The sequence below is a fragment of the Toxotes jaculatrix genome, chromosome 5, assembly GCF_017976425.1.
Source record: "Toxotes jaculatrix isolate fToxJac2 chromosome 5, fToxJac2.pri, whole genome shotgun sequence".
Lineage (NCBI taxonomy): Eukaryota > Metazoa > Chordata > Actinopteri > Toxotidae > Toxotes > Toxotes jaculatrix.
The window spans coordinates 23416855-23484415 of record NC_054398.1 but is presented as its reverse complement, the minus strand read 5'-3'; the positions used below and the strand labels follow the sequence as shown (position 1 = coordinate 23484415).

The following is a 67561-nucleotide window of genomic DNA, read 5'->3' as shown; positions in this document are numbered from 1 at the left end:
CTCACTAGTCTTTCAGTTCTAGATGTAGACAACTGAAAGTCAGATGCTTCCTATGTGCTCGTAGTTTATGGTGGTGGTGGATGAAGATCATCAGGCCTTCACAAGGTGTAATTTTTTAATAGCCATGTCAGAGGATGGCAGCAGCACATGGTGGAATTAAATGTCTTTATAACTACTGGATGGATTGCCATGATGTGTATAGGGATTCATGTTCGCCACATGATGAACTTTAATAACCTTGGTGAGCCAGACGTTTCATCTTGCACCATCACCAGGTCTAAATTTCAGTTCCCATCAGCCTCGACTGCTCCTTGTGTTTAGAGCTAAGTAGCAAATGTTCTAAAAGTTCATCCTAAACATCAGCATCTTTAACACTGTCATTGTGAGTGTGATTGTAGATGTGCCTGATGTGCCAATGCACAGCCTGACAGAGCAGCAGGTTTGGCTGTAGATAATTAGTCTACAGTCTCCAGTATGTTTTTGATGAAAGAAGTTTATATTTCAGGCCATGCTGCCTGTATGAGCAAACAGTAAATGAATCTGGATCAGTCTGCTGTGTCTCTCCTCAGAGAATGTGAGGTTTTGTAATTCTTGTACTGTGCAGGATAAGAATAAATCCTGATGTACAAAAATAACAGAAAAGACTTCCTCTCTGCCTCCACCTCCTCTGCTATTGTATTATCTGGCTCATACCACATCCAGTTACTACAGACAATCGTTTTTCCGTGGCTGTGGTACAATATGTCCTGGTATTTGCTTGGCTAAGTTGTTTGCAGCAGTGCCACCAAAACAAAGTGTGGTACACTCATTTTGTACTTGGCAAAATAAATTAATTTGATTGATTGACTCTGGGCTGCTTGTGATGTATAAATAATCTTCCATTCTCTGTTGTACTAGATACTGGAGATAAAATTATGGGTGTACAAACGTAGAACCAAGGCAGTTTTCCATCTTTAATGTTCTTCTCCATCATGTTGAAATATTACAGATTTACAGTACTGTGGTAAAGAAATGAGGGGCTATGTATAAAAGCAAATATGAAGTAGGAAAAAACAACAACTGCAAATCTGTCTAATAATATGAGAGACCACTAAATATGTGTTGACCGTTTATATATGTAATTGTGTGAATACAGGTGTGTTTGCAAAGTGGTTGATTAAAAGGCTGAAATCATGAGGTATGTTTGTGTGAATACTTGTGTGAGCACTTGTTTACATGCATGTGTGTTTCAGCATGCATATATACCACCACGTGTGTCTGCTGCTAGTGTCTGTGTGCATTCAGTTTAAAGTTAAACATGCCAATGTTGGCCTGAGGTTGAGGAAAAGGTGTGTCTCCTGTTCGTCTCCCACCAAACTCTATTCAGAGGTGTAAATACCGGCTGTATGCTCCGTGCACTCACTGACGCACACTTACCATCTACGTCTTCAAAGGAAAGTGTATTAACAGCCGATTTACTCTAATTTTATGCTTATTTGCAGACTCAATGTTTATTCAGCAGCTTCACACAGATGAAATAGAAACATCAGGTTTACTCACCATCATTCATGTCAATCAGCTGTTGCTGGGTAACATATCTCAATGGGCAGCACAGAAAGTTAGACACCAGAACATTTTTACCCCACGCCGCCTCCAAATATCTGTTTTATAGGTTTATGTTGTAGCTTTTTTTACACAGGGAAAAGTTTGCTTGGTGACACATTTTTATCAACCTTTTTCTGCACATTCATACTTACGCAGCCTCTACAACCACAGATTTCTAATGTTGGTAGCAGTGCAGCTGCACTGGAAAGCTGTTGAAGAAGAAGTGTTTCCCAGTGTGCAAGGCAGCAGCTTCGGGGATTACATATTGTGCTCCTCAAGTTGTGCATTACATACCTGTAGTTTTTATAAGAGATGGTGAGCACTTTGTGACTTCCTGTGATCTCAGTCAGGATTGTCTTGATATGTGAGTATGCATTTGTCTCACTCAGGGTAAAGACAGCCAAGACTCTTGGTGAGTCAAACCCTACAGCTGCTCTACAACAGAAAGACTGAAAGAATGTCAGACAAAGAAAAAGTATCTAGGCTCCTTCTACAAGACCATAGCCGTTTTTTCCACTTTATGCATTTTGGAAAAACTACTCTCATTTCTCTGAAATGATGAGAGTTATTCATCCCCAAGAAAACTGATTCAGATGTAAAAAAAAAAAAAATAGAAAAATAACATCTATATAAGAACGTCTGACGTCTATATAAGAATTTGATGCTGTCAGTAAACTAAAATGTAAACTATAATACCAATGATGTTTGGTATTGATGAAGACACAGCTGACTACTGCCTCAGTAAATGTGTTTTTTGGTTTGAGAAAGTCATCAAAAATTTAAATCCTCAGCCTGTTGTTTCTCACTGACACTGGGGTCCTCACTGTGCAAACCTGAGAAATACAATTTTATATTTTTTTGACCTGTTAGTGACCTGAGGATGGGGTTTTAAGCATGTATGGACTGCCACTGGTCAGAAAGTTATCAGAATCTGATATAGACGGTCACAGTGAAGCCATGAAATGTACTTTTTCTGTTCCCCAGCAGACAAACCCTTTTGTTTATAAAAAATGTATCAAATTTTGGTTAACAACAAATGTTTATATTTGTATTGTAGGTGTTAACAACATTACAGCCTCCAGGGGTTGCTAGAAGTGCTTGAGATTTTTGGTTTTGTTAATTGAAAAAATAGTTCTCAGCATAGTAATGGCTTTATTCAGCTTTGCCAGTTTATTTTTCACTTTTATTTTTCACTTGTATGGTACAAGATAATGTCAGATTTACAGGTTCTCCTCCAGATTGGTTATTGATAACACTGTCACTCCAGCAACAAAGACAGACCACAGAACCTAAAGAAATTCATCTCTGTCGAGCTTGAAGAACTGAACCACTCTTGTGTTCTGTCTGGTCTCAGCAGGAAAACCCCCTCCGGTGTGTTGTAGTATCATTGGCCTGAAATTGCACTGAGACTGTTAAAAGTGTTGAGTGTATAGGCTTTATGTGTTGGACTAACTATATATTAAGGCACACAAGGAGTCTCTGGAAACAGACAGGCAGTGTGTTTTCACAGTCTGGGTCGTAAAGAGATTGTGTGTATGGATATGGAGTAGAGCTGACTCACAAAATCAATAATATTATATTTTAAATGGCTGTGATATCCTGTTACTCACCAGTTTATATAGTGCAACATGCTGGTTTGACCATGAATAACCTCTTTGTTCCCCCCTAAAAAAAAAAAAAAAAGAAGAATTAGCTTCATTTCTTTTATGAGTTAAGTCATTTTCACCTGAAATAGTTCATTATGTATTTGTGTCTGTGTTTATCTGTCTTTGTCGACACACCCAAACCATTGCTTGTAGCAACTGGTTTCAGCTCATTAACAGTCTCTGTGAGTACAGGCTTGACTTGCAACTAGAAGCATTACACAGCGCAGAGTCTGAGTGAAAGACCTCTCAGAGAGGATGAGGGAGGTCAACACAGAGACACTTGTTTTCTCTCTTCTCCGACTCAAATTATCCAAATATGAGCAGCCACACGCTGGAAACATGCTGGAATATTGCTGACACAGAGTCGGATGGGATCAACTGGAACCAGACTGAGGCTTTTGCCTGAGGGTGACAGAATTCAAGCTTGGGGAGAAGTGCTGAGGCGTCTGTTTCGGTTGATGTCAGTCAGTTTCTGTTCACACAAACACACACACCCATGCATTTACTCATATTTGAAAAATATGTCTTTCTTAAATAATATACCCTCAAACTTTCAAGCTTTCCCTGAGATAACCAAACAGCCCCCATATGTATGGAAGTCAGGAAATTGTAAGACTTAAATAAGCAGATGCAGATTCACATGTACAGATTTAGAAACTACAGGTAGGAAAAAGTATAAATATACCACTGTAATGCATACAGCCAGTACCTGGTTCAGTATAAATGTACATATACAGATATATTGCACACAGCTACCTAATTTGCACTCGCAAATATTCCATATTTGAATATATAACTTTATAAATGTCAGTGGTCTGTACATCAAAGCTGAAACACCTTCACTAGCTTACAGAGTAAACCTGTATTACCTGATTTTGCACATACTGCAGACTGTAAATCAAACACACACACGCACACACACGTACACACACGCACGCGTGCACGTGCACACACACACACACACACACACACACACACACACACACACACACACACACACACACAGATAGATAGACTATCAGACAGATAAATCAAATAGATAACATACTGCTCACTCTAATGGACCAGTATATTGGCCTGTTGATATGCCTTAAGGGACCACTCACACTTAAATTAACCGACATCAGACGGCGTATGTATTTAACTACAGTTTACATCGTTTAACATGTCACGTCTCAGTAATGTCCTGGGGTCCAGCAACAGGTTGGAGAAATGTAAACATACTGCAGATGCCAGAAAATTGTAAGACTTCCCAGAATACCTTCCTGCGTTTAAGATGTGCCTAAAATAGACGTTCTCAGTTTAGCATTTTGTAGCTGCATGTACAAAGTGATGTTTTCTTGCAGCATGTATTGAGTGTGCTGTCTGCTCTCCATACTTTTTAGTACGTATTTAGTCTCTTTCTAAAAATTCATACAACTGTTTCTTTCACAGGATAAGGATGAGAGTTCATCTCTGTGGCTGAACACGGACTTTAAGGCCGAATTTTGCTCGGTTTTCCAACTTACTGTTGCACACAAATCCCCACTGGCCTAGTTTGGCTGAATATTGTTCATACCCAAGTTGATTTTGATTCCCAAAGAACATACCAGACTTTCCAAAGACACTAAACAGTACACTATGCACATTAGGTTTGATGATGGGGTGGAGAGTGCCATCTAACACAAAATCTTCAAAATCTTCCACAGATATTCAGCTGGGTTGAGAGCTGGTGACTGTAAAGGTCATAAAAATATGATTCACTTCTTTTTCATACACACAAAACCATTCACTGACCTCTTGTGATTAGTTTGGAAACGTCTGCATTTGTTCTATTTTCCCACTGACTTATTCAGGTTTTTCCTTCTTCTGTAATGAGTATTGAGTTAAATTGAAATGAGTGTAATATCATGTTGAAACAAGAAAGGTATTTTCAGGTTTAAATACAACTTCACAACCAGATAACTGTTCGGCTGTAACTGTGGATTCTTTAAGAATAAAACAAACATTTTTTGCTGCAAATCCTGCAGCTTCTATCCTTGACCAGAAGATGGCATCAACTCTTTCAAGAGAGGATAGATGCATCAAGCGAGATGATGTAAATTACCACAGGTTGCTGTTGTAATCCTGCAGCCACTAAATGTAAATGTATGTAAAACACATTCTGGTAGAAGATTTTTCTTTTCTTTATACCAAGAATGCTTGTTCCACACGTTGTTAATATGGAAATGAGGCTGTCACGTACCATGCATGCATGTGTGTGTGTGTGTGTGTGTGTGTGGGTTCCCTGTCATAAGGCCTTCTTTCAACCAGTCTTGGCTGGGCATCTCCTCCTTCTATCCGTTAAGGAAAGGAGGTAGAGTGTGTGTGTGTGTGTGTGTGTGTGTGTGTGTGTGTGTGTGTGTGTGTGTGTGTGTGTGTGTGTGTGTGTGTGTGTGTGTGTGTGTGTGTGTGTGTGTGTGTGTTGACACAGTCTCTTGCAGTCTCAATCAAGTGGGAGGGCTGCATTTTTTTTTCTTTACAGCCTCTCCATAGAAGTGAATAGCAGCTTTATGGCTATCAGGGCCCACTCGCTAAATATAAATGTATGTGTGGATGTATGAGCCACTCTCACAGTTCTAGCAAGCGTGTCCGGACGAAATGGAAGAGCAGATGTACAGAAGATCCACTTTTCATCATTCTGTGATGATCTTTAATGGTCAGTTGATATTTAATAGTTGTAGGAGATCATATGTAGGAGAGGACATACATACTGATGACTCACACAGTTGCAGAGAAATTACAGACAAACATGTCAACAAGACTTTATAAACACTATGTTGAGAAAAAAAAATTTACTGTGCGTTTGACAGTTTATTTATTTTTTAAATCAAAGTCTTATACAATCAAAGCTGTCAGTGCTGGATACAATAGGGAATTACTAGTGGACAGGTACTGGTATGGCACTATTGTTCAATTTAAAGAGGAACTGTCTAGAAAATTCAGGTTTCATTCTTGTTTTAGCCAGAAGCCACAAGAAGAATGTGACCCCCATTTATAACCTTGTGACCCAACAGTATGCTTGTATAAACAGTATGAAAAATGGGACAGATGTAGGATAAATACACGACATGGGACTTAAAATGCATATTGATATTTTCATTGCCATGCATTTATAGTTTTCCTGATTGTTGTGGCATTTGCTGGTAGATCTGGAGAATATCATCTACTCCGTGACATTTCAGAATTCTCTACTGTACCTTTTATTCAGCTTACATTTCTATAACAGATGGAGTTACCAGTCACTTTACTGATTGAGTTGTCATTATCTGCCACTCATCTGGGTCCAGGCCCAGGTGAAGGCCCAGTCCACCACGCACCAAAGTCCTACGGCATCTCCCACGGGTTTTTTCCATCTCTGTCATTACTGCAGCTATTTTAATCCTCAAACATTAGTGAAATGTAATCTACAGTCACCATGACCCAAAGTGAGAAATATCAGTGCAGTCTGGTATAAAGATCAGTCTCAGTTTCAGTAAATGTGCAGGACCTTTGCTGAAAAGCTTTGGGAGACTGAAAACTGGGAGACGGTAACACAGAGCGACAATTGCAGAACTCGTTCACCTCATTATCCATCATTAGTGACTGTGCACACTTTTCATCCATGGAAACTGCATGAGGAAAAAGTTTCCTCTTTTTTATTTGGGTTTGCAGCTAAACTGGTCACGGCTGACACTTTTAACTACCTCCTCTTTAGAAGTGTCTACAGTAATTTGAATGTCGTCAGTCTATGTCTAATGTTGAAGTGTTCAACACTTTTAAAAAAACCTAAATGTGACCTAAAGTGGATAGCAGACCTTAGAAATCCAAAAAGGCCATCAGTGATAAAGTGCCCATTGAATCAGTGAAGACAGAGGGCTTCAGAGAGCATTTAGATTTTTTTTAATGCATTACATAATTTAAAGTGTTTAAAAAAGAGATTTTTGGATGCTGAATAGGTGGTGAGAGAGAGAGGGGACGAGGAGAAGGAGGGGAGAGGTGGTCACTGGTTTTTAGTGAACACTACTTTCTTATACTGCAGCACAGACTGGCTTCTCATGTCCTGCTGCATGATGGGACAGAGAGCTGCTCCACATTTTCTTGACAGGTTGCCAGACTCACATCAGCCACACCAGGCTGTCTGGCAGGGGCTAAGGCCAGTCTGATGCTGGGAACGGCTCAGTCAGAAGCAAAAGCAACTGTGGGATTATGGAAATCTATGTAAGGCTTGTTTCATACCTCTGATGACTGTGTGTGGCGTCTGTGTGAGGCTGCATAGCTGATGAATTAATTCAAATAAATAAATCTGATTTACTCTCAACAACATCATTTCCAGCAGCAGCAGGCAGCTGCTTTCAGTAAGAAAAATAAACTCTGATAAACCCTCTAGATGGCAGCAGTCAGTAAACAGCAAAGAGTTAATGTTAGCAGCTAGCTTGTGGAGGCATTTAACTCATGAAGAGCCAGATATTTCCCTCAGGAGTTGGTGGAGACCAAAAGAGAGCTAAAAAAGAGAAACGTGATCAGAAAAACAACTCCAAATGAATGTTAATGTTTGTCCATGTCTGTTGGATGTGTAAATAGGTTAATGTTTACTAGCCATATCAGCCATATCATGATAATATGTCAGTGTTGTCTTTACATCATGTTTCTGCAGCCCACAACAAAAAAAATCAGTTAATGAAGGCTCCAATTTCTAGACCAAGGCTCCAATTTCTAGACATGCAGTATGTGATGGCTGTTTTCCACAAGGAATTAAGTTTTTTTTTTTTTGCCTACAGTACACCACTAGTTTCTGGCCTCTTGAAAGTCTTTTCCTTCACATATCATCTATCAGCCATAGAGATAATTGCTACTATATTGAACTGAGGTATACTGAGTGTGTGTGGGAGGGCTACAGTCTGCAGTCTTCATGTTTCACCCAAGGTAAAAACCACAGTTTTTTTGCAGCAAGGGAAACTTCTTCCCCACTGCTTAGTATGACAAGGAGAAACAACAAAGGAGGCAATTAAACCTCTTTTTAATTTAAACTTACAAAAGCAATGGAGAAATCACTTTCATGTATAAAGAGAGAGTTGTGGTATTGGGATTAATTAATAAACCTAGTTCATTTTCAGGGATAATACAACACCATTTCACTCTAAATACCTGTAACTGTAACAGGAAATGGGAATACTGTAACATTTAATCCAATGCCAAATGGGAAATATTGTACTTTTTCAACACAGCACATTAATGTCAAGTCAATTTAACGGCTTTCTTCGCTGGTAAAATTTTAACAATAGAACAGCAGGAGCTTGTGCAGTGCTGCAATGCACCGCTTTGGTCGCTAGATGGCGGCAACGATGCAGCTTTGAACAAAAAAAAAAAAACCCTTAAACTTTATGTAAAAAAAGAAAAACAACAGCAGCAGAGGTGAAGAAAGAAGAAAAGGAAGGAAGTTAACAACAGCAGCAGCAGCAGTAAGAGCAGTGACCGGGCATGAACTTCAGCGGCTAGTTCACAACTTTGGGCCACGAGAAAAAAAGAAAGAAAGAAACTAAACTCAGACAGCGGCGGCGGCAGCAGCAGCAGCAGCAGTTTCCCCTCAGACCATCAGACCACTTCAGTCAAAGGGAAACAAGGAAGTGAGCAGCTGACTGACTTCCATTCGTTTTCCGCCGGTAAGTCCCGCTGCCCGTAGACCGTGTGTTTTCACCCCCCTCACGCCGTGGCTTTGAGTCCTGCGACAGAGGGAAAGTTGGATTTAGCCGCGTTGTGTCGGTGGAAGTGCACAAAAAGCAGGCGAGCTTTTTTCTTTCTTGTTTTTTTTCTTTTAAACGTTTTCTAACTTACCTGTGTCTGTCAGGAGCGGTGTGCGCTGAGCAGGCCGACGCACTGATTTATTTTATGTGTGTTTTGTGCGGTTTATTTCTCCCACAGCAGCCGTGTTTTACTACCAAACCTCCATCTGACTCATTCATGGTGTTTTGTAGTGATTTGAGACGCAGGTTGTGGCGTAAAATGAAAAACAGGCTGCTGGACACCTGTAGTGTGCGGGGCGGCCACACTTTCTATTAACCACCGAGTTACAGCGGGACTGTTTAAATATAGCGTGTATAGCTTTTGAGGGTGTGAATATGTGTGCCCAGCCCTTCATGAACCGTCATACCCTCTGAATATTAAGCTGAAAGTATTAGTCGATTAATCAACAAAAAAGTAATCGACAACTACTTTGATAATCGGTAAATCTTTTTCAAGCCAAACCAGTGAAACAATGCCACATCATTTCTGATTCCAGCCTCTAAAATGACAGGATTTCCTTCTTTTCTTTGTCATATGTAACTGTATCTGAATGTTTTTGGGTATTTGGGCTTTTGATCAGAGAAAACAAGACATTTGAAGACATCACGTTCAACCCTGCTGAAGTTGTGATTGGTATTTTTGATGTTTCATGCACTAACCAGTTAACTGATAATGATAATGATTGTTAGTTGCTGCCCTGTCATTATGGCCATTTAATCTGCTGAACACATTTCCCTAAATCCCAAAGCAAAGTCTTCAAAGTACTTGTTTTGTCTGATCAAAAGTTGAGAAATCCCCAAAATATTAACTTTTATATAACATAATACAAACAAAAGCAGGAAATCCTGAACAGAGAAACATTTGGCACTTTCACTTGAAATCTGACTTCAACGACTGATTATCAGAATAGTTCATTAAATGTTTGTCGATAAACTAATTGATCCAAGTACTAATTGTTTCCGTTCTAATCATTTTCAACTGTAATGTGTAAATTAAATTCAGCCAGAGATGATCTGGGAGAAGATGCGGTGCCTGCTGATCTGGACAACAAAGAAAGAAAGAGTGTAGTGATTGAAAGTTAGGATAATTATATTTTATAGCCTAAAATAAGACAGGACATTGAAACACTTCACTTCACGCCACATGCTGTGATTTACTTATGTATGATTTCATAAATCCTATTTCTGTAACTGCTCGTATAGTGGAACAACGGCTGCTGTTAATGGTGAATGCACCTATTATAAGTAACTTAACAAACTCATTAGATCCAGCTTTTATTTTGGAAAATATATTTACTGCTACGATCTATTCTTTTCTTCTCTTTCACAAATTGTTGCTTACAACACCCTGAAATTGTTACCTTTGCACTATATTTATATATAAACCCCATCAGCTATATCCTTGTTTATATTCCATTTTATCCTGTTTATCCTCTGTTTTGTTACGGCTGCATTTTTGTATTATCTGCTGCTGCTGCAGCCCAGATTCTCCCAAGGGGCCCATTAAAGTTTCATTTCATTTTATTGTAACCCTGAAAGCTGTGTGGGTGACAGAAGTTACTCCTCGGAAGCTGAGAAGCAGCAGAATAAAGTCACGTCTCTGTCCGTGTCCTGTAAACCTTACAGGGGTCTCGTCTTCTACAGTGAGAAATATTCGCGTTGATGATTGAGCAGTAATGGGCCTGTTTTGTACGGCCTGCGGTACACCAGCAAGCCGATTATGGCCTCTGTTTTCAGTAATGACGGCAATTTGTATTTGCAAACAAAGCTAATTTCTCGGGCGCTCAGTGCATAATGAATTTATAAGCTTGTAGAGGCGGCTGTAAATGTTGTCCTGCTGGTAGTTGAATCCTGATAACATCACCAGCATGTTATCTGACCCTTGGGGGGGTGATAGTGTATTTTCATGGCTGATGTTTGTGTTCCGCCCCGGTAGCTTCATGCACTTCAGAAGTAAGTTTTATTGGATATAATAATTAACTGTTTTGTTAATGATTTAATCTCAGACTCTCTTTAGATAACACGCTGCTCATTTATTCAGCATCATCCTCACTAAAATAGAAAAGTTGTCATACCGGATTTAGACAATAAAGGTAATAGCATTTTGCGGTTAGCTTTCATTCACAATAAAGGCTCCAATCACTGTTGCCATTTGCACAATATGTCATGATTTTTTTCATTTGCCCTTTTATCAGGGTAATGGTGATAGTGAATAGGATCTAATGACCAACTCCTCCCCTTCATAAACACGACGCAGGTTTCCTGTGGCAGACAGTCTCAAAGGTTAAAAGCCTTTTATTGGAGTCTTGTTGTTTGTCTCCGGCCCTGCAGCGATGACGGAGGTGACTCATCCGTGGACGAGGGCCTGCAGGTGACAGCTGGGGAGGTTTTTAATCAGCCTCCTAAATTATTCATAGGGGGATAGAGAGTTTTATTTTTCTCGACAGAACCAATATAGATGGCAAACAGGAGGCTGTCTGACACAATAATTTTTGTCTGGTTCCCTTGTCTGTCTCCTTTATTTTGTCCTCAGTTTAAGGGACAGTAAGTCCTTCGTGACGTTAATCGACCTCTGTTGGTATCTGCTAAATGACAGCACCACCACCGAGCCCTGGGCTCAGCTTATATTGGCCCATAGTGGAAATAAATATGAAACACCAGCTTTCATTGTACAGTCTGTGACTTGAGATAAAACTTTAAAAAAACAATTGTGTTAGGAACAAATGCACCAATATGCATCTGCATCAACGGTTTGCACCAACTTTTAATATGTAACAGTTTGTGATATCTTCATTCAGTCATTTTCACTCACACATAAGCCCTTCACCATCAGCAGACTGTTCAGTCATTAGTAGTTTAACTAATACTGTGCAGACAAACTTTCAGACAAACTTTGATCAAACCCACCTAACTTTATTTTAAAGTCTAGCAAAGATCCCAGAGTTTCCAAAGATATCAGATATGTCAGGACTGAATTCTTGGGCTAATGTCTCTAAAATGAAGACACAAGACATATAGAATATTTCCATTTGACTTAATGGTGTAGCTTTAAAAACATGAAGTTGTGGGTTTTAATGTTGGCTCAGTATAAACGACTTGTAGCTTTAATGAAGAACTGAAACCAGCTCATACAGCACGTATAAGATGTGATAAGACAGAACAGAGTGAGATCATTTTATTTATTTATTTCTGTTTTAACACTGTTGGGTTACAAAGTCTTCACAGGCAGTTTGGTCTGTTCTCATGCTAAAGTCTTGACCTGCTAAAATGTCTGTGAACTAGCCACAGCTGATGTTTGGGAGCTGTGGAATTAGATGATTTAAAGATATGTAAGGCGAAACAAAAGTGGAAAAACTGTGTGTTAAAGGGTCAAAAGGTAGTACGGTCCACCTTACAAAACTACAAGTATAATACTACACATGTTGAAAACATTGTATTTATAGGACATGGCCCAGATCTCAGATATACAACTATTTTTTTCACTCATGTTGTTTAGTTTTGTTTTGTCAGAGATAAAACAAAACGCACATCATGGATTCCTCCAAGATGCAAATCACCTCTTAGAGGAATTTATCTTCTGTGGAAATGTTTTTGTCAGTGCACAGTGTACCTGGAAATGATATTGGCATGCAAAGTAGAACCGTTGGAGCTGTTCAGTTGTACAATTGAACGCTGAGTGTCCTTGGCGTAGCAAAAACTGAATAAAGTCAAGCTCATGGAGGTTATAGGTATTTATTTACGAGTTTATCTCTGTTAGTGCTCTTCGACCCCGGGCCAGCAAGAAGGTCTTCCGCTTAGTTTAGTGCTGCCTGTCATCGCCTCAGAGGTTAGTGATGATGAGTTGTCTTTGGGCAGCGTAGATGGCCCATGGCAGCCCCCACACCCGTGCCTTGGCTCCACCCCTCACTTCCCATTCCCCCACCACCCCCACGCCATGACAGAAGAGGGCACGGTTATTTCTGGGTACCAAGGTTAGGCTGGGCCATGTGTGAGATTCAGTTGACGTATGTTCTGGCAAAAAGTCCAGGACACGGGAAGACTGTGTCGGCTGTGTAGAAGCCAGAGCATTTGATTGTACCAGTGAAGTAATCTGCCCTGAATGGGAGTGAAAGTGAGTTTGAATAAGTTCTTGCTGTCATTCAAAGGTTGTGATAGAGTGCACTGTCAGCTTGTGGGCCGTCACTGAGAGGTGATATGATCTACCCATCTGTTTCTGGAGCCTTTTCCCCTCGAGTCAGCTGTTTGCTGTAGGTGGTGGGGGTCAGGGTGGTGATGTTTGGGGGGTTAGACTATCGTGTTGAGAGACACATGAACTGACTTTGGCCGTGTCTGCTGTTTGTGAACATAGCACTGTACATTAGCAAGTTTCTGCTTCTAGCTTGGCTACATTTCACGGCTCGCTCTCGGGCTTTGGCTCAGTTACGAAGAGAATGACATAACGGCTTTGCCTCTTTATTGTGCGGTATCAGATCAGGTAACGCACGCACGCACGCACGCACGCACGCACGCACGCACACACACACACACACAAACCCATTATTTTAAAGCACTAGGGCTGCAAATTTAACTGCTGTTCACAGTTTAACAAATTATTTCACCTTGGATTTTTGGCAAGACATCCATGATCTCGCGGTTTAGGAACTGCAGCAACACCTGTTTCTATTGTGTGTGTGTGTGTGTGTGTGTGTGTGTGTGTGTGTGTGTGTGTGTGTGTGTGTGTGTGTTGTTTTAGTAGGTGAGCGTTGCATTACCTTTTCTCTATTCTGGAAATTGTTTCAAGGAATAGAGTGCTAGTACAAAGAGGAAAATTTCTAGGGATTAGTTCATTCTTGCATCAGTTTTCTCCTAATTCTTGGGAGATAGTGGAAGTTGAGTTTCCAGGGATTAAAGTAGTATTATGAGCATAGCAGAGAGTCTTGTTCCATAGCATGACATTTCTGATATGTTAATTCCCCAATGAATTTTTTTTTCATTGGATATTGGATTTATTTGTACTTCTAGCTTACTTTTTGTGTGCAATCATTCTTGACTTACAATTTTAGGATTAATGTCTGTATTTTGTGAGGCGTAATATTAGAATACTGCTCACACGGTATTAGAGATGGAGTATCACATAGAACCAAACAAAGTTCTTCTGCTGTGTAATAACAAGGAAACCACATTAAGATGTTAAAGACAGTGACAGCAAACAGCCGCTCTTTGTTCCACTTACCAGAATAACCCGGTGTAAAACATTTTAGGAAGTGGAAATTCAAAAACAACAACAGAATCAACTTTAGTGTTGCTCTAGTCAAGCAGACTCATGAGCAACAGCTTAAATGAGCACTGAAGAACAGAAAACTGACAAAGCACAGTAAATGTTGCTGAAATTATTTGTTAAAGAAAAAAAACAAAAGAACAAGAAGGGATAGGGCAGGAGGCCACAGGGCGGAGTCCTTCTACTAACTCAGCAGGGAGACTGGGTCCATCAAGGATGTTTCATAAGTGGCTCCGTCTGAAAAGAGAAGTGCAAACTGGGGTAATGTGAACCACTTTAATGTACATACAGGACACGCTCCTGTATGTCCTGGCTCCTCTTCGAGGCCCCGTCGCCACGGCAACATCAAACAGCGGCACAGGCTCGTTAGATGATTAAATGTTCTGAGTCAGCAGCAGGTTAATGTGGAGTAGATGTTGTTGTTGTGTATAATAAAACAGTTGGTGGGGGGTATGGGAGTGTACGCCTGTTAATGAGTGTTGATATTCATCTGGAAGAGGAGGGTGGCGCTGTGACCTGGACTAACACAGCCGAATTAAAGCCCCACGTCTGTGTATTTATCAGTGAAATATAAAAGTAAAATCCTTCACTTTTACTCCTTTACTCCTTTTTCCACATTCACAATGAAAAAAAATGTAGAACAAGGGAACGAAGAAATAATTTCCACGTGGCTCTTAAACCCTGCTCTTCCTAATCTTCTACTTCCATTCTTTAAACTTGTGAATATGTCTTTTGCTCCACATACCTTGCATTTTCTATCTCACCGTGGATTAATACATGTGTAAACTGCCATCGTCTGTAAATACTTCAGCAATCAACATGAAGGGAATTCTTTCTAGACAAAGTATTGATTTTAAATCTTCAGTTTTAAATCTAGAAACTCTTCTAAATTGTGTTGCAAAGGCACAGTTTGTGTGGCTGATGTCATAACCAGTTATTTCACAAATGGTGGATGTTTACAGCTGTTAGGGTTAGCTGTAACTGTGAAATGTAAAATGTCTCTACAACTGCCAACTGCTGTTTAACTTGTCGACTCTTATTCCTTCGTGTATCCTAACGGTGTTCATCTAAAAGAATTGTTTTAAATTAATTTATGAACCAGTTTTTCCCATGTTTCTCTACCGTGTCTTCCCCAGGGAAAGGAACAGTGGTGCACTGATGTTGATCGTGGAGTTACCTGTGTGAAGACGTGTCTCTAGACGGGGACATGTTATCTCTCAGAGCCAGACCTCCTCTGTCCTGACACAGGGAGTTTTACAACCAGGACCCTGACTGTCTACCTCAACACACGCAAAGTTCACTCCCTCTTAGGACATCCACTATTCCCCTTTCTACCTCAGCACGTTCTGTACACCCACGTAGCTGTTATCAACCAGCTCAGGAACGTCAACAGACCCTTCACTTTATCACCACGGCTCTCAGGTGTCAGTCATCCAGCGATAGTGTAACAGTTGACTGGGTTTCTTTCTGCTTCGCCGCCATAATCGCTATCTGACCCTGCACTGGGAGGAGCTACCTGAAGCGGCCATGTTACGTGTGGGTTTGTGATGTCCGAGCCCTGCGACGGACCAGGACCAGGAGCAAGGGAGGGACAGGGACGGGGTGACAGACACGTTCCTCTGTTTGTGGTTGGCTGTGACAATGATGAGCAGGACATGGGTCAGATGGAGGCAGGCATGAAGAACGAGATGTTTCGAGAAGAGGAAATGGAGGACGATGAAGATGAGTCGGTAAGTTACAGGTGTTAATTCAGGTGTGCGCACAGTCTGAGTCAGTGTCCTAGTTTACAGGTGTATCATGAGGTTTACCTTGTACCTTGTGTTTTTTCAGGTATTAAAAGATTGTTTTTGGTACAGTTAATAGTTGTTTACCTCAAAGTTAACATGCAACTTTTTTGTTCTTTTGAAGTTTTTTCAGAAGCACTTTAAAAAACATTTTATACTTATAAACTTATTTATCTGTTTTGCACTTAAAAATGAGACATTTTCAACACATACAACAGGCTTTAAAAATATCAATTATACATTTTCCAGTGACTGTAACTTCACCATGGGAAAAAGAGTTAATTTTGGAACAGAACATGGAGCTGCTGCTATTTAGATGGTAGGAAGTGAACTGGCCGGGAAATTTAAAGAGGAAAGTTTTATTTGGAATTGGATAGTGGAAAAAAAAATAGAGACAGAAATATACAAAGATTGGCATGAGAACAATACAGTATATAAACAACTGCAAAGCCTCTGGTCTGTTGTCTACTCCTGTAACTATAAAAGGACTTTATTATACTGCTGTGTTTACTGCTGTGTTTGCTGCTCGCTCACTAGCAATGGTTTCCTCTCTGTCTTTCGTCTCTGTATCTGTCTTTGAACGTTTTTGCCTTTTAGTTGATGGTTTAGTTGCATTGCGTGAACAGGTTGCAGTTCACCTCATGCACTAAAATGTCAGTGCAACCACTGCAGCACAACGGCAAAGAATGGAGGAACCAATGAACACAAAAGCACTGTTTCTGAGATCATTGCTTCTAGTAGGGAAAATGTGTTGTTTGACCTGAGGAAAGGCCATGCTGTCAGCTACAGTGTCCATTTTAGGACATTTCAGACTCGGCCTGTCAGCCTCAGTGCAAACTCTTCGCTTTAGCAGTCTGCTCTGATCGTTAGCAGTCACATTTTGGATTGAATCAAGCTCCTTGTCATGCGCCTGGACTGTGCCACAATTATAGTGTAGTGGCCACAGTTGAAAGTGCAGGTCACATGATGGCAGAGGATCTAGAAAGTATTTTTTTGTCATACATATTAGTTAGAAAAAGTGCTGTAAAACTCAAATTATCACACTAATTAAGAATCCCTCTTTGAAATCTCAGATAGATCCAACACATATTTAAAAAACCTCCAAGGCTCATATTTGGATATCTGTGCTGTCCTGCTGTGTTTACCCTCCCTTGAACATGAGGAATACTGGCTTTTTGTCAGTCGTCAATATGCTCATCTCAGTTACCTTCTCCCCTTTATGTCATGTCATGTCTCCGTCCTGCCTGTCGTCTCCACCAGCCGTCAGAGCGACAGATTGTGGTGGGCATATGTGCCATGATGAAGAAGTCCAAATCCAAGCCCATGACTCAGATCTTGGACCGCCTTTGTAAGTTTGACTACATCGATGTGGTCATCTTTCCCGAGGAGGTGATCCTGGAGGAGCCAGTGGAGAAATGGCCCCTCTGCGACTGCCTCATCTCCTTCCACTCCAAAGGTAAAGCGTACAGTCATGAACAGTCATGAAATGGTCACACCATAGAGGTGTTAGAGGATTTGAATCTTTTCTTGCTGCACCTGTCTGTGAGGAGCAGTTGCTTGTCCTCTAGATGAATTCTTAATTGGTTTAAGCGACTCACTTGTACTCCTGATGCTGTGCAATCACATCTTATTTTGCCTTGAATTAACAAAATACCTGAATGTGATTTAAAATGGTCCACTGGTTTAAAAAAAGCACTAATACTTGTGCTTGCTCAAAAGAAGTAAAATAAAATTAAGACTGAGGTGAAACAAAATAAAAAATAAAGAAAACAGATGAAAATCCACCCATAGTGTAGCGCTAATAAATGCTCTCTTCATTGTTCTTTGACATCAGATTGCTGTTTTGAAAGTGTAACAGAAATGAAATACCTTTTTTCTTTTCCTGCAAAAGCGTATAAATCGTCTGTGTTCTGAGAAATATGTTTCCAAAAAGCCTTACCATATTTTAGATAGTTTGCCAGGTTTGTGTCAGGCTGTCTGACAACAGCCAGTACCAGTTTATGGGAATGTCTCAATGGGAAACTGGAAATATCTATTTAAAGTTCGTTATTAATTGTGCGCCTTAGCTTACCATATGTGGTTTGCAGAGACAGGGCTAGATGAATAAGATCAATACACTTCTCTCTTCTCTCTCTCTCTCTCTCTCTCTCTCTCTCTCTCTCTCTCTCTCTCTCTCTCTCTCTCTCTCTCTCTCTCTCTCTCTCTCTCTCTATCTATCCATCTAGCTAGCTAGCGATATATATATGATGTTGATGTAGGCCTGCTTTTTCCATTTAGTTTTCAAAGTCTTTGTTGAGTGTTACTATGAGCCCTGTGTTGTTGTCATTATTGGGGAAAAAAGGAAATAACATTTCCCTGAAACATATCTGAAACATTCCCACAGACATTTGCCACGCTCATTTGTGGGGGAAGATGGTGAATATTGAGAGAAATAGCCTTGAAAATGTGTGTGTTTTTAGCCACAAAGGCGCTTGTGACATATAATATGTGTCAATACTTCCACCAATAATTGGCTAACTGCGTTTAAGTAACCTCCATGGTGCTGCAAGCTACAAACGTTACCAACAAAATGACATGAGCCTCCACCTGAGAGTGCCCTGCATATTACCAGGCAGAGACTCTGTTAAATTCAATAATATGACACCATGCAAATGAGCACCATGACAAACATACTGTGCTGTTGTAAATTTCCAGTCAAACAAGGAGCAACATTGATCGCTTATCTACTGTAGCTCACACTGAATCCCACTAAAATTCATGGGAACCTGATAAAATGTGGTTAAACCTGTTGAAACTCCATATGACTCTTTAACAGTATTACAGAATGGACAGGTTCTTATCGGAGAATCATAGCATGTATTAGTTATGGAGTCAAAACTCTGGGTACCAGCATATTAAGGGAATATAAGCAGGATTCAGTAAGGGTTATCACCTCTGTGTAGTCAACAAATATCTGCCAGACGTTAGAACCAACCTGTTTAGCTTTTGCAGCAAGTATTTCTGCTTTAGACACATTCCCCACTCAACCCTCAAAGGACACAACCCATCAAGAACAATCAGGCAACAGAGAATATCAGAGCAGAACTTTATCTCCATGAAAATCCTTATTTCCTCAGTTTATTTGCAAATGCTGGTTAAGCTCTGGTTGTTGAACTTGATGTGTGGGCTCATGCAGTTTTTATTCGTGCAACACTTTTTTAGGTTTCCCTTTAGACAAAGCTGTGGAGTACGCCAAGCTGAGGAATCCCCTGCTCATCAATGACCTCAACATGCAGTATTTCATACAGGACAGGTACGTGTTGAGCAGTAGAACACACACAAAGCCGCATTCGCAGTGCTCTTTACTCATGTCTGCCCCAACAAAACCATAATAAACTTCACCTGATTCAAAATGCCACAGGCTCATAACAGGAGGCAACACATTACTCCGGTTTTCAAATCACTTCACTGGCTCCCAGTCTGTTTTTAGAGTGGATTTTAGAATTTGAATAATCACTTTTAAGGCTTGCAGGGTGTTAGCTCTCGAATATGTAGCTGACCGCCTGACCCCATACCACCCTGAATGTAACTTGAGATCCTCTGGTAAGTAATTCCCAGCCATTCCCTGGGATGGATGGGGAATGTGGGCTATATAAATAAATGTATAATAGTAATAATAATAATAATAATAATAATAATAATAATAATAAACTCAAGGATAAGCTCATTCATGCAGTGGTTAGTGGGTGAGATGAAAATCATTTTGAAGTGTCTGTGTCTCTGGTTGTCATGAAATCAAACAGCCTCATGGAGATTTACTGTCTCTTTCTTGCGGCAGCTGCATTTTTTTTATGCGACCAACTTGTTTGCACTTGTAATTCTTTTCCCTTCCTAATGAGAGGACTGGTCATGTGATGGGAATGAAAATGACATAATTGCTATTTTCACATCCATTATACACCTTACTGCTGTTTTACTGCCCAACCCCAGCGACACACACATGCACGCACATAACAGCTGCACATACAGACTCACTGTGGTTTTCCCTTTTGGATGTTATTTGTAAGTTGTTTGATTCCCTGCCAGGCGGGAAGTGTACCGGATCCTACAAGAAGAGGGTATTGACCTACCTCGTTATGCTGTGTTAAACCGAGATCCCGACAATCCTGAAGGTGTGCAAGAGTTCTTATTTTACATAAAATATTTTTTTTATGTGTTATCTATTAATACAAAACTGTGACAGTAAGCTGTGAAAAATAACAATATTTCCAATGTTGTTATTAATTTTTTGCTGCCTGTTTGGCCGGGTGCCTGTTGGAAATTAGATCTGAGCAGATGTCCAGATTAAATAAAGATAAATAAATAGTAAAGTAAATAAATAGTAAAGTAAATGAATGACTTAAAGGCACAGTGGGTGTGCTGCTTGCTGTCATTGCTGCCAACTGGTTTGGCTTATTTCAGTCTATAGCGTGATGGCAACACAAGAATTTAAGACAGCTAGTAACCAAGGTTCAGCAGTTCCAATCCCAGGTCAGAGTTTGATTGGGTTGTACATTCATACAAAATGTAAACTTATTTGTGTGTTCTCCTTGTCTGTACCATCACTGTTGCACATTGCTGAGGCTCATCTTGTAAAATATGTCCATGTGCAGAGTGTAACCTTGTGGAGGGGGAGGATCATGTTGAGGTGAACGGGGAGGTGTTCCCTAAACCCTTCGTGGAGAAACCTGTTTGTGCTGAGGACCACAATGTCTACATCTATTACCCAACATCTGCTGGAGGAGGCAGCCAGAGACTCTTCAGAAAGGTAGCTGTCCCCAAAACAGCTCGGCAGCAAGACGTTCAGTCATTGGCACATACTGACAACAAGAAAGCAGGAGTTCAGGAAGTTGCTTAACATCCCTCTGACTTATAAACTTTGCCTTTCATGGACAATTATAAGCTTAAAATGTTGAGCCACACAAATATCCAGTGTGTGTGTGTGTGTGTTGAATTGATGTTTCTCACAAGCAAGTCTTCCATTTTTCTGTTTGAGACTCAGTGTTATTGCATTATCAGATGAGAAAAAGAAAATGTAATAAAACTTGTGATAATACTTTGACAGACACAGTGTTGAACCTGTTATTGAACAGTTACAGTGGAGCATCAGTGGCACAAAGTACTATTAGAAAATGCATTGATGGAACAGAGGTTGGGTAATGAGGTGAAATACGATCTTTGTTCACGTGTTTGCTTTCAGATGCCTTTGAATTCTCTTTATTTTATTTATCCCTCTTTGCTGTAGATTGGGAGTCGTAGCAGTGTATACTCCCCAGAAAGCAGCGTACGAAAGACTGGATCCTACATCTACGAGGAGTTCATGCCCACAGATGGTACTGATGTGAAGGTATTGTGCAAGTTCACTTGGCTATTAATGGATCTGTTGAATTGCTTGGAATGGTTTATGCACCAGTAACTCATGCTGAATCACACAGTTTAGTCTAGTTACTAAAATATAAAAATCATTATCATCTGCCTTAAGACGTTTTCTGTGTTTGTTCATCTTTTGACTGTGTGTGTGTCTCTGTGTGTTACGTGGTGTCTCTGTCTCTCTCAGGTCTACACAGTGGGCCCAGATTACGCCCATGCTGAGGCCCGAAAGTCTCCAGCTCTGGACGGAAAGGTAGAGAGGGACAGTGAGGGGAAGGAGATCCGCTATCCCGTCATGCTGACTGCCATGGAGAAACTGGTGGCCCGCAAGGTCTGCCTGGCCTTCAAGGTAAAGTTTAGTCATCATACAGCAGACACAGTTCAGCATAGTTTGCAAGAAAACAGAAAAGAACCTGGTTTGAGGTTGTTGAGAAACCTGCATATATTTTTTTGAAAACGGTTTAATTTACAAGCTTGTGGTCCTTCTCTTGTCCTTTTATTACATTTTTTATTAGTTCTCAAGCCATTAGTGGTGGAAAAAACTCCACTGGGTACCTTTTTTATGTGCAGTAATCCATTTGTAGCTAACACAAACATTGCATCAACTTGTGTTTAGCTGCACAACACTATTTAATGAGCTATTAGCTCATTAAAGTCTTTTTAGAGTAGGGTGAAAGTATCTTTAATTCAATTACTGAAACACAATTGTTGAGCCTCCAAGTGTGAAAAACTGTTCTTATTCTTTAACTTGCAAACTAAATACAGTGTTTTATATTAATATACTTGGTGAATGGCAGCATTTTTCCTACCTGATATATATCAACCAGATACCGAGAGAGGCTGGGGACATTGAGTCTGAGTGGACCATGTTCTCTGCATCTATTGTTGATGCGGCCGTCCGGAGCTGTGGTCATAAGGTCTCCGGTGCCTGTCGTGGCGGTAATCCCCGAACCCGGTGGTGGACATCGGAAGTAAGGGATGCTGTCAAGCTGAAGAAGGAGTCCTATCGGGCCTGGTTGGCTCGTGGGGCTCCCGAGGCAGCTGACAGGTACCGACAGGCCAAGAGGGCCGCAGCCCGGGCGGTTGTAGAGGCAAAAACTCGGATCTGGGAGAGGTTCGGTGAGGCCATGGAGGAGGACTATCGGTCGGCCTCAAGGAGATTCTGGCAAACCGTCCGGCGCCTCAGGAGAGGGAAGCAGTACTCTACCAACACTATTTACAGTGGAGGTGGAGAGCTGTTGACCTTGACTGGGGACATAATTGGACGGTGGAAAGAGTACTTTGAGGATCTCCTCAATCCCGCTGTTACGATTTCCGTTGAGGAAACAGGGGATGGGGATTCGGTGGCGGACTCATCCATCACCCAAGCTGAAGTCACGGAGGTGGTCAAAAAGCTCCTTGGTGGCAAGGCACCGGGGGTGGATGAGGTCCGTCCCGAGTACCTCAAGTCTCTGGATGTTGCAGGGCTGTCTTGGCTGACACGCCTCTGCAACATCGCGTGGCGGTCGGGGACAGTACCCCTGGAGTGGCAGACAGGGGTGGTGGTCCCTCTTTTCAAGAAGGGGGACCGGAGAGTGTGTTCCAACTATAGGGGGATCACACTCCTCAGCCTCCCTGGGAAAGTCTATGCCAGGGTGCTGGAGAGGAGGATTCGACCAATAGTCGAACCTCGGATCCAGGAGGAACAATGCGGTTTTCGTCCTGGTCGTGGAACACTGGACCAGCTCTATACTCTCTATAGGGTGCTCGAGGGTTCATGGGAGTTCGCCCAACCAGTCCACATGTGTTTTGTGGATCTGGAGAAAGCATTCGACCGTGTGCCTCGTGGGGTCCTGTGGAGGGTGCTCTGGGAGTATGGAGTCCGGGGCCCTCTGCTAAGGGCTGTCAGGTCTCTGTACGACCGGAGCAGGAGCTTGGTTCGCATTGCCGGCAGTAAGTCAGACCTGTTTCCAGTGCATGTTGGACTCCGGCAGGGCTGCCCTTTATCACCGGTTCTGTTCATAATTTTTATGGACAGGATTTCTAGGTGCAGCCAGGGGCCGGAGGGAGTCCGGTTTGGGGATCACAGGATTTCATCCCTGCTTTTTGCGGATGAAGTTGTCCTGTTGGCTCCGTCAAACCAAGACCTTCAGCACGTACTGGGGCGGTTTGCAGCCGAGTGTGAAGCAGCTGGGATGAGAATCAGCACCTCCAAGTCCGAGGCCATGGTTCTCGACCGGAAAAGGGTGGCTTGCCCTCTCCGGGTTGGGGGAGAGTTCCTTCCTCAAGTGGAGGAGTTTAAGTATCTTGGGGTCTTGTTCACGAGTGGGGGAAGGACGGAGCGTGAGATTGACAGGCGGATCGGTGCAGCTTCCGCAGTAATGCGGTCGATGTACCGGTCCGTCGTGGTGAAGAAGGAGCTGAGCCGAAAGGCAAAGCTCTCGATTTACCGGTCGATCTACGTTCCTACTCTCACCTATGGACATGAGCTTTGGGTCATGACCGAAAGGACAAGATCTCGGATACAAGCGGCCGAGATGAGTTTCCTCCGCAGGGTGGCTGGGCGCTCCCTTAGAGATAGGGTGAGGAGCTCGGTCATCCGGGAGGAGCTTGGAGTGCGGCCGCTGCTCCTCCACATCGAGAGGGGCCAGTTGAGGTGGCTCGGGCATTTATTCAGGATGCCCCCTGGACGCCTCCCTAGGGAGGTGTTCCGGGCATGTCTCGCCGGGAGGAGGCCCCGGGGAAGACCTAGGACACGCTGGAGGGACTATGTCTCTCGGCTGGCCTGGGAACGCCTCGGGGTTCCCCCGGAAGAGCTGGAGGAAGTGGCTAGGGAGAGGGAAGTCTGGGCGTCCCTGCTTAGACTGCTGCCCCCGCGACCCGACCCCGGATAAGCGGCAGATAATGATGATGATGATGATGATGATGATATATATCACACTGCTCTGATCAACATTTATATAATCCCGTAAACAGAAAACATTGAACAAATCTCTGGTGCAGACTCCATGAACAGCTATAGCTCAATATGAATGACTGAGTGAATTCAGAAAACACACTGGATTCCCAACAAACAAATAAACACGAGGCAGAGACAATCAATTATTCATATACTTTGTTTTGTAAGCACAGCTCTCAACATTAAGAGTTTGTGTGTTGCACAATTGATGCAAAGGCAAGTTGTTTGAAAGTTTATGAGCCCAACTGGAAAATGTTCCTTATAAACAAAATATTTCTATTTGATAAAAAGATAAACGTGATAAACATATACATGTTATGATAAACATAAACATGTATAACTGACTGAATAACAGTTATTACAGATATCACTGCTCTGTTGTTTTAGTTAGCTGTTATGAAGACATGCTAAATTACTCGTTGTTATTGCTGATATAAGTTTCTCAATTTAGAGAAGTATGCAAACAAGAAGATGCCTCTACAAACTTGATCCCGTGCTCTTTAGGGAAAAGAGAATCAAATAAACAAACTTGGTTAAAAAAAATCTTCACTGTGAGATTTTCATGGGTTTTATGCAACTTCTGAGTCTTGAAAATCAAGTACAACTGTGTTTTCTACTGATTTATGTCAAAATGTTTTACTCTAACTGTAGCCGTGTGCCCCAGAGCTCATCTCTCTTGATCCTGTGTCTGTGTTTTCTCTGTTCTTTTAATAATAATTCATACCTCTGTCTAATAAAAACTGTCTGTGGCTGTATGTCAAAGTGCTTTCTGCTCCACATTCTGGCTAACAACATACCTCTAGTAGTATCTGATGTGTCTCTAAATTCACTAAAACCCAGTTTGTGTTTGATTTTTAGCAAACGGTGTGTGGGTTTGATCTGCTCAGAGCCAACGGCCACTCCTTCGTCTGTGATGTTAACGGTTTCAGCTTCGTCAAAAACTCCATGAAGTACTACGACGACTGTGCCAAAGTCCTGGGGTAGGTCACATTAGCTCACATGCTGTTAAACGCTGACCTCTAACTTTCCTACTGCATGAAACACATCGCTTTGAGTACAATGTTGAAATATAATTTATTAGAACAGTTTATTGCAAGTATAATAGGAGTTTTGTGTTTAACCACAAGCACACCGTTTGTCAGTAAAGATCATATAACTGTGTAGTTGTAGTAGCAAGAATGAATACCAGAGTGAAGCCAAACCAAAGTCCTCGAGAAACACAAATATACTGAAATGTCAAACTAAAGTTTTTACATGTTTTCCTGTTTGAAAAGTATTTTTCTGCCAATGTGCCTGCAGCAGCCGTGGCCGGAGGCATTATGTTTTCAGTTTGGCTGTACCTCTGTCCGACTCATTCTCGTGAATGCGATATATTAGGAACCCCTGGAGGGAATTTATTTACATCCGGCACAAACATCCACTTGAACTCAAGGATGAACTGATAAAAATTTGGTAGTCAAAGGTCAAAATCAGTGCAACTTTACAGAACATATTTTTGGCTACAACTGAAGAATTAATACGCTAAATATTATAAAATACACTTTATACTTTCTATTAAATTCCTTCATTATATGGGTCTGGACAGAATGGAAATAAACTGCAGCTGTGAGGTGATAATTCTGTTCTGTGTTGTAATGAAGAAGCAGCCACTTGTTTTGTTGATCTGTATTGCCTAACATCTGTGAAACATTTCCATGCTGTAGCTTTAAAGTAAACATTGCCTTGAAGCTGTTATGTTATAAATTATACACAGCTCTGGACAGCTCGGAGGATCTTGTTGTCAGTTTTACGTCATAGTTTGTTTCTGATTTATCACCTCTCCGTCCAGGCAAAGTAACTGAAGCTTTATGACTAAAGACTCATAAATTTTACTAATAGAAAGACAGAGGAAAGCTTCCCTCCACTAATGGACACTAGCATGAACATAATTCCTCAAGGTGTGATGCTCAGGAGGCAAAGACCTTGTAGAAAAGCTTATTATTTATTATTTTATTATTATTATTATTTTATTATCATGTTATAAGGTATAAAACAGAAAGGAACAATGTGCAAAGTCAGAATATTTCAGCAAACCTGACTGGCACAAGGAGGGATTTGCAGATTGAAAGACATATTAACTTTGCTATGTATTTATTTTTCTTTTTACTTCTTATGATTTTTACCTAATAAGCTGATTCCTGAATAATTTTAACTCTGTTATTGCTTTTCTCTGCTTCACCAGGAACATGGTAATGAGAGAGTTAGCCCCCCAGTTCCACATCCCCTGGTCCATCCCCATGGAGGCTGAAGACATCCCCATCGTCCCAACAACCTCAGGAACCATGTACGTACTGGAAAACAAAATTTGGAAAATATGTGGAATGTATTATTTCCCCCTAATTTATTTACTTAACACTGATTTGAATAATCCCGTTCTTTCACATTCTGACAAGTGTCTTGTTTTATCAGTTTCTGCTGGATTTTAATCTTGCTCCTGTGATTTCTTCAGGATGGAGCTGCGCTGTGTTATAGCCATTATCCGCCATGGAGATCGCACACCAAAGCAAAAGATGAAAATGGAGGTCCGGCATCCTCTGTAAGTCTCTTCTATTCAGCATTAAGATGTTTCTCCTTCACACTGTTGATACAACTTTCAGATATTCAGTTTGTGGTCACAACCACAACACTGAAGAACTAAAGGCCCACAACATCCCAACTCATCCTGTTTGCTTTACACAGTTTGCATTTCCTTAGTTTATTCTCAGAAAAGTAAGGTAGTAACTGTATTTTCTCCTTTTGGAGAAATAATTCAACATTTCCCTCATCCAGTGTCCTTTAATCCTGTTATTCATTCCCAGATTCTTCGAGTTGTTTGAGAAGTATGGAGGCTACAAGTCAGGAAAGCTAAAGCTAAAAAAGCCAAAACAGCTACAGGTGAGTGAGATTCACTTTAGTCTTTTGTTCCTTCTTTTTTTCCCACGCTCTCTCCTCTGCCTGTGTATCTCTGTGTTTTTGGTAGATTATGAGCCTTGGAAGGATAATGAAGGGTTTGTAACGTTTACATATACAGCACCGGGCTTCATGATTATTATGGATCACAAACCATCATTGCTTTGTTGTCTAAATATTTACACTTAGCTGTCTACGTCCTGTCATCCTGTCACTGTCACATCTTTTTATAAAACATTTTTGAAGCTGCTGTCTTCACTGTCAGTCCTGTCTTTCACATAATCTTCAGTCAGGACATTTACAGCGGATACAGTGTCTGTTTAGTTTGCATAGTGAAAAGATAAAAGTGAAATTAAGGCCAGCCGCCTCCTTGTCTCCAGGAAGTGCTGGACATCGCCCGCCTGCTGCTGGTTGAACTGGGCCAGCACAACGACTGTGAGATCGAGGAGAAGAAATCCAAACTGGAACAGCTCAAGACCGTCCTGGAGATGTGAGTGACACCTCGCATCAGACACACACACACACACACACACACACACACACACACACACACACACTACCAGTCAGCGTCCTCCTGTTTCCTGTCACCATCATTCATCAGCAGTCATCCACTCTCATCTGTGATTCACGACACAAAACTAGCTTCATCTCTCAACACTCCATCCAGGTTCAGTCATCTTTCCCATACTCCGAGCCAGACACATGTTTACTGTGATTCACTCCCTCCCTCTTGTGTCTCTAACTCTTTGCTTTATCTTCTCTTCCCTCCTCTATTCCTCTTTTTCTCCTGCCCCACATCCCTCCTTCTTTCTCTCCAAAAGGGAATCCAGCTTGAATGACACTCAGTACGCACCCTCTCCCTTCTCATTTTAAAGGATGAGGTTTTACCACCCTCCTTTTCTGTAGTCTTTATGGACCGTATGTACAAAACATTAGGAATGCCTTTTCTCTGTCTGACACAGACCAAGGTGAATCTAGGTCAAAGCAAAATGGGCACAAACTGGACAAAGAGGGGAGTTTAGTATCATAGCTTTTGCCATATTTGAAATTTGAGTTAACTTTTGGAAGGTGTTCCTAATGTTTTGTACGCTGAGTGTATCATTTCCATTAACATCCATTCATTTTTAGCCATTAACACTGGACACATACACAGTCAAATGTCTCTGATGATTTCACTGTGTTTCAGTGTGTGCTGTGCTACTTCGTCTGCATGCCGTCCTCACCACATATCAGCTGGACTGTAGATCTTCTAATGTCTTCCTTCCTCCTGCCTCCCATCAGCATTTATACTAATGTTGGTGATTTGCTGGCACTCTTCTCCATAGAGATAACAAAATAAGCTGGAAGTCCTAGAATTTCTAATTTGCAAAGAACGCGTGGTTCAAAACCACAGTTTAAAAAACAAAAAAAACAAAAAAAAAACACCTATGTCATGAAGTGAATGGGCATAATAGAGAGGTTGGATTTACAAAAGTAAGAGCAAGAAAAACTAAATATAAAAGAAATATAAAGGTTTTAGGTGCTAAAAATAAAGTGAGGGTCCTACACAATGTGTAGTTTATTTATCAGTTCATACATAATGCAGTAAACAGAAAAAAAAAAAAATCGAACAACTTTTGCTGTGACCATCCTTTGCCTTTAAAGCAGCACCAGTTCTCCTCAGTACACTAGCACACAGTGTTTGGCACGTAGGTTGTCCAAAGCATCTTGGAGAACATGCCACAGTTCTTCTGTGGATTTAGGCTGCCTTAGTTGTGTCTGTCTCTTCATGTAATTACTTGAGCCACCTTGCAGCTGCTGTAGTGTGGGCTCGGAGTTATCCCATTAATTGCAGCATCTATCCGCCTTGGGTGGCATTGCCGAGCAGTCCCCCGTAGTTCTGTTTGGGGTAACATTAAACAGCTGTCTCTCCCTCTCAGCATGTCTCTGTTGTATCTGTTATATTTCCTCCTTTAAATATTCCAGCTCATACAAGTACAGTTCTATGAATCTGTTGCACCCCATATTCATATCTATCCCAGATAATATCTTTAAAAAAATCTTTCTTCCAAAGCCAGGAGGTTGCTCAACAAGCTAGCAAAGCAGTGTAAACCGTGTTAATGCACATGTAAATCAGCCTCTGCCATAAAGGAACTCCTTTCCAGAGACTGTGAAAGTGATCGCTGGTATTAGTCTGTGAAGCTGTTTCAAAATAAGCTACAGTGCCTGTATTCTTCTTAATGAAGAAACATGTCACCCTGTGCAAACGTGTGGCTCGCTGTTGCTTTTTTTAGTAGATCTGTTGGTTTTCATAGGATTTGTTGACTGTAATAAAAATATAGAAACTCACCAGCGTTGTCCTTTAAAATGTGGGCTCGCTTCACTGTATGATCTTTGTATAATGTATATTGACAACATTGATTTATGACCTCTATCTTTGACTACTCTCCTTTTGTGTCTGTCCATTCTTTGTAGATCCCATCTTTACATGTAAAGTGGCTGTAACAGGCCATATGTAATTCATGAGCTGCTAGAGACAGAATAAAATTTCATGTATCCCTATTTTAACTTGCATCATTGTAGCCAACAGGTTCTCTAATTTCTGCTACAGCCGAACCAAACCGTCCTAATGCAGTTAGCCCCACCTGTCTGATGTCCCCCAGCAAATACCAAGAATCACTTCACCAAAGTGCTGTGTGATGGTGTTTTTTTTTTTTTATGGTGTGAGTCTTTGACAGCAGCTCCACTTCTCTGGCTCTGTGCCCGAGTTACTTATCCTGGTTCAGGGTCCGTCATCATGTGGCTCTTTGAGGCGTCCGCTCAGCTGCCTGTCCTATTACAGAACACCATGCGGTCATTAGGCTGCAGGATGTGCCAAATTCTTACTACAGCACAACACACTGGGCTATTGGAGGCTCCTGATATGTATTTGCGTTTGTGTGTTACTTTTAATACTTGTAACAGGATTAGTGTTGCCATTGATTTTCACCTTGCACCATTTTAAAAGTCAAATGCACACAGTTACACTTTCTCTTTTGTTCTTGTGCTCACACGTGCACAAACACACACTGAAATCATACTTGGAGGTCCACTGGGGCTACTGGTCTTTAGCCGTTTAGCTCTGTTTAGATCATTAAACTAGCTGCTAATACTGGTACTTTGATGTGTGTATGATGAGTGTGTCACGTTTGAAAAACTTTGTTGCCTTGTTCTGTTCTCCTCTTAAGCTTTTGTTGGAATGGAAGACAGATGTGTATTTGGTATTTAAATGTTTAAACAAAATAGTTGAAGACGGGATAAATTCTTTCTTTGTATCTGCGTGTGCTTAACTGTGTGTTTGTCTGTCTATGTGCACATCAAAATTTGTTGCGTCTGCTTTGTATGTGTGTTCATTTCCACCAGGTACGGTCATTTCTCAGGTATCAACAGGAAAGTCCAGCTGACATACCTGCGTAACGGCCAACCTAAAGCCTCCAGCGAAGAAGAAGGTACAAACAAACACACGCAGAATTAGTGTTTATATCCACTGTGGCTGTTTTGGGTGTGTATATTGTGTCTGTTGTGCAGTGTGTGTAAGGAGTTAGACCAATCGCTTGTAAACAATCTCACAACAGGTGAGATTATAAAATAAAGGATGACTTCAAAGGAATGGTAAAGAAATGGAACATCTATTGCTTCTTTTCAAATTCATGTTTTGGTATAAGTAATTTCTACTGTGAGAAATAATAGGTGCACTAATGATGATAGATAATTACACCTAGCTCATAATTTTCAGATCTTGTAACCTGTAATTGTAACAAGATGAAATAAAAAAATAGAAGAAGTCAAACTACACCTGGGGAAGCTAATCTGTATCAATAGTAAAAAATAGTAAAATGTGGTGTCATTTCTGTTGACTTGAAAAGGTCTCAAACACCGAAGCACACTGATCCAGCCTCTGCTCACCTTCCCCTAAGAAAGATACATGTAGTTTATTGATGTGAAATGTGAAAGAATGTGAAAGAATTTCTGTGATGTGAATTAGATAACATCCATACTTTTGCAGCTTACCAAATGAAAGTTCAGTAATAACATAATTGAGATTTTAAAGTTACTTATTTTTGTGTAGTGATATCTGGTGTGAATAACAAAACCGCTGCTGTTCTTCCAGACTGTAAGAAGGACGGTCCTTCTCTGTTGCTGGTGTTGAAGTGGGGCGGGGAGTTGACGCCTGCAGGCCGGGTTCAGGCTGAGGAGCTGGGCAGGGCTTTTCGCTGCATGTACCCTGGAGGTCAAGGTACCAGACACACACAGTAGATAATAGGATCATTCTACTTTAAAAAAAAAAAAAAAAAAAATCTTTACTATTGTGTTTTGTTTTTTGGTTTTTTGGGGGGGTTTTTTTTTGGTCATGGAAAAAACTTTTCTCGTATGATTGAGCTGCTTGAAACACATTCACATATTTTACTCTGCTGTGAAAATGTCTCCAATTGTAGTATTAAATTCCCTGACTTTTACCGTGTGAAACTCCCTTTTCAAAACTCCGTTAGACAGGGAATGCTTTTGTGTACATATGCTTACATGCCCTCAAGGAAGCATACACACAAACTTAGAAACGCACACACACCTTTAAGCTAAAAGACGGTCAAGCCGGCAAAGGATAATCACACAGCCCAGACCGTCCTCCCACATGCACCTTTCTCTGCTCATAAATGTTTGTTTCCAGCTCTTCTTATCAGCCACTGAAGGTACCACCATACGTAGTGTCAACACTGAACAGCTGATATACAGACAGTCAAGGAAGGTCAAAGGTGGGGTGGGCTAATTTAGTGTCGCCAAGCCATTCAAAATAATGAAATTGACTGATACGTTACAAAATATTTTATGCCTCTGTGATGGGGTTAGTTGGGAATGTACAGAATAAAACAGGCAGAGGCTTCTGTTAGTTTGTCACTTCAACAGATGGTGTAAAACAAGTCAAAACCAGTAAAGACTGTAAACAAACATAGTAAGGTCACATGTAAGGTATAGAGGGGGTGTTTTGAAGCCTTAATTGAATGAGAAGAACTAAGGTGTAGATTTGGATAGAAGTGAGTTTCTTCTAAATGGAACAATCATAGTTAAAATCACTACAAGACCCACATCAGAATTGTTCAGCACTTAAATTATCTTGGAAAAAATGACTTGAAAAAATAAATTGACCATTTTCCAGCTTTATTCATTACAGTCAGTGGTTTAGAGGAACTGCATCCACATTTTACCTTGGCACTTCATTCCTGACCTTGGAAACAACAGTTGGCCAAACAATCTTAACTAAAGGCCCTAAAAGTGCCTTAGAATCAGCCCCATCTTCTGATAGAGACTGTGTGGGATGGTCAGAAGCATCACAACAGGCGAGTAAGTGGACCTTGAGTTAAGATTGTATTGTCAACTGCTTTAACTTTAATTCAGATGAAGAGTTTTCTGCCTTTAATTGTCAAAGTTTAAACAAACACAGAGCGACGATAATAAAGATTAACAGTATCTGTGTATCAGCAGCTGAAGGACATGAACAGGAATTTCTCTCTGTGACGACTTCATTAGATGGGGAAGAATATTAGAAACACATTTTAGTATAATGCAGTCCAGCACAACACCACCATGAACGACAACTTCAGTCTTAAACATTGGTGAATTAACCAAATGTTAACAGAAACTGACTATTATAAGCTTTGTAAAAGAAGATTGGACTGGTTTGTACAGGCAAACCAGTACTTCACAGTGGACAACTGTACAACAGACACTGCATTGCAGTGGGATGTGGACTCGGACACAGCTCAGAACACCTAACCACGCCCTGCTGTGATACTGGGCGTTGTTCGTGTGCACGAGATGGAAATACAGCAATGCTTTTTATCCATTCCAACTTTAGTTGCTTTTTAATTTCTTAAAAGACTGCACGCACACCTTTACCTGACCCCTTTAACCAGAGTGAAATACAGCGAGTAACTGGACAAACTGGACGTTACATAAAGATCTTTCTCCACTCTGTATCCTCTAGAGGTTTTAACTGAGCAGTACCTCGGTGTTGCTCATCGATCACCCTTTCCAAGCTTTCCCTCTTAATGCTTTGTTTTGTAGTGCATGCAAACCAACTCCCAAACGCAGAAAACAACCTGAAGCCGAACTGAAAGTAGATCCAGTGGTTAGACGCAGTCTGTCCCCTTTGCTGCTTCTTTTTTTTTTTTTTAAAGAAAAGAAGGCTATTTTCTCATCCCAGCTACTGTTTTCATTCCTCTTTCTCCACTACAAGTTTTGTCTATTAACTCTGCTCTTCTCTTCTTACCTGTTGTTACGCTGTGTAAACTACTAGCCGGTAACCGCCGGTCCCTTGGCTGTGAGTCCCCTATTGACTTTGGTAAGAGAAGGGTTTCCTGGACATCACCACTCTTCCACTCCTCTGTCTCATTCTGCGCATTTGTCGCTCCGTCCACTAACGTTCTCTGATTTCTCCTCTCATCTCATCATGATTTTGTTTCATTTCACCTGGCGACTAGTCCTGTTTGTCCCACATTGAGATTGCTGTGGACTTGTTTGTGACGTCGTTGATGTGTTCCCGAGTTGATCCTCCGCAGCAAGTGTTGTTCTGGTCACTTGCTCATACATACACCGGCAGCTGAAGTGACAGTTTTGTGTTGTAAGCTAACGTGGATCATCTCACACTAATCCTACTGCATTTTTAAAAAAATGTACATTGCTTCTTGTTGTTTGTTTTTGATGAAAGCCAGTCTGTCTTAGCCTGGATCAGAGCCTAGAACAGGGGCGAGTCCCCCAACATGTGCCAAATCTTTCTTTTTAAAATAGGGCATGATAACCCAAAGTAGTCAGTGGGATAACATCAATTGGCTGTAGACTGAAGAAATGCATGAAGCATCAGTGTGATTTGATCTGTCGCGTTGATATGCATCCATCTCCTACAGCTACGTTAATTTAAGCATATTCAGCATGTTAAAAGACATTTATTGTCTCTATTCAAGTAGCTAATCTAAAGTATTCGATCTCATCTGCAGGGAAGCCGTCAGCTGTCATTTTTGGGGCTTACTCAACATCTATTCACTTCACTTTCACTTCATTTTATTGATAGCTTAATTCACACAATTTCAGTTTGCCTTTAAGTGACATGAGCCATGTAAAAGCTTGCAAAAATATTTTGAGGACAGTGCATTTGAACTGAAAGTGATGTTGCACCTGCACAGGTGCTGTGTTTCCTGTGTGCCTATTATTAATGGAAATCCTTGGTACTTTTGGGTACAATCAACATAATGTAATATTTTTTTCCCTTTTCTTTTCAACTACCTCCCCGACTCAGCCGTTTCTTTCATGTGAAAATTATTATGCATTATCTCAGTGCTGTAACCAGTCGGGTTAACTTTGGTGCTCCACTCTGTTTACAATCTTCCAGGTGACTATGCTGGGTTTCCAGGCTGTGGCCTCCTGCGCCTGCACAGCACTTACCGCCATGACTTGAAGATCTATGCCTCTGACGAAGGCAGAGTGCAGATGACGGCTGCTGCTTTTGCCAAGGTAATCCTCTCTCTGTACCTGAAAGAGTACACCTCATCTATAATAAATGTTACTTAAACACTGGAGTGAGAACATTTGACACATCCCTGTGCACCTTTTGGAAAACTGTCATATCCATAGTCTACAGTATGTTCACATTGGTCAAAAGGTAAAGACTTAAACATCAGACGTGTATATCTTTGGGCATTCTGGTTACACTCACATCTTTTGCATATTGGAATAATGCACACGTGTGTATACTGTATGTGATGTTTTGCTGTGGTTCTGAAGAAGAAGAAGAAGAAGTATTTTCAGCATTTAATGTCTTTAAAACTTGTAATTTGACAAAACGACAGGGTAAACAGGCTTTTCTGAGTAAATAACCCATAAAGTTGTCATTTTAACAGGCTGTAGATCAACACCAAGAAAATTAAAGCGCTTGAAAGGGTAAAGGTCCCATATATTTTCAAAAAGCCTGATTCAGCTTAACTGTAGCTTAAAGAGATCAAGTTTACTCAGCAGGTACTATATCATTTCTCCCACAGGACGCGGATTAAGTAGAAATGCCTCACAATGGCTTCGGTTCAAGTTCTCTGGTTTCTCTGCAGGGTCTGCTGGCTCTAGAAGGAGAGCTGACACCAATCCTGGTCCAGATGGTGAAGAGTGCCAACATGAACGGACTGCTGGACAGCGACAGCGACTCTCTGACTGACTGCCAACAGAAGGTGAAGGCCAGGCTGCATGAAATCATGCAGAAGAATCAGGAGTTTACACCAGAGGACTATGAGAAGGTATGTGGCAAACGTGAGATCCTGAAATGAAACTTCAAAATCTGTTAATTTGATAAAATGTCTTGTGCAATGTCCTGTTTGCAAGTAATTCTTTGTAAGTTAAACATTTGGACGTGCTTCTCAAGTCTTCATTCCTGAAATATTTGAACTTATCCGAAGATAAATATGTTGTTATATAAAAACTGCTCATGCAGGTATTGGTGGAAAGTCAAAGTCCTTCACAATTACATTCTTTGATATTATGGTTTGTAGAACATTTTAACAATTGTGTTCTGTTTCCACTGGGTTCCAGTTGGCCCCAACAGGTAGTCCATCACTGGTGAACTCCATGAACGTCATACAGAACCCAGTTAAGACCTGTGACAAGGTGTACGGCCTCATTCAGAGTCTAACCTCACAGATCCGAAAGAGACTGGAGGACCCCAAGTCTGCAGGTAGCGTGAACCTCTTTCTCTTGCCCCTTTCACACTGAACAAAAATCAGCACCAGGTCCGATTGGCAGCGATAGAAAAATGGCACTCAGGTGAACATGCTCACCTGACGTAATTCTTTCATGTGTGTTGAAGTTCCAAACATTTCTGCATAAATAAGCAGGAATGTGTACAATGACGATGAATCATCCTGTGCTTTGTTCCAGACCTGCAGCTTTACCACAGCGAGACGTTGGAGCTGATGCTGCAGCGTTGGTCCAAACTGGAGAGAGATTTCCGCATGAAGAACGGGCGCTACGACATCAGCAAGATCCCGGACATCTACGACTGTATCAAATACGACACGCAGCACAACGCTTCGCTTGGACTGGAGGACACGCTGGAGCTGTTCAGATTGTCCCGCGCCCTGGCTGACATAGTCATACCACAGGTTAAAGCAGAACAGTGTCATTTCTAATATAGAGTATAATATAAGATGAATGCTTTACCCAGATACAGATCTCCCTGTTCTGAATTGTTTCATAATATCAGCATATATTCCACACAGCCAAAGTTAGGGACTTACATGATGTATTTTAATTATCTGTAGAAGGCAGAGAATGTCAGGGATTTTAACAAATGGGCCAAATTAGAGAGATGTACCAGAGGGCATTTTGTGGTGGTGATGAAACAACTATTTTTTGCTTTTTTCGCACAGAATGGAACTTCAGTGATGCCTTTGGCAAAATTAAAATGTTTCAGAAAAAAAGGTGATATGATCCAGCAGGAAAATAGGGATACTTGTGTGGAAAAACGCTGTGAAGTATATCATAAAAACAGTGTAAAACATACAGTAAACACTCAAGAAACAAAAGCAAGTGACTGAAAAATTACACGGTTGAGTTTTTAGGTCATGGGAGTCCTACAACATAATTTTGGGAAGTCACAGAAAGGCCGTGGAATTTCATATTAAGGCCTCTATGCATGAATGTGTCACTGATAATCTGTATTCTCGCTGTGATGCTGAATAGAGTCCAGCATATTTCCTTGCCTTCTGTCCCTAAATATGCTGAAATGTGGTTCATCTCCTCATTACCGTGGATAAGCATATTAAAAAGATGTGGATGGAAGTGTTCAAATGGCTTTTTGTTCCTCTGTATCATTCGAATCAGGAGTACGGCATCAGCAAAGCTGAGAAACTGGACATAGCTCAGGCCTACTGTGTTCCTCTGATGAAGAAAATCCAGCTGGACCTGCAGAGGACCCATGAGGACGAGGCAGTTAACAAGCTGCACCCCCTGTGAGCAGAAAAACCACAGTAAAACACACACAAGCATGTTGTTAGCATGTATCTGTGTGTGTTTATGTGATTATTTGTGTCCTGCTGACTGATGAACTCTCGTGTCATTTCCTGTCCCCTGGTGTTCAGGTATTCTCGGGGCGTAATGTCTCCTGGTCGTCACGTCCGCACACGTCTCTACTTCACCAGCGAGAGCCACGTTCACTCCCTGCTCAGCATCTTCCGCTACGGAGGCCTGCTGGATGTATGCTCCGGTTTTATTATCTCTGACAGATTTGTTTTTCACAGAGTAATGGTGTCCATTTTTCCTGTGGCTGCTGATGATAATTTGCCAGAATAAGAGTAGAGCTACAAACTGATGTTTATATTAGCGTTGCAATAACTGCATACAGGTAAATATCCACACAGGATGAGACATTGTTTTTGGAGTTTAAGTTAGCTTGGTGGGTAAAATGAGTGTATTAGCAGACGTCTACTGGACGGGCTAAAATGGGCTAATGTCTCCTCACTAATTGTATGTGTTTATCATATGTATGTTTGTATATGTGTTTGTATCCGTGTGTGTGTGTGTGTTATCAGGAGGAGAGGGACCAGCAGTGGAAACAGGCGATGGACTACCTGAGTGCTGTGACTGAACTCAACTACATGACACAAATAGTCATCATGCTGTATGAAGACAACAATAAGGTCAGCCAGGCAGAGAGCTGTGTTACTGTGCACGTGCGTATAGATATGCAGTGTGAGTTTTATCTTTTCTTTCTGTCTTTATATCTGTGTGGTGAGCAGGACCCCTCCTCAGAGGAGCGTTTCCATGTTGAGCTTCACTTCAGTCCAGGAGTCAAAGGATGTGAAGATGAGGAGAACGTACCTCTCGGCTTCGGCTTCCGTCCAGCTTCCTCTGAGGTGTGTGAATGTGTGTGGTTGCCTTGGATATTTCTGTCGTTTACATGCACATACATTTTAATGTTGTTGCATTCAGAGGTTATGTGCCTTGTAGTGGGAAGTTACACCAACTGGCCAGTTATTTTGAAAAGTCAGCGAGTTCTGTGTTGCACAGTGATGACTAACCCTTTGACGAAGTGTTGTGACATTGGGTCACAGCTACTCACTGCAGTTACACTTGTTGTTTGTCAACAGGCTTTTGTCATGTGTGATATGCCCTCTAATAAAACTGTTGTGTTCTGCCACACTGGTATGTAGGCCATTATGTTGTGGTGGTGTCTGTCTGTCTGTCTGTCTGTCTGTCTGTCTGTCTGTCTGTCTGTCTGTCTGTCTGTCTGTCTGTCTGTCTGTCTGTCTGTCGAGACACATTCACGTGTTCATGTCTGTCACAAAACAGAAACACTTCAAGAACACGTTTCTCTTGAAAACAAAGTGCTCAGAATTAAGTTGGTTCCTTGCATTGAAACATAGTTCATGATATTCTGCTGTTCTCATGTGAAGATAAAAATGTCTACAGGAATATTTGTTGTTGCATTTGACAAGTTAGGTTATTTTTATTGTCGGCTGTGGATGGGTTCGTGGACATGGATATATGAAATATTGCTCTTTCCTGTCCTGTATCCTCTGACCAAATCAGAATCAAGACAAAAAGCCAAATCAGGGCAGTCTGGAGGACCTCTCCCAGGACCAGCCAGACCAGGCACTCCCTGTTTCTGAGCCAATCAACATCCAGCGAAGGTCTCCCATGATCCGCAACCGCAAGACAGGCTCCATGGAGGTATGGGACTATAGTGTTAGTGTTTAAGCTAAGATGGGTAGAATGTGATCTTTATCCTGTTAAAACCTTGAGTGGATGTGTTTGCCTTTTTATACCTTATTTAAATGAATGGGAGACATCAGGTCCCTGATTTACTGGTTAAACCGTGTCAGTCTTAACCCCCCATCTCCATGGCCCCACTCAGGTCCTGTCTGAGACCTCTCCCACCCAGTCCTCCAAAGGCTGCACGTCCCACCGACTTTTCCCCTCGTGTTCACGCCAGTCTCCTGAGATCAAACCAGCCAGTGGCCTAGGTGGGCACCTCAGTTCTGGTGTGTGTGTGTGTGTGTGTGAGTGTGTGTGAATGTGTGTGAGAGTGTGTGAGAGTGTGTTTCCTGTCCATGTGTGTAGGGGAGAGAAAGAATGAGCGTGAGAGAGAGAGAGGACTTTTATGCCAACAGACACACTGACCTCACAACACATTTATCTCCAGCTGTCATCACTGATCCTCCTCCTCATCACAAGCCTCGGCTGTGACTTCTCCTTCACCCTCCCACCTTTCCATTTCTCTCTGTGCCTCCCTCATTTCTTTGTTTGTTAGTCTTTTGCTCTTTTCTTTCCATAACCCCCCCCCCCCCTCGCTCTCTGATGGTCACATAGCTTCCACCCCAGCTTAGCTTTGCAGCAGCCAAACAGGATCAGACTCCAAACTATGTAGGCAAGAGGTCAGTGGGGAGAGATGTGTTCACAGCCAACTGCAGGATCTCTGGTGTCACAAAGCATTCACAGAGGTACCGGTTTCCCTGCTAGGTGATAAGGTGACAATATTGGAAACATAATGTAGGTGTTTCTATCAGATATTTCTGAGGTCTGCACAGGATTTGAACAATTTCCTTTGTGGGTTGCAGATGTCATCGAAGAATCAATCTTTATTAAAAAAAAAGAAAAAAGTAAATTATTAAAAACACTATCTTTATGTAAGGCTCTATGTAATTACAGTATATACAGAGTAATATTTTCATTAATGGCTGTAGTGCAGTACGAGCACCACAGTCTTTTGATTGCTGTCTGGTGACATCTTTAGACAAGACAAAACAATCAACACACACTTAAAAATGTGTTCTGTGTTACGCCAAATATGATTTTAGGGCTCATCCTCCTCCCTTTTCAACGCTACAAAAAAATGTAAATTTTAAGTGAATTTAATGCCAAAAGTGTTCCAAAACAAGCTGTATCAGAAAACCATTTATAAACCACCCTGGGTCCCTTAATCTGATATAAAGCCCCTCCTTGAAGGACACTTGTTTAGCTGTATGTATAGTTCCCAAGGGCATGTAACCTCCAACAACCTGCTAACACAGTGACACTCACACAAGCATGAAAGGTTGTTGGCTAAATCAAGACGTGTGGACCATAAAACCATGAACCTGAGAACGGGGAGTGGAGTCACTTTGTGGAAACAGTTTTATCACATGCGCTTCACTGGGAGTTTGAAACCCATGTATCGCACTGGGCAACATGAAACAGCTTCACTACTTAGCTTGATATCACACAGGCGCATGTGATGTACTTTTAAATTTTTTAAATGCCTTAAATATTTAACGTCTTTATCTCTCCTGCGCATGAGCAGTAAAATGAATTGCACAATACAGTAGGTTATTTTACTGATAGGTAATTTCTGCATGCGGTTAGAGCACCAGAGCAATCTACTCCTGGAAGAACAGATAGTTCTAGTTGAATGTGATTGCATTGCTTTTGAATGCAGTGCAGGTTATTTCCTTTTTTTGCACAGGTAAGAACTAAAAGAGATAATTAAACTAAATGAAAATGCGCAAGAGAGGAAGGAAGGCAGTTATAGGCACGTTTTATAATATGAAAAAAAAAAATCTCAGATATAATCAAGTGTAATTATAAACATCAGGCAATCAGGATAATGCAGGTAAGGGTGCAAAAGGGCAGTATGGGTGTAGTGCTACCTCTCCCTAAATGTGTTAATCATCAAGTCACTCAGTGCTTAATTATCACAAATCTGAGAGTAGCAGTTGGTTCTGTTGATGTCTGTGCAACATCAAAGGGGCTCCATCTAAAGCCTCTGGGTATTCTTTGAGTGGAGCCTGTCAGTTCCTGCTGTGTAGTGAGTGTGAAGCTGCTGAGTGATCCCTCCCTGTTCGTCTCCAACACCAGCAACGCTGACGGCACAGGTCACAGGCAAGAGCAGCAGGTGTCGTGGACGACCTCTCCCCGTGAGCTGCTTCTCATGCCTTCATACTGTTTATAGAACAAAGGAATGAGACACAGACTCAACACTGATTTTTTTTTTTCTTTGCAGTTCAAAATATACTTCCTCTTCTGTGTGGTCTACAAACTCAGTATTGATTCAAAATATTGGAATAGATATATAAAAAAAGAGAATTTGGCTGTCTGGTTTTGGCAGCAATGACTGTAACTTCAGATGGTTTGTGCACAGCAGGGGTCTGAAACAATCCCATTGCCACGCTCGGCCTGTTCTTTACGCCTCTGCTGCTTTTTGCATACAAAACACAACATGTTCTGTATGCACTTGTGCACACACTCTTAGCCTTGTTTACATATACGCATACGTATGCACGCACCCACATAAACACACACAGATGCCGTCAATGTTGTGAAAACCTTGGAGCTTGTGTGTCATCAGTTCTACAAATAGCATTGTCCATACATTGTTTTTGATATCATAGACCATTTTTATAACTGATTAATTTTTTTCATAATTAAAGTTATAATGTGAAAGTCATCCAAACCGTAGCTACAAGATTTTCACACAGGTGTATATTCTTTTAGATGAACACACACTCATGCCAGAAACTGCCCATAGCAACAGATTGTTATGACAATAATGGCATGGTGTGTCATAAAGACTAATACTCACCCTTCACACCTCCACCCATCCCTTCACCCCACACACACCCCCACCTCCCAACCCCACCCCACCCCACCCGGCTCCTCCTCACACAGGCTCGCTCTGCTCTGGCCTCTTCAGTGCCTCTGCCCTTGGGGTGTCCTGTAGCGCCCCCAACCTGCGGGACTACGTCCGCACACACCACCACCATCACCGAAAACCACCTCTGTCCCCCGGCAGTCTCCCATGCCAGATTGGCATGTTTGGTATGTTCACACCGCTGTCTGTCTTCCTCCACAAGGCGGCTCTTTTTACTTTTTTAAAATCTCTCTCCTCTGGCTTTAAAATGTCGTCTTTTTTCTTCTTCTTTTTTTCTCCTTAAGCTTCAGATACTTAGATTTTTTTTGGGGGGACATTTGCTGTTGTCACTGTTCTTTGGATCAAAGCTCTCCTCTTTCTCTCACTCATCTTCCCCGCCCCCCAAACAAACCAGCAATTTCAAACTGTTGCATCACATTTTTTGAGTGATTTACTTCACGGTGTGCATGATAATGGCACTGATTTGACAGCAGGCAAATTGGCTGTGCAGAGGACGCTGGGCATGCTACCTTGCACTGGATTGTGTGATATTATCCGTGATCAGTGTTTTTCCAGATCAGCATGACCACTCACTGATCACACCTCTGTCTGCTTGGGTTCGAATGTGTTGAAATGTTCTCTCTCTGTGCATGTTGTTGTGCCGAATGTACATAGATCCTCTCTCAGAGAATTTAATTTTATAATCCACAGTAAAGTAGTTTTTGTGTCTGGAAGCCAGAAGTCTGGCTTTTCTTATTAATCACAATTTATGGTAATCCTTACATTAAGAAACTCAGCCTGTTATTTGGAACAGATATATTTTCGAGACCTAATAATCCACCTTTAAATAATCCCCAATCTCATTCTCCCTCCCCACCCTTTTGCCTCGGTTTTATGTTGCTAATGGTGAGTGCAAGCAAGCTGTTCTCACAGCCACCAGGGGTCCTTATATCAGGTTTAATTATCCCAAACATCTGTGTTGGATATCATTCACATGGTCACAGCTGTTTAATTTGTTTAGTTTCTTCCAAAGATGAATATGACGCCCTCAGGTTAAGTCAGCAGCAGATAATTTTACTGGCAAATTATATGTATGCATATGGATCTGCACATTGGCTAAACTACAGGGACTTTTTCCTCCCACTGCGGGTTTTAAAAAACACGAAACTGAGGCTTTCAGTTTGTCCACCGGGTGTCACTCTGACTGCAAGGCTACACACTGTCAGGAGCAAACCGATGCTTTCCTCTCTCACTTCTCTTACATCATGTTATGTTATGTTGTGCTGCTCTGTGGGAGACAGGTGAGGGTTTGGAATGACGTCAGCACTGTTCATTTGAGGGAGGAGAGGGCTGCTTCAGGACAACATATTATTCTTTTGTTACTGGAAATGTGAAAGGATGTCCGGTCCTGGTTTGAATGCAAAACCTGAGAATGACCTGCAGTGTGGTACTTTAGAGCAGTGGTGCCCAACCTTTTTTGTTTGTTAGCCCCACAACCCTGTCAGATGACTTCAAATCCCTTTATCGACACCGCCTGTCATGTTCCAAATGGGTTTCTTTGAATGACTCTTAAACCATGTGTAATTTAACACTGTTAATTCTATAAAAGTGGATATTCTTACACTCTTTTTTTTTTTCAAACAAGACCTTCTTGTAGTGATCCTTGATCTTGGAAAAGAGATCATTCTCAAACAACCATTTTTTTTCATTAGGTTTGGTCAGGTTTGTATTCACTACTTGGACTCAGAGTGGCAGGAGCAAGTCTTTTTTTCAATTCAGCAATTTGTTTACTGCTTAAAAGCAGCTATAATCAATATTTTTATGTTAGCAATGGATCACATCACTACTTGTGTGTGAAAGGTTTCACTCACTGTGATGAAACCATAGAGAACCATCACCTGACTCTTCAGTTCCCCTCCATAGCATCTCATTGTTTTGGTTTTCTGGCTGCAGCCTTACTGTTTGGTTCACACTTAATGCTCTCAAAGCATCATTTTCAGCCAGAGCAGGCAGCTGTTTCCAGCGAAAGAGCTCTAAAAGCCCACTATACCCTACTTGTTCTGCACCAGACAATATACAAACAAGGTTAGTGACTAGTTGGTGAATATAGTGGAGCATTTAGCAGCTAAAGAGCCAGATATTTCCCTCAGGAGTTGGTGGAGACCAAAAATAGAGCTAAAAGAGAGTGAACATAAGACGTATTTGTCAGGTGGCCAAAAACATGACTTCAGTTTTGTATGGGTTAAGCAAACAAGAAATAATGTTTTAATTTGTGAGCTTTAGTGTAGGCAGTTTGTTACCTTTAGACAAAGCCAGGCTACCTGTTTCTATCTGTTTTCAGACTTTATGCTAAGCTAAGCTAACAGGTTGCTGGCTGTAGCTTCATATTTATAGGACAGACATGAGAGTGATATCAGTCCTACAATTCTTGGCAAGAGAGCAAATAAGTGTATTTCCCAAAATGTCAAGCTACTGCTTCAAAGCTAAAAAGAAAGTCGATAGCTGACAGTAGGCCAAGGAAAGGTAGGACAGGGAGAGTGGATTCTCAGATTCTCTCCTGTCACAGAGTAATAAATACCCTTCAGATTAAGACTCAGCATCACTCTTCCTGCATGTTTATTATTCAGCCATAACATCCATCATTTACTCCATCCATTCCACAACCTCTCCACTCACTTTCTCTGATAGCCTATCCCCTCTTTGTTTATTCAGAGATGACTCTCATTTTCACGCATGTTGGTTGGCAGACAGACATTGATGAATGGACAGGCCAAATCTCTCTCTCATTCTTTTTTTCTCTCCTCTTTTTTTCCCTCATGTTAACATAAACAAACAAACAAACAGGCAAACAGGCAGACACAGGAACCAGCAGTCCCAGTAATACCGGTTACCTTTCTTATCTCCTCAGAGCTGTTCTCTATGCCGGCAGTAAAGAGATTTTCTGTGTCGTTTGCCAGGCATCCGACTAATGGTATGTCTGCATTTATTCAAGTTTATATCGACACTCCTCCAGTTTTCCTTGTTATCTTGCATGACCTTTTTGTGGGAAAACATTTCCTGTGTTTTCTCTTTTTGGGGGTTTGACGTTTGGTTGCGTTGATTACATTGAACGTCTCCAGGATTAAAACATTTTCTCACGAGTTTCTGTTTCTCCACACACCCTCGGTGTTTGTTGTACCTTGTGTTGTTTTCGGCCCTCACCTCTAACACCACCTGCTCTGCCTGCATTTGTTTAATTTGCCTCTCTGATCCTGCTGTTTCTGTACAGGATGGATGTATTTGCCTGATATGGAATATATCTCCTTTCTTAGATATATTTCCATGTGTAGATAATCTGTGCACACATCATAACATATCCTCTCCTGCACCTTTATTTTGTTAATTTTAAATCATTTGTTCTATTAATTCCTTAGTTCTGGCTCTAAACCTTTAAAGCCAGAAGGTTTCTCTGCATTTTCTGGTTGAAAGTTTCCACATGCATCATCACTGTTGGGTGTGGTTTCTTACCACACCGAACAGTGTTGTCATGGTGGACCGATCACACGCTGGAGACCACTTCATGTCACTGCAGTGAGGTGAGAAGTTAAACTGCTCAACATCAGAGCAAACAACATTTTTATGGAGTGTTGGGTTGCTCCTTAAACTGCATGTGAGCCGCATTTCAACATGTGAGTGAGGAGCTCCTCACAAAATCAGACAGCCAGACCTTCTGTATGTGATTTTTGTGAGTGTTTCTTCATTCATTTGTTGGTTTTTCGGCTCATGCAGTTTTAAATGTATGGGATTTTTTTTTTTTTTTTACCTGCACACCCAACAGGACAAGGATGTGTTGAGTTCAACTTGATATTTTTTCATTAGTTAGAACGATAGGAGTCTAGAGTCTAGGAGTTTAGAGTCTTTTTTTCCTCATTGATTTCTTAGTCTTAGTCAAATTTATTTTACTCATCAAATTAGTTCAGTTTCACAAGCAATTCTTTGTGATTTCTGATAAAATAGACCAGAGCTGTAACGATTAGTTATTTGCTTGATTAGACAATTGACAAAAAAGAAACTGGCAACTATTTTGATACTCATTTAATCATTTCACATTATTATTATTATTTTTTTAAGTAAAAATACAAAGAAAAATCAGCTTAGCAGCTTCTCCAGTGTGTCTTTTACTGTATATCACTGTAAATTCAATATGTTTGGGCTTTGGACTGTTGGTCAGACAAAACAAGATGTTTGCAACAATATGTCGCCTTTGACTCTAGGACATTTTTCACCATTTTCTGATACTTCAGAGATGAAACAATCAATGAATTAACCGAGAAAATAATCATCATGATAATTGACAAAGAACAAAATTGTTAGTTGTAGCCCTATAATTGAAAGAACGTTCTTGTTCTACTTGATTAAAATCCCACAAGTGTTTGTTTTACCTGTTGGTTGACACAGTAATTCACCTGTGCAACCCAACTATCACTTCTAACTGACTGTTGTGCAAAAAAAGAGGTTCAGCAGTATTAACTGTTAATGTACAGTTTGCTGCTTTTACACTTGGTCTCTAATAAGGTGGAGACTGTTTGTGAGAAGTTTGGGTTTTTTTGGGTTTTGTTCTTTTTTTCTTCAGTGTTATCTCTCTCCGTCACCGGTAAGTAGCCTGTGAGCTCGATGCAGAGTTTTCTTTTGGAACAGCAGCTGTTGGGAATTTAAGGAGAGTAACTCCTCAGGTCTTGCTTCTCAAAACGCTGCAGTGTGATGAAATCCACTCTTAACATCCTTGAAATGTGTTTGAGGCAGCTTTGTAGCACCACTGTGTTCGAGGAGATCATTCATGGATGAGCTCACTGATGGCAGCTCCACTGGGTCTTTTCATCTGAGGAGGAGCAAATTAAGAGCTACTGCCTAGCACATGGCTGACTGCAGGTCCTGTTATATTTGGATCACTGAATGGTATTTAGGACTGAGATAAATAGCTCAGAAACAGCCCAGCATGTGTTGGCAGTCTGATTTGTGTTGGCTGTAATTTAGCAGGAGAAATTACGTGTCGTCCGAGCACAAGGATCATCTGACGTGTTGACTCAGAATGACAACTAGAGTCTGTGTAATTCAGAAATCTGATATAATGCTGACAAGTGTTTGGACAAACACTGGGAACCACAGAGATGAGTGTTTATCACCAGTTTGGACTCAAGTAGCCTGTGTGTCGAGGAGCAATTCAAGAGTAGTAATAGAACAACTTAGGGAATCATTAAAGATATTATCTTTGTACTGTCTGCACATAAATTAGACAGAATGGTGAATGCAATATATACAGTAAATCATTCCTAACTTAATGTAGTCATTTTAGATCTCACTGCATTCGAGTCACACACACATTTTGTGAAGAGAATAAAGTCTGTAGAAGAAAAACTCTCTGTGAATTACCAAAAAGGTGTTGAGCTAGTAGCTGCTGAAGGGCTTTTGTGGACATAAAACATTTTTGAGGACATCAATTATTCATTTTCTTTTTTGATAGAGTCATAAATCAAACAGGTCACATTTTCACACAGTGTTTGTGTTTTGGAGTGAAATGTTTCAGATATGAACTCAGATATTTTGGTTTGGACATTTGTTCAGGTAATACACACACACTGGTGAGAGAGAAAAAGGTAATGTGTTTTATTTATTTTCATCCGTTCGGAATTGACTCACTCTCTTGCCATGGCCTGAGGAAACTGAGAAAATTAGCAAATTATCACTAATGAAATGCCCATTATGCTACTCAGTGGAGAAAAGAGCAGTCACAACCTTCTTCTTTTCACACTCATAACCCTGTTTTGGGGTGAAATATTCTATCACACAGAGCAAGCGATATGTGTGCTGTCTGAATTTTGTCATCTGTCTTTTTGCAGTGTTTGAGCAGCAGCCATGAATTTGTGATTAGTTAAATATTACGAGAAGAGAAGTTGTGTTCACGTAGTCTTACACTGTCTCTTTAAAGCTGTTCCCTCGTTTGTGGCTGGATTAACTGACTTGGGGGGCTCTGGGAAAAATGACTTGTGGGAGTTTTTGTTACCTTCATTAAGCAAAATTTTAAACTATATGAGCAACAAACAAACTGAAATAATAAAGGTCTTAAAAACAGATGTTAACTGAGGCATGGGGGCTGATAACGGGGTCATCAAGGTGGTAATAATGCATGTGTTGCCTTAAAGCAGCTATAATCAATATTTTTATAATACCAGTGTATGAAATGACAATAGAAAACAATGTGGAAATGCAAACAGGGGTCATCCATAGTGATACAGAGGATTATCACCTGAATCTGCAGCTTCCCTCGTCAGATCAGTGTGTAACTGTCCAGATGGAAACTTAACCGTGTTGGTTCACTCTCACTGCTGTCCGAGAGTCGTATTTGGTAGCTGTTTTCAGAGAACAAGCTCTAAAAACCTGCTTGTTTGCACCTTCTTACCACCAAACATTTCAGAGACACACTGACCGACTAGCTGGTGAACATAGTGGATCATTCAGCAGCTAAAGAACCAGGTATTTCCCCTAGCAGCTGTTAAGACACTAAAGACAGAGCGAGAATTAGACTTACAAATGAGTGTACTGCTCCATAACTGTTGGATGTGTAAATAAGCAACTGTTTGCTAACATATTTGCCAAATCAACTTAAAATATTGTTAACAGCTCGTTTCTGCTGCCCCCAGGTGGCCAAAACAAGTCCGTTATTACAGGTTAAAGGCTCCTGTCACCTCAGTGGAACAGTGAAATATATAGTACTCAGCAACAAATTGGCTTTGAACTTATTACAGACTTACTGCCACATTGAACCAGGAGCCATTGGACCCAGTAAGAGGTTGTCACAGCACCTTTTTATCTTCATCCACAGTCTTATTTATTAAGAAAAAACTAGTTGGACAATACTATGGACTCTCAGACCCTGGTTCACATGTTGTGTGAAGCTGATCCTGTGTCTGTTGTCTCTGATGGGTTTTTTTTTACTGATCTCTTTTAACCATAGATCATAGGCTATTGACTACTGTTGGCTCCTGCTGTCTTTAGTTGACCTCAGGTTATCTTTTGTCTAAACTTTGTTTGCTTTGAAATGAAAGGGTAGGATTGTGTCAGCTGTTTGTGTATGGTTGCAGCAGTGCAAAGACATGGTTGGTCTGCTTCATTCATAACTCAAAGATCATCACCTGTTTGGTTAAATGACGTTACAGAGATTGAAACTGCTGCCCTTTCTTCCTTTTCTCTCTCAGCGAACTTGCTTTTTTTGATGTACTTTTCTATTTAGACTCATCTCGATAAAAACAGTCCATCTACCTAAGGCCACTCTCCTCTTTTAGCTCTATGCTTATCTGTGGCACAGCTCCCATCAGTCCTTCTGCTCCACTGTACTTTCTCTGTCTTTTCTTCTGTCCCTGCTCTGCCTCTTGTCCCTCAGAGCCCTCAGACAAGCTCCATGTAGTCCAGCTGCTCGGGGGGCTTCCCGCTGAGCTGGCCCTGCTGGGGTTTGCCCCTCTGGCTATGGACGGGGCCATGGCCCACCACCTGCACCACTGCCCCTACCATCTCCGCCTCCTCAAGACCTGGCTGATGTCTGGTCAGGAGCTCCCAGAATCCCTCCACGGTCAGCTCCCATACTCCCCGTTCACTCCCTGCCGCCTCCTCTTTCGGCTCCCTCTCGCCCCATTCACCCACGTGGAGCAAGTGGGACGCTGCCAATGCCGTCTGAGCTTTGCATCAACTATAGTTTATTGCTTCCTATTTCTTCCAATCTGGTTTTCTTATTTCTGCCTGATGATTACATGTGCAGGCTTGCTCCATTTCATGTCCAACTGTAAGCGTGTTTCTATTTTTCTTTCGTTGTGCATCATACTTAAAGTCACAGTGAAACAGCAGTTATTATCTACTGATTAAAGCAAAATCTGCATTCAGTCATTTGGCAGACAATTTTCCAAACACACTGGTTTAAGAGGAAAGTGTAGTGTAAATATTGATCATGATTCTATGTCCATTGATCTTGCCAGGACAGGAGCAACCTGAGACGTTGGTCTTCTACAGACTTAAAGTCACAGAGAAAAGACAGTTAGAGCATCTTCCTTAATATGATATATTGAGGTTTAGTTATGAGAAGGATTTGATCAACCTTTTGCGCAACCCAATGAAATCTCATTGATTGGCAAAGCATAATCATGGATGGAAATGCACTTACAGTGCGAGAAAGACAAGCTATCTGTACAAAAAAAAAAAAAATTTAAGAACAGTTACCACAGGAACACAGGGTCAGAACTTTTTATTTTACTGTGTCTTTAAGTCCTTGGGTCTGTTGTGTCCCGTGTCCTTCTTTGCACAGAATTAGACACCTCTTGTGTAATTTTTCAAGCTAAGAAGGTTTTATTACAGCAAATATCCATCAGTTTTCACATTTTCTTTTTAAATGTCAGAATGTGCACAGAGAGGACTAATTTCTCTTCATGCATGCTGGGTGGACACTTGATGGCCAGCGAAACAAACTCTTCTGTGTAAGAAGAGTTTTAGGCTTGTCTAACTGCATTGTGTGCATGCTCCGTCTGGAGTAATGGTTGCACTGGGCACTTGTTCAGTAGTGAGCTCTGTCTGTAGACTAGCGTCAGGTGTTGATTGCGCCGGTTTGGCTTTCGCACAGCAGAGGTTCAGGTCTGGGCTCCACGCTGTCTCCCCTCAGTGTTTGCAAAATGTGCTTCCTGGCCAGGTGGCAGATATTTGAGTGTCTGTTGAAAGATTTGGGTCATCGTCTTTTCCCTCATTTTAATTGGCTAATTAAGTGGTAGCCTGTTCATTAAATGCTGATTCTGTAAAGTGTTTCTGGAGCACGTCTTGGCACGTTGTGTCACCTTAATGGAGCCGCACAATTATTCTTTGCAGTCATCACAGACGCCTGCCTGCAATAAATTAGCAATGTTTTTATTTGCTACAGGAACAAGTAGATTGAGATTTTTTTTTTATTTTTGGCTCAGTCACATAGATGTTTATTACTTTATTTCTCTGCTCTTTTAAACACTGTTGTGCTTTGTTTTCTGTCCTCCTGTCTCTGGGATTGCCAGTGTTGGCAAGTGGCTGAATGGATGGTGCAGTGTAGCATGAGTGTTTTCTGCTCCCACTGCATCTGGTGTGTGAGCTGAATTTGATATCCATATGAAGAGGCTGCAGCAAAGATGGGGAGGAGGGAAAGACTGTAATGAATGCCAGCTGGTTATTTTCATACAACTCCTGCTTCATTAGACAGTTCAGTAAAGAGAGAACAGCCAGTTAGAGGTGAGGATAAATGTTGTAGAATAAACCTAAAGAGCGAGATTAAGCTTGTAAATATGTGATACACATCTTTGTCTGCTGAGCCACCAAACCACTTCCACCCGAGGCTCTGTAATATCAGTTTAGGCCAAAGCGGGTTTTAGTTTTTCTCATGATCAAAGCTTTGGCTGGAAGAGCTTTTAATGTTGAACAGAAATCTTGGCTTGGTCTAATGTATAAAGCTGCTTTGGCCAACATCCAGTAAGGAAAAGATTGATTGATGGAGAAATACACCCTCTAACAACTGCTTAAACAACTGTTAAAGCAGCTGTCTGTGATGTATCCTGCCTCTCCAGTCCTGTTTTTCTGAGTGTTCTGGTGTATATCAGATAATTGGCCAAAGGTTGACAAAGAAACGTCATGTTGAGATATTTGCATCGTAGATATAAATTGGAGTGGAAGCAGAAAAAACACCAACTGTGAAAAGATAACACTCAAAATCATTTATAACTTTATTGAAATCCATAAAGGGTCATATACTGTACATGAATGATCCCATGAGAAACATTAACATCAAACAACTCAACTAATTATCAACTGGGGAAATTCATATCTTGGTCCCTGAAGGCCTCAAATGGTTCTTGTCCATTAAACGCTGACTGCACTTCGTTCCGCTTGTGTCATTATGTTAGACAGGCTTTTTTTTTTTTTTGTAAGGAATAGCCCTGAAAGAGTCTGTAGTCGTAGAACATTAGTCATGGAGAAATGCAAGGCTGACCAGCATGATGCTCTCTGGGGAGATGGATGAATAGGAAGCGTTGCTTCAGCCTGCCTGATTATAAGTTTGCAGACATTTACTTTAGCTGGTAGATTTGTCTGTTTTACCTACCTAAGTTTGGGTGGCTAGTTAACAAATAAAAATGTCTGCCGCACTGAGAGAATGAACAGCCAACATGCACAGAGAGCTGGAGCTTCACTGCTCCTCCACCTTTTGGATCTGATGGTGGTACAATCTGCTGTGTTTCTGTCTGTCCCGTCTGTGCTGCAGGTTTTGAAGGCTGCTCCATGGTGCCCTCCATCTACCCACTGGAGACGCTGCACAACTCGCTCTCATTGAAGCAGGTGGACGAGTTTCTCAACGCAGTGTGTGAGATCGGCAGCGAGGCCCACGCCAAAACCATGAAAGGTGGGTCTAGACTGCTCAGCAGCAATCAATACATACTTTTTAAATACCTTCTTTTCAATGTAGTTCTCCACAAAATTTAAAAAGCCAGAGGAGAGGTTTTTTATTGGGAGGGAGGCAAAAAATAAAGTCAGCAAAAAATTTTAAGCACATTTAAGCAGCTTGATTTACTTAAATTGACTAAAAATTCTGACTAAATATTTTGGCTCTAAAATTCTATATTCATGCATCGTGTATTTTGGTATTCTGATGCAGTGCTAAAATTAAATGTGGTGTCTGAGTTTATATGAACTTGTCCAGTTCCTTTCGATGCCCTAAAATTGTGTATAAAGGGCAAAGAAATCCTGTAATATTGATCTGCTCTGGATGTAAACACCAGACACCAAACTTTTTTTTTTCCAATTACACTGTAGCACATTGAGTAAAATGAACTTTGGTGTATGACATTTGGAAACTGATCTCAGTGTGTTTGTGCTGCCCTCGCTCCAGCGCTCTCCGGCCTGTTTGACTCTCAGAGCCAGACGTCTCTCTACAGCCCCCAGCAGCCTCTGTCCTCCTCTGGATCTGAGACGTCTCTCCGGCCTCCGAGTCAGCCTCTATGGCGTGAGTGTTTTAAGGATTTTTATGGCAATACAGTTTCTAAGACATTAAGACTAGAAATATTTCATACCTTATTGACACATACTGTTACTTAAAAGAGAGTGAAGACTGCTGTGTGTCAGTGTGTTAAAAATACAACATGTAACACTTATGGGTATTACGTATGTGCCAATGCATTATTTTTAATTAAAAATAATAGAACAGTTTTAAATAAAAACAATTCTAATGCTAATAAGTATACAAATACCCAAGAGACTGATTAGAAGAATACAGGCTTTGAAGCCTCATACTGGCTGATAAAAACTGAATGGACCTCTTCTTAAGACTTATTCTAACTGGACTAAATAATTCATTTGTTTTCATTCATATACTGTGGTCACTCAGCGGCTATCAGTTTCAGATTCTGCCTTGAGCTGGGCAGCTCCCGTGTGTGAGAGTGAGTAACTGTACGACTGAGAAGCAGAGCGAGGCTGGAAAAGACCTTGCATGCTCAGCAAAAACCTCGATGGAGATAAATAAGACTTGTCCACCTCCCCCACGTTCAGCATGACCTTCATGTTTGAGGTAGCAGATGTGACCTGATGGGGATTCATTTATCTGCGATGACCCAGTGGTTACAGATACTGACTGAATCATAACAAAAAGGTCACTAATTGAATTCCTCATTAGCTGAAAGACATATGTCTTTGAACCAAGCTCAGAACCATGGGCAGCATCTAACTATTATTTCCTTTATTTATCCATCAGTTGATTATTTTTTCAGTTAACATCTTTATAAAAAGAAAAAAAAAGGCTGTGCTCACATGTTAAACGGGAAATGTGAAAACAATTTGTGTACCAGTCAGTGATGGCACACTGTTTTTTCTTCTTATTTTCATTTATAAAATGTGAGAAAATGATGACAAATGATTTCCCAGATAATAAAATAATTTCCCAGAAGGCTTCAGAATTCTTTTTTTTTCCAATTCATCAGTCAAAAACTCTAAAAATAATATTTTATTTATAATGATACAAAACAAAAAAGCAGCAAATGATCTCATTTGAGAGGCTGAAACCAGCAGATAATTGGCATTTTTGTGTGATAAATTGCTTAAATAATTAAATGAGTTGTGGTTGTTTTGTTTACTGCTGCTTTCAAGGTAGACATTGAGCCGTCAGGCTCCCCTTGAATGATTAATTGTTTATCAAAACTGTTGGACATGCATTTCCTGTCTGTCAACTAATTGATGATCAGTTAATTGTTTCAGCACCAACCTGAACAGCCATTTTAAGTTTCTCTGGGTAAGAGCATCACCTAAAATGACTAAAATGTGCATAATGGAAGATAATGGGAGTGGGGCTTTTTTGTGGACAATCTAGATTCTTACAAAGTGAGCTGTATTTTAGTAAACACCTTTTTTTAAAGGCCCTAAAACTGTCAGATGAGATAAGTAACAGCAGAATATAAATGTCTGGCAGGCCATCCTGTGGGATCTGCATCGGTTGTAAATAGGACTCAGAGAGAACATCACACCCTCTTTATCTACCTGGTCCCTCCTTTTCAGTGTTGTCACCGTCCTTTTTTTTTTTTTTTCACATTGTGCAGATTGGTGTAACTACAAATTGTGTACAAATTGTGCAGATTGGTGTAACTACTGGAATCAGCGTGTTTCTGGGTTTTGGAGATAATTGACTTGTTTTCTTTTTTTTTCCCATTAAGATGGCAGCATCCCCTCCAGTGCTGTATCCAGTGCGGGCCCCTCTTCCCCGATCACAGAGAGCTCTGGCCTTAACTTCAGCTTCAGTGAGTAGACACACAAGGACTTCTGGGTATCTGAGGGCACGATCTGAAGACCTGGGGTTTGTCCGTCTCTCCGCGTTTTTTTTTTTTTTCCTCTGTCCTTCTGCTAACAGTCACACAAAAAAAAAAAAAAAAACACTGGACGGAGATGCTGATTCTGGACAGAGGCCATACTCTGCCTTGGGTGTTAGAAATACGCAGACTGTAAACATAACCACTCAGACTGTGCGCGGACTCTTCTGATGCGCACCAACTTCAGCTCTGCACATCCACACCTTCCCTACTCTGTACGGTGAGAAAACACTGGACCTTCATCAGTTCAAAACCACCTTATCACCTCGATCTGCATCTTCATTGTCTTGCTATACATTCATAAACCAGCTCCGACTGAGTAACAGTGCATCAAGCCAACATTCAGACCAGCTGTGCCTTTAGTTTAATTCGGATGCTGCCCACGCTAAAACCAAAATGCTATTTTACAGAATCTTTCACACTGTGTCATAGATTACACATTTGTAATTCCAAAAAGTAAGGATGTCCTGTTCTGTTCTCCACCCTGTTGCCTTACAGTAATACATGCTTTGAAATTGAAATTGAAATTGAGTTAGTTAACTTCTTTGGCATTTTACAGTGCAGTTCATCTCCAAACATCAGCATCTAGGGTGAAAATTAAAGCTTAAAGAAATAGTTTTAGCTTGGAGAAATGCAGTGCAATTTGTAATGCAATTTAGATTGACACCACTGGCATATCTGTATGATAAATAAGATGCTGTGGCCAGCAAGCAACCAGTTACCTTAGTTAAGCAGACTGAAAACAGGGGGAAATTGTTTGTCTGGCTCAGTCCAAAAATTATAAAAACATCACCTCAAATTAACAGGTTATATCTCATTTGTTTAATTTGTTCAAAAACCAAGTGTAACTGTTTGTGCCAAATTGTTTCTTAGCTGGATGCAGTAACTTAGTGGAGTCTTCTCAAATTATAATTAGTACACTAAGGGTTTTGTCTGAATTAAAGACATGGGGATATAACGTGTTAATTAGTGAACTTTAGACATGATAGTAGGGAGATTTTGTTATTTTTGGACAGAGCCAGTCTAGATATTTCTCTGTTTCCAGTCTTTGAGCTGAGATATCTGCTAGGTTTATCTTTGTATTTAGTTTCTAACTCAATAAACCAAAAACAATTAAGACGATCTGCAAACTATATGTCAAACTATTACTTTAGGACCATGTTAACAGTATTTCACATTGCACGCCTGGTTTATAAAGATGATTCTGCTAGAAAAGGTTGCACATTGGAAACTTAAAGAACAGGACCTTATTCTCAAACCAAAGGAGCAGGTGCAGCTTAAAGCAGTCGACTGTAAAATACAAAGATGGACGTTGTGCGACATCAGGAATCTGACACTTATAATTCCACAGATTACAAGCAGATTATTGTCAAGAGTCTGGAGGGATACGGGTTCTCATTTTGAAGTTATACATATGCTTGCCTGCTAAATTCAGGTAGTGGTACTTTTTCTTAACAGGATTTTTAGTTTATTCATTAAATCAAAATAGAATAGTTTGAATATTTTTTTTTAATACCAGTGTTTGTGTAACACAAAACTTGAGCCAGCTTGATCAAACTGTAGTAGTGTTTTCTATAATCATCTGCTGTTAAATGGAAACAGTTTACCTGTAAATGTGCCTTTAAATAACTTGGAAGAGAAATATTTAAGTTGAAGAATTCTACATACTGTGGGTGTCCTGCTGTATTTTTATTACTTTTTCATTTTGAGGGGGGGTTATAAATCAAATTTGATTTCAAGAAAATCTGTGGTAAAGATGTATTTTAGAATTGAAGGGAAAAAACCACTTGATTCAGTGAATAGTATAAATGTACTTCTACATAGTGACGACTGCCTGAATACTGCAGTTTTCTTCAGTTTTCTCAGTTGATGCCGAATGCTCAGACTGCTTGTGTCCACATGCAACCTGCTGTCACCAAATGACATGTTTAATTTTAATGTCAAATTAATCAAATGATGGTTTGTAAAGACGAGTGATGCTCAGGTAAAAATGGAAAAAAGTTTTTATTGACGTGATTGAACTGGGGGTCAGTTCACTTTCAGTTTCTTTTTAAAAAGTGAATCTCTAAGGAAATATTTTTATTACTTTGACCAAAACTGGTAGAGTTACAGCTCTGTCATAAAACAATGACTTATAGTTTTATTTATCAAGTACAGAAATTATGGACATTGCATTGAGGCTCTACTGTCTGTGACACCAAAGTACAGATGGGATACATAAAACAGCTCCCTGCTCATTTCCAACTCGTTAAACTGAAAATGCACTGACTCCCCAAACCTGGAAACACCTGCTGTAGAACAAACGTATATGTATATTTTAGCCATCATGGAAAGAATTTTGGAATTGAATAGGATTAAGTAATTTTTACTTAAAGGAGAGGTGATTGAGGTAATTATAGTTGTGTATTTATGTGATTATTTAACATGCTATTTAATGCCAGCCAAAGAGGGTCTGTGTTTCCTGTGACGAGTTTGGCTGCTGGAGAACAAAGTCGAGGTCTAATGTGTTGTGTTCGATCTCTTGAGGTTCAGGTTGGGATGTGATGCTGGGGGGGAGGCGGTTAATAAAAAAAACAGTGAAAACATTGTTCAATATGTTCTCATGAACGACAGATCACGTGTTCACACCTGATGTGTGTTTGACTGCGCGCGCGCGTGTGTGTGTATTGTTATTAATGGCCCAAAGTCTAGACACATAAGCCTGTTATTGCTCCATAAACAAAGCTCCTTGTCACTGCTCTGCCAACACACCTCTCTCTCTCTCTCTCTCTCTCTCTCTCTCTCTCTCTCTCTCTCTCTCTCTCTCTCTCCGTCTTGTTTCTCCTGTTTTTCTTTTCTTCTTTGCTAGCTCCTGTTTAGATGACTAGACTAGACTTTTTTCCCTGCTTCTGCTCCTCTTTTACTTTTATCTCCTCTCCCATTTTATCAGCTCACCCCATTTTAATTAAAATTAAAAATGAATTAAAATAAAAAATGGATACGGTGGTGGTGAAGGAGACGTGCCGCCCCCGCCTCTGCGACCATGGCTGTGGTGCCCCTGAGCAAGGCACCGATCCACCTCAGCTCCCCGGGTGCCTCACTAGGCAGCTCCCTGCCCCAACGTCTCTAGTGCATGTGCATGCTTGTGTGTGTGTTTTGTTCACTTGGTGTGGGTAAAATGCAGAGAGTAATTTCCCCAGGAGGGATCAAGAATGAGGATTGAGAATTTGTTTCCTTTCTTCTCCTGTTTTTCCTGTCCTCTCTTCCCTTTGTTTCTTTCCTCTCCCCTTGTCTCCTTACCTTTTCTAGTTTCCTTTCCTGTCTTCACTTTTTTCCGAATTTCCTCTCCTCTCCTACTTTAATCTCCTCTCCAACCTCCTTACCAAATCGGATGTTCCTCTCCTAATTTCTTACCACTTTGTTCCACCTTTTAGTTCCTTCATCTGTCTTCCCTTTGTTTCCTTCTCTCCTCACCTGTCTTTCACCCTATTTTTTACCTCTCCTCTCTTCTCCTCCTCTTCACCCACTTCTTTCCTTCTACCTCCTTCTCCTGTCTCTTCTCCCATCTTTTTACCTCACTCCATTTTCCTCGTTTCCTCTCTTCCCCTAGTTTCCGACTCTCCTCTGCTTTCTGTCTCTTCTCATCTCCTTGTTTCCTTCCCTCTCGTCTCCCTCTCCACATTTTTGTCCCCTCACCACCCTATTTTTTCTGTCATTCCCCTTTCTCCTCTCTTTTTCTTACAAACTTGTAGTGTTTTTTAATCTCATCCATGTCTCTTCTCCTCTCTTTTCCTTTCCACTGTTTTTTTGTTTCTCTCCTACTTACCTCTCCTCTCATCTTCCTCTCTTTGCATTTTCCCCCTCCCTCCTCTCACTCTCCCACTCCTTTCCTCTCCAAACGGCTTTTAAGAATAATGATGACTCATGCCTCCTCCTATTGCTCCCATGCGTTGCCATGGCGGCGTCCCCCCAGATGTAATTGAGCAACGCTGGGTGAACGGAGAGAGACGGACAGAGACGGCCGACTCACCGGAAGCCAAAAGCTTATGTCATTCATTCTGTCTGGATGACGAGTCTTTTTCTCAGGCTTTAGTTCGTACATTAAACACAAAACATCCATTCATTCTGCCTCTATTAGCTCACACACACACACACTTCATCTACAAACACACAGCTTTCTTCTTGCTTCAGTACACAGTAGCTACTTTCATTTACAGTTTTAACAAGATGACAGACTGTTTGGCTCCAGGTAGTTTTGTGACCTGTTCGCACTCCAGTAGCAGAGTCAAAAACTGAAGAGATGTTATTTAGTATAAAGTGTCTCTCAGGATGAAGAACCACTGTATGCGATATGATGGGAAGTGAAGTTATGTCCTGTTTGCCTTGGCTGTGTTCTTTTGTGAGTTTGAGCCATACCGGTTGTGCATTGCTTCGTGCTGCCTCCAAGAACCAGTCAAATGCTTGTACTCTAAAATCTGACTTGACAAAAGCTTTCACCTTCTCCTGCCTACTCAGCGTTTACATGTGGCAAGGCTAATTGTCGGTCATAAAAAATAGAAGCATTACAACTTCAAACAGTGTTAAAGCTCACTTGAGCAAAGTTTAGCTTTGAGCAGTGCAAAGAGGCAAACTATGAGCTTCAGGTCCAGGTTCATTCACGATCGACTCAGAGCTTTATTGGCCTGTTGATACTTTACCTGGCTGCCTGCATTTTTTGCCGAGACTTGCTGCTACAGTTGACAGTTAAATAGCCCTGTGAAATAATTAAACATCATAAAATGATGATGTTGATGTTTTAAAGAGTTTGTGAATTTGATGCAAATCTGTGGAATAAGGCTGCAGCATTTTAGAGCCATGGCACTTTGAGTTGTATTTTTAAAATCATTGATGACTCATCCTGGATTGTTTTCACAACACTGTGCTTTGCTGAAAGTCTCTGTTATCTGAATGCATCAGCTGCAAACATAAGATTAAAAGATGTATTGGATGTACTCTTGGTATAAATTTTTATGGCTTGTATGTTTCCAGTGGCCCAACTGTTCATCTGCCTTTCAGTTGTGGTCCTGTGAGAGATAAAGGTGAATAAATGGAAAAACAAGCTACAGACTGAGGTTCGCAGATCTCTTCCACTCTGCTCTAAAAATCCCATTTCTTGTGTCGCATTTCCTTTACATGAGTGTTTTCAGCTGTAGGAGGGTGTGTGCCCAAACCCTCAACTTCCTCTCCACTGTTCAGTGACTTTAGGTTGCTCTCAGCTAATTGCCTAAAATATAAATGTAAATGCAAAGAGAGAAGTGGGAGGCAAAGACAGGAGAGGAGAGTAACTATTAGTCATGCTGATGAGAGAATTACCCTCATCTAGTCTCCCTCCAACCCCGACAGAGAGGCAGGAAGGTGTCCAGTTAGACCTTCAGTGCCACCTCTGCACCCACGCCCTCACATACATCCTCAACTCCGCCATAAACCTCCTCCAAAGTCAAAATGTGTCACCATGGTAACTGGGGGGATGGCGAAGCAGGAGAGGAGTTGTTTTGCTTTGAGATGTGGCAGCCGAGCAGCGGTGTGTGTGGCTTCTTGTCCCACCGGAGACCCAAACTGCATATAATGGTATAGCATCCGAAATTAGGAGACCTGCCAACGTGAGTGAACAACAGTCCAAATTTCTTCTTTTTCTTTTTCACTTTCACTCTTTTTCCTCCCGTGAGTGCAGACAGCAAGACAGAGAGAGGCTCGAGGCTCAGACACTTACTGCAGAGGAGCAATGAAATTAGACACTGATAAATTAGGAGCCATTCATCACTGGCTGAAATTAATGCAGAGTGTGTTATCACTTCAGGTGTGGGTGTAGGTGTGGATCCATCAAGGCTGATTTTTGGAGCCCAGATTGATCTGTTGCCCCTCTCTTCAGGGAGTGTGTAGTTGTTTTCTCGTAAAGATTACTGTGTCATTCTCTTTCCCTCGCAGTTAAGTCTGAGATAAGCAAAAATCAAAGAGAAAACTGTTAAGTTATTTTGACAAGTGAGGAGTGGAAATTGAGCAGTGCTGCTGAAGCACAACTTCTCTTTCATCTTTCCACCTGAAAAATCAAAGCTGACCCGACCAAGCCTGTTGTTTCCAATACTGAAGCCAAAAGCCTATTTCCTTACCTCATATTTAATTCACAGACTCAGTGCAAACACAGTTTTGTGCAACTGAACTAACCTTTCTATAACAAGAGACACTTGTAAGTTTCTGCTATATATTGCTCTTACTTGTCATGTTCTCAAGAAAAATCTGTTTGCTCCTATCTAAGCCAATTAGCTGACTAAGGAGCAAAGCATATTGCCATATACCTGTTATCAATCTGAAGCCCTTAGCGTAGAGTGGAGTTATAGTTGTTTCTGAATATTGTTGCAGAAAGGTGCTCCAAAATTTAATCAGATCATCTACTCCACTAGTCTACCTGTGGTGTAAGTATAAAGTTTGTACTATGCATCTTTCTCGAGTTACTGTGGTTACAGAGCGACCAACACCGGCATGACGACATAATGTCCTGCATACCATGGACCACAGGACATAAAAAAAAAAAAAAAAAAAAGAAATTAAAGCTGCAAGCAGCGATGAGCGGGCCCTCGCACCGCTTGCGACCTGCGGGAGCCACAGCTGCAGCCGTGGCCAAAGCGCCAGAGTCCTCCTATGTCCTCTCCTTTCTCCTGCTCTTCTCCCCGGAGAAGCACAGCAGCATACAGCAACAGAAAAGACATTGCCCCCTCCCAGCAGGGGGCGCTATGAGTGTATCATCATATGAGCATATAAATGAGTTCAGAGTGTGAAGGTCATCCTGACTGGAAAGTTTGATGCACATTGGATTAAGTATGTGGGAGATAGAGGCACAAAAACATCCATTTCCTGTGTGTTGCCCAAGGGTCAAATTCGTGGCAGCACCACGGGCAGACCATGTAAGCCACACTAAAACGTTTGATAAGTTTTTGTCCCTAATGCCTTATGAGCAATCTGACCAAAATTCTATGCAATCGGACACTTCGGACAATCCGACAGTTCGTCAAAGTACGGCGAGTGCGAAATGCAAAATGGCAGCATTATTTTTGAGCACGTTCAGGGGGTGATGGGTGGGCCCTCGCACCCCTTGTGAGTCACAGGAGTCGCAGCCACGCACAGAAGTCCTCCTATGTCCTCTCCTCTCTCCTGCTCTTCTCCCCAGAGAAGCACAGCAGTATACAGCAACTGAAAAGACATGGCCCCCTCGCTGCAGGGGGCGCTATGACTGTATCATCATATGAGCCTATAAATGAGTTGAGAGTGTGAAGGTCATCCTGATTATCTGTGCAGAGCAAACATGCAATTTTGTTTAATGGACAGTGTGTTATTTGTAAATTACTTCAGTGTCGTTTAGAGTTTGTGTAGACATTTCAATGGTGTTATTTTCAGCCACATTTGTTAAGAATACCAGGATGTCCTTGGTTAAATATATCCTGGTATTTAGTGGATATATATATGAAAAAGTTAACTTTAATGGACTTGAGTGAGTTGTGTTTATGTGACTACATGTGTAATGTGGTTCCAAGAAAGTTGCACGTTAAGAAAAAGTATCATGAAGTTTGTCAAAGGATAACTCACGCAGTCAGTGTTCAGTTTGAGTGATGTTGATGAAGCAGGTTAATGGAGCCTGTTGTTAAAAGTTAGACATTGTTTTTCCAAGCATTGTATAATTTGTATTTTAACCATAAACATTTCATGATTAAATGTAGGGAGGTGGGACTTCAGTTGAGTGGGACTAGTTGTTTGGTTCAGTGTCTTATGATTGATGAATGATGTCTGTGGCCACACCCCCTTTTGTTTTCGGAATTCTGCCAATGTGTAAATAAAACAACAAGGTGAGTTTAGGTAGACATTTTGGCCATGTGGATGATTTGGTAATAGTTAAAGCTTTGTATAATTTGTATAGTGTGTTGGTTTTTGGTTAGATGGGGTTTATTTTGGCAGTACAAATGTTGATCTGCATTGTAAGAGGAACTATCTGTGCAGATAAAATATGTAATTTGGTTTGGTTTGATGGACAGTGTGTTATTTGTAAATCACCTAAGTGTTGGTTAGAGTTTGTGGATGGACGTTGAGAATGTTTAGTGATTTAGTGAAGCAATTTTACAATGGTTGTGGCTTGTTGATGTACACAGGTGTTATTTAAACAGTTCTAGCTTTGTGTGGTTGAGATATGATAAAGAACAGAGATATGTTTCAGTCTTTTTTACCTGTTTTTCTGAACTTATAATTTTATATGTACTGTGTTTTTATTGCTGGAGCACAACAGAGCTCTGGTGCATTTTCTACATTTCTACTGTGTTTGTGTGCTCTTTACATGTCCAAATCCTTTGCTTTCTCTACTTTCTCAACAATTACGAACTATTTCAAATCATATACAATCATGTACATCACCACTTACCCTCAGACGTAACGCAAAAATACATAACACATTATACATTATATGTCATAAATCCATACTTTGATTCTATAGCAGTAATACCTACATATAGGTCATATACATTATTCAAAGGAAGGTTTTCTTTCCTACATTACAACAGAATTTCCACGAATGCCATATCTCATTCTAACTAGATATGTGGTATGTAGGTTTTACTTTACCTTTACATCACTTCAAAAAGCAAAAGGCACTGGTTATGGTACACCTAGTACACTAGGGTGGGGTTCAATTCCCTGCAGTGCCCTGCTAATAGATTGATGATGTAAGATCCACACAAAATCCTAAATCTACACAGCTTGTCATGACAACTCCATGTTAACACATCTATGTAGAATGTATGTATTTCCATTATATAGCTCACAAGGCACACTGACATAAAGACATTTATGCTCCAAGTAAAAGGAGCTCAACTGCACATATTCCTCCACTATCTTCTCTTCTTTCCAACAGCCCTAATTCCATCTGCTCTCCAGATATACAGAGATATACACATGTACAAAAGACATGTCTTCGCCCCCAGTAGGTGCTGTATGTGAGTAGCATGATATGAGCATGTCACTGTGTTCTCTTTTGTATGCTGATCAGTTTCTCCCTCTTCAACTGGTCTGCTTTCCAGTGAACTACATGAAAAATACACATATTTCCAATTCACAGTAGTTGGCGCTCTTTGTGTATCATGATATCAGTACATCAATCTGTTCTGAATCACATGATCAACATGACTGTAAAGTTTGATCCACAATGGATGAAGTATGTGGTGGATATACAGGCACAAATACATTTCCTGTGTGTTGGCGAAGGGTCAATTTCGTGGCAGCGCCACAGCCAGACAGTGTAACCCAGACCAAAGCTTTTCACAACGTTTAGTCATGAAGGCCTTAAGAGCAAACAGAGCAATTTTCAGCATGATAGGACCATTCTTCTAGGATGAGTTCGTTACTGTGTACTGAATTCCGTGGGTCTTACTTGGAATATTTTCACACTCTAGGGGACGCTACAGAGCCGTTTGACCGCGCTTGGTCGCACAGAAAGTGTCAAACACTTTCGTCGGGGGAAAGCTTTGGGCAAAATTTGGTGAGTTTTTGAGCACGTTCAGGGGGTCAAATTAGCGTACAAAGTGGCGGGAGAGAAATAAAAGAGGAGAACAGTAGTAATAATCCCTTCAGTTACAATAGGGCTTCACACGAATTTCGTGCTTGAGACCTAATAAAAAAGATCAAAGGTTCAAAATAGGCCAAAAAAAGTCATACTTTAGTATAGCCTAAAAATATGCTAAAAAATGTCATAGCATAGTAAGGCGTCAAAATAGGCCAAAAAAAGTCATACTTTAGCATGGCCTCAAAATATCACAAAAACATCATAGTATAGTAAGGCTTCAAAATCGGCCAAAAAAAGTCATACTTTAGTATGACCTCAAAATGTCATAAAAAACGTCATAGTATAGTAAGGCTTCAAAATCGGCCAAAGAAAGTCATACTTTAGTATGGCCTAAAAATATCATATAAACGTCATAGTATAGTAAGGCTTCAAAATAGGCCAAAAAGAAGTCATACTTTAGTATGACCTCAAAATATCATAAAAAACGTCAGTTTAGTAAGGCTTCAAAATAGGCCAAAAGAAGTCATACTTTAGTATGACCTCAAAATATGCCAAAAAACGTCATAGTATAGTAAGGCTTCAAAATAGGCCAAAAAAGTCATACTTTAGTATGACCTTGTCATGACTAGCCCCTAAGGGGGCTGTTTTCTGAACACTTTTATGTTTTGAACCCCTTTGTGGACTCTTGTTTAGGTTGTTAAATTTTGTTAGTAGTTCCTGTTTTATTTTTGAAACCATGGCCCTTGTGTATCTTGTCTTGTTCTACTTCCTGTCTTTGTCTTGTTTCCCTCCATTTCTGATTGTGTGCCCCGCCCTAAGTGGTTTCACCTGTTGCCCCTTTCCTTGTGTATTTAAGTCTCGTTGTTTGCTTGTGTTCTTGTCACTTCGTTCTTGTCTCTCGTCTCATGTCTTGTCTTTTGCCCAATGATCAAGTCATCGTGTTTCAAGTCAGGTTGTGTATCATTTGTTACTTTTTCTTGGTTGGATTTGGTTTCTCAGGTTGTTGAGTCTTTTTCCTCTCTAAGAGTGATTTTGAGTTCAAGTTTTGTATTTTTTGTTTTTTTTTTGTGCCTTTTTCCCCTTTATGGGTAATCCTTGTAAGAAACTTTGTTAGAGTAAACACTTATTTTTGAATTCGTCTGTGGGGTCGTGCATTTGGGTCCCAGTCCTTGTCGTAGCTGTGACAGACCTAAAAATATGCCAATAAAAATATGCCTATACTATGCCATCATAGTATAGTAAGGCTTCAAAATAGGCCAGAAAAAGTAATACTTTAGTATGACATTAAAATATCATAAAAAACGTCATAGTACAGTAAGGCTTCAAAATAGCCCAAAAAAGTCATACTTTAGTATGACCTCAAAATATCATAAAAAACGTCATAGTATAGTAAGGCTTCAAAATTGGCCAAAAAAGTCATAATTTATTATGACCTCTAAATGTGCCAAAAAACGTCATAGTATAGTAAGGCCTCAAAATCGGCCAAAAAAAAGTCATACTTTAGTATAACCTCAAAATGTCATTAAAAAACGTCATAGTATGGTAAGGCTTCCAAATCAGCAAAGAAAAGTCATACTTTAGTATGGCTTCAAAATGTGATAAACGTCAAAGTATAGTAAGGCGTCAAAATCAGCCAAAAAAAGTCAAAAAAAAATTTTACCTCAAAATGTCATAAAAAAAGTCAAAAAATTTTTGGACCTCAAAATGTGATAAAAAACGTCATAGTATAGTAAGGCGTTTTTTTCGGCCAAAAAGTCAAAAAATTTTTGACCTCAAAATGTCATAAAAAACGTCATAGTATAGTAAGGCGTTTTTTTCGGCCAAAAAAAGTCAAAAAATTTTTTGGACCTCAAAATGTCATAAAAAACGTCATAGTATAGTAAGGCGTTTTTTTCGGCCAAAAAAAGTCAAAAATTTTTTGGACCTCAAAATGTCATAAAAAACGTCATAGTATAGTAAGGCGTTTTTTTCGGCCAAAAAAAGTCAAAAATTTTTTTTGACCTCAAAATGTCATAAAAAACGTCATAGTATAGTAAGGCGTTTTTTTTCGGCCAAAAAAAGTCAAAAAAATTTTTGACCTCAAAATGTCATAAAAAACATCATAGTATAGTAAGGCGTCAAAATCGGCCAAAAAAAGTCAAAAATTTTTTGGACCTCAAAATGTCATAAAAAACGTCATAGTATAGTAAGGCGTTTTTTTCGGCCAAAAAAAGTCAAAAAATTTTTTGGACCTCAAAATGTCATAAAAAACGTCATAGTATAGTAAGGCGTTTTCTTCGGCCAAAAAAAGTCAAAAATTTTTTGGACCTCAAAATGTCATAAAAAACGTCATAGTATAGTAAGGCGTTTTTTTCGGCCAAAAAAAGTCAAAAAATTTTTTGACCTCAAAATGTCATAAAAAACGTCATAGTATAGTAAGGCGTTTTTTTCGGCCAAAAAAAGTCAAAAATTTTTTGGACCTCAAAATGTCATAAAAAACGTCATAGTATAGTAAGGCGTTTTTTTCGGCCAAAAAAAGTCAAAAATTTTTTGGACCTCAAAATGTCATAAAAAACGTCATAGTATAGTAAGGCGTTTTCTTCGGCCAAAAAAAGTCAAAAATTTTTTGGACCTCAAAATGTCATAAAAAACGTCATAGTATAGTAAGGCGTTTTTTTCGGCCAAAAAAAGTCAAAAATTTTTTGACCTCAAAATGTCATAAAAAACGTCATAGTATACTAAGGCGTTTTTTTCAGCCAAAAAAAGTCAAAAAATTTTTGGACCTCAAAATGTCATAAAAAACGTCATAGTATAGTAAGGCGTCAAAATCGGCCAAAAAAAGTCAAAAATATTTTGGACCTCAAAATGTCATAAAAAACGGCATAGTATAGTAAGGCGTCAAAATCGGCCAAAAAAAGTCAAAAATTTTTTGGACCTCAAAATGTCATAAAAAACGTCATAGTATAGTAAGGCGTCAAAATCGGCCAAAAAAAGTCAAAAATTTTTTGGACCTCAAAATGTCATAAAAAACGTCATAGTATAGTAAGGCGTTTTTTTCGGCCAAAAAAAGTCAAAAATTTTTTTGACCTCAAAATGTCATAAAAAACGTCATAGTATAGTAAGGCGTTTTTTTCGGCCAAAAAAAGTCAAAAAAATTTTTGACCTCAAAAAGTCTTAAAAAACG

The 67561-nt window shown here is 40.7% G+C and overlaps 1 protein-coding gene across 10 annotated transcripts; it reads left to right on the top strand.

Annotated features, from left to right (window-relative positions):
• Nucleotides 1-8645: 8645 nt before the first annotated feature.
• On the top strand, nt 8646-57629 carry ppip5k1b (diphosphoinositol pentakisphosphate kinase 1b). 10 transcript variants are annotated; one of them, XM_041037774.1, is made up of 30 exons: nt 8646-8890; nt 15404-15997; nt 17312-17507; nt 19253-19343; nt 20117-20202; nt 20683-20837; nt 21315-21416; nt 21627-21788; nt 25236-25357; nt 26599-26700; nt 26866-26952; nt 27215-27290; nt 27686-27795; nt 30687-30772; nt 31435-31560; nt 34705-34826; nt 35414-35596; nt 35889-36030; nt 36234-36457; nt 37179-37306; nt 37436-37550; nt 37886-37993; nt 38093-38209; nt 38886-39026; nt 39211-39319; nt 42000-42149; nt 49379-49564; nt 52256-52393; nt 52880-52993; nt 54690-57629. In XM_041037774.1, exons 2-30 carry the CDS (start codon nt 15815-15817, stop codon nt 54779-54781), a joined length of 3753 nt encoding a protein of 1250 aa, XP_040893708.1. In that variant the 5' UTR covers nt 8646-8890; nt 15404-15814; the 3' UTR covers nt 54782-57629. The 10 variants fall into 10 exon arrangements, 8 of the variants coding, with proteins under 8 accessions (XP_040893708.1, XP_040893709.1, XP_040893710.1 ...); XM_041037775.1 differs by lacking the exon at nt 49379-49564 and adding an exon at nt 44870-44932; XM_041037776.1 differs by lacking the exon at nt 42000-42149.
• Nucleotides 57630-67561: the final 9932 nt, after the last annotated feature.

What these genes read in the sequence shown, in the direction of transcription:
- ppip5k1b (XM_041037774.1), top strand. Translation starts at nt 15,815, where the DNA reads ATGTCCGAGCCCTGCGACGGACCAGGACCAGGAGCAAGGGAGGGACAG. An exon ending in TCCGTCCAGCTTCCTCTGAG is followed by an intron (nt 38,210 to 38,885) that starts GTGTGTGAATGT and finishes TGACCAAATCAG; the next exon opens with AATCAAGACAAAAAGCCAAA. An exon ending in ATGCCAGATTGGCATGTTTG is followed by an intron (nt 42,150 to 49,378) that starts GTATGTTCACAC and finishes CTTGTCCCTCAG; the next exon opens with AGCCCTCAGACAAGCTCCAT.